This window comes from Syngnathus floridae, chromosome 22, assembly GCF_059516105.1.
Source record: "Syngnathus floridae isolate MCC-2025c chromosome 22, RoL_Sflo_1.0, whole genome shotgun sequence".
In the NCBI taxonomy this organism is placed as follows: domain Eukaryota; kingdom Metazoa; phylum Chordata; class Actinopteri; order Syngnathiformes; family Syngnathidae; genus Syngnathus; species Syngnathus floridae.
In genome coordinates, this window is record NC_142434.1 from 2191619 (window position 1) to 2263507 (window position 71889).

Sequence of the window (71889 nt, forward strand, 5' to 3'; positions counted from 1 at the left end):
TCCGTCGTGAGCTGGTTCTGTTCCATTTCCTTCCAAAAAAAGCAAAAAAAAAGTCCTTTTTCTATTCAAGGGATGTCCTCTACCCCCCCTCGTCCTCTTTTGTGGCCGATAAATCGTGTTCGCAAGTCCTCAGCCAAATTGAACTTGAATTTGAATGTGACCCTTTCAACCTCGTGTTCAAGTAAATGTCGAAAAATAAATTGTATGTCTGTGGAGTGGAGGCCTTTTTTTTTTTTTTTGTGTGAGCTTATAAGGACGGCTTCTGTGCACTACAGCTGCATTTAACATACAGAAGAAGGCCAGTGTGAGGACGGGGCGGCACAGTGCGATGATTGTTCCGTCACAGGGTGGAAGGTTACGTTTTACACAACGCAGCTTTTTATTTATTTTTATTTTTTTTTGCAAAGCTCGCCACTTTCGCAGCGGCGTGGCCGATCCTCTCGTCGCAAATCATGTCCGAGCGGCAGCGTGCTAATGTTTGAGGACGTGTGGCTAAAAAAAGAAGATGGAGCACAGACAATGTGGCTCCCAAGTTTCATGGTGTGGCGGATCCCACGACTTTTTAGGGCAGCATCAGCAAAACGGATGTAATTTCAACTCTTTCTGACATTAGAAAGGAAAAGGGAGGTCTGCGCCGCTGTGGGAGAGCTCACAGCCAAATCATCACAAATAAGCACAAAATCCAGCATTGTCCTCCAAAAATAGAACCCTCTTGATTATTAAATGATAGTTTTAAATGTGTGTGTGTTTTTGGCACAGAAAATCGCAGGGACGCCGATAAGTAGACCTTGTTGGAGTTGCCTGGCAACCCTCTAAGCCACAAAGAGGGGGAAGTTTGGCACTGATTAATATCTTACGTAAACACGGCTTGCATAATAGAAAGTGTATGAATACAGCCAGGTAATATATTCGCCAACCTGGCCATACTATATTCCGCTCACTCCTCCTTTTCGATCCGATGCACCCCGCTTTCGTCCGTGGTGATATTTTGGCTGCAATAGGTCAGCCCCCACTGAGCTCCACGGGGGGGGGCAGTCCACTGAAGCCACGGGAACCTCCTGTGAACCTGCAGCGAGGCACGCTGGGGGGGATTCCGGACTTTTGAATTTACCTGTTGCACGCCGAGCGTTTGAAATAAAGCATGCTAAAATCGTATATGATGCAAAAAAAAAAAGAATTAGCCAATCAGAATTCAGCACCAAAATATAACCCATCAAGTCAACCCCCAATCTTCAGAGGATTCCATCAGAATTCTTCCCCCCCCCCCGCCAGTCACATGATTCCTTGCCGCTAATGTATGCAGACAGATCAAAGATCCACGCGTACGTGAAGCTGCTAACCGTCTTCAAAAGCGCCCGACGGGGCACAGGGCGTTGCCAAGGCCAAATATCGCACCCTCCCATCTTTCACAGTATAGCCGTTCATCTGTGCTCAAATCTGGATACTGCCAGGAAAAAAAAAACACACATTCTGGTTGAGTTTCAAATCACTCGGCCTGACATTTGCCAGATTTTTTTTTTTTTTTTCCAGCACGGAAATCTGTTTGTTTGTCTTGTCTGGCCGTTGCGGCAAATCAATCCATCAGCAATCCATCCGTCAGTGACATAATCCCGCTCCTCCTTTTTCGTCTCTTTCTCCTTCCACCGATTCAGTCTTTGCATTTTTTTTTATTCATACGTAGATATCACGTGGAGTGAAACTTTCATATTATCGAATTACTATCCTTAGTATAACTATGTCTGCCACCTAGTGGTGAATGCTGATATTACAACATAAAACAACATTTCATTATTATTATTTTTTAAAAATATTTTTATTAACCCAACCGCATCCTTATCGAACCAGAGCGACGCGCGTCATCATCGACGTAATATAACGACCAAGCTAATCGCATAAGGAAGGAAATCACAGATTGGGATCACCAGCCGGATTTCATTAAGCCAACTTGGCTTATCTATCCGTCAAACCGAATGAAATATTACCCCGTGGGTTGTTTCAAATATTTCAGGCTGCTCATCTTGAGAAATAAATGACTCTCTGACAGTGTCATGATAATTATTTGTGTTTCAGGGAAAGGCCTGAAAAGATCCACTTACGTTAGCAGCGGCCTGGAGGCGAGGGTGCGAGCGGCACCAACACCCACCGGGCCGAGGTGCCGATGGAAAAGCCCGGGCAGATAAAGAGCAAGTGTGTCATTTGGGCCCTAAGCCACTCACTGTGGTTTTTGCACGTATGAGTAAGACGCGTGACTAAATCCGAGAAACAAAACTTTGCTTGTCTGCTCGCTGCTCACGACACTCATCTTAAAAAAAAAAGAGGAACCGCATGATTCAGTGTTTCCTCTTTGATTTAGACACACTTTACTCCATTTATACCAAAGATAAATCTGGCATTGGGGAATCGCTGATCCAAAAATATCGTATTTTCCCATGCACACTTGACTTTTGCCATCACTTTAAATCCAACGTTTTTACATCGATTGAGATTAATCGATTCATCCACAACAAGTAAATAAAGTACAATAAAAAAAGATAATCGATTCTAAGAATAGTGATAACCTTAGATATAAAATCCATTCATTTAGGCGATTGAAAAAAAATAATCGTGTAATATTGACTCCACCCAAAAAAAAAAATCGTTTCGCTCTACTGCTCTGGTGTAGAAATTGATGCGTTGAACGTGATCTTGCAAAGTCATTTATGAATGCCATCTGTCATACACTTGCGGGCACAATTGAGTTTTTTTTTCGGGGAGGGGGCGGGGGGGGTCCAGGTGGTGTAAAACTATAATTTTGCAGCCACAGAGTGCGACAGCACGGAGTGTGTGAGTCATAAAAACACACTCAATCTGGAGCAGCATGTCACCAAGCAAAAAAAAAAGAGCCTTTTGCTTTTTATGACTTTTTAAGTGGTAACATGACACAAGTGAAAGCGCTTGACCGGTCCAGTTGCAGTTTTTCATTACCCCATTTTGTGACATCAACGCTCAAGCGAACCGCAAATCGCCTCAGTTGTTCCTGTTTCTTAGAAGTCCAATAAAAATCCCCTCGGCGGTGCCGCCAGGTGACAAAAAATAAAAACCTGTCGACTAAAAACGACAAGCTTTCGAATCATCTTTTTAATGCACAAACACGTGAGGAGGAAATCTTTTTAGATGTTCGAATCGCTCAAAGGCTTAACGAGGAATGCACATAATCCGACGTGAGCTTTTGCTCTCACATGTCCGAGGCCATCGTAACTTACCCTAAGTGGGACACCGTTTTAGAGGAAAGTCCAGAACGTGTCCATTATGACGATTTTATTTTTTTCCTTCCATGTTTATATCTGGAGACCTGCTGCTTTTGTAAGTGAGGATGTTTCCTGCTGCGTCCAAGCTGTGGGATGTTTTTTTTTTACTCCACTCAACTATCCGACCCACACTTCCTCCTTTTTTTAAATCAATAGTTGTTATGTAAATAAAACAAAGCCGTGTAGGAAGCATCATAATATTTTGTTCATATTCAAACAGATGATCCCATTATGTGCTATGTTTCCTTTATGAACGAACAGAAGGAGTCCCTCAAGGTTCAATCTTGAGTACCCTTTCGTATTTTTATTGCTATAACAGCACGGCAGGGGAAAAGTCTTTTTAAATCGTACAATGTTTTCCCTCTTATTTCTCAGGAGTAGCAAGTCCCACTTCTGTTTTCACGTTTCTTTCCCCTTCGTTGCACTGCCATTATGTTGACAACACATTGATTCGCAGTCGCAAAACATCACTTGGCGCTTGCTGGAAAACGAGATCACCTCTCTGGTCCTCCACGGGATGAATCTGCGGGCTTTTTTTCTTTTACTACCCCCCCGTCCTCTTGAGCTTATGATTTATTCATATGCGGAGTAGAACATTCTCCAATCCAACAATTTACCCCCACAGCTCCAATCAGAATGACCGAAGCGAGGCAGCATGTACTGTACTACTAATCCCATTCAGTCTGGTTTCTTTTAATTAAAAATGCCCACTGGAAATCTTTTTTGTGCAAGACAGTCGGGTGACAACCAAGCCGTGATGCTCCCAGCATGCAAGAGCTTTTTTTTTTCTTCATTCATAATTCACCAATGACAAACTAGACGTATAAATGGACATGATAAGCGCTAATGGGACAGAGCGACATGTTTGAAAGCATCATTAATGTGCACAGCAGAAGGAATGAGCTTCAGAACATGGTTCAATTTTTTTTGTACTCAAACTGTGAGCCAAACAGATGATGAGAACCCGAGAGTGTATTTGAGTGAAATTGGGTGTATTAAGGAGTGAGGACACAGCCTGCTCATAAAAATTGTGTGACATTTGGTGCACATGCACTCACCCACATTGAGGCACGCACATGTGCAAACTCACTTCCTTATGCACACACACACACTGAGCCGCGTTTTCATTTGGGCTATGCAACCTTCTCCACTTTTTAGCTTCCTTCATAGACACTCATCCATTTTTCATGCATCGGTTGTCCCACTTCAAACTGTGTGCTTGCGGGCGCGTGTGTGTGTGTTCATGGTCTTGGTCAAGGTCATGTTATGCACCTCGAGCAAGAAATGAGATGTGTGGTGTACACAAGTACATTGTCAAAATATAAATTAAAACAAAATGAACACAACTTTTGTTGCCTTTTTTTGAGCACACAACTTTTTTTTTTTTAGTTTGATGCATAATATATTATCAATTTGTGCTTACATTTATTTTTCTTTCTTTCTTTCTTTCTTTCTTTCTTTCTTTCTTTCTTTCTTTCTTTCTTTCTTTCTTTCTTTCTTTCTTTCTTTCTTTCTTTCTTTCTTTCTTTCTTTCTTTCTTTCTTTCTTTCTTTCTTTCTTTCTTTCTTTCTAATTAAATGTGACATGATGGGAAGACCGCTTCCTAACCACATTGACGTCACCGGATGCTACTACAACACCCACAATGCAACGCGGTCCTTTCTGGCTGTGTTGGCCGTGCAGAAGCGTTCAATTACACCTCGGACATTTGTATATTCTACCGTTTAAACCCTTAACTTTTAGCTTGAACGGAAAGGAAACTATTTTGATGTTATTCCAGATAATAGTAGTAAAATGAAGTTTGAATTACAAGTCGTTTGCGTTGAATGCCTAGTATTGTATAATTACGGAAAACGTATCACGCTTTGAAAAACACCATAAAGTTCGAACGTCCGCGTTATTGACTCACCACTAGTTATTATACCCACAAATTTAACCTTAAATAGATAAATGAGTCCAAATGAAATCATACTCACCACGTCAGATTCAACTGTCAAATCACGTCCGCGTAGTAGCTAGATTTCCGATGATACGTGAACGCAGCACACTCCGTACCTCGACCAGCTGCGGCTGCCGTGGCAGCGGCGCATTCTCGCTTTGCAAATCCAAACAATGACTCCGACTACGGAGCGGAGGAAAGCACGCCAATAGAATGCATCAGATGGCACCGCTTTCGCCGCTATTTGCACGTCAAACTTGAAAGCACCCGCCGGAAATATGTGGATACCTACGGAGCAGGAAAAATACGGCGTCGGTAAGTTTATTGCATTTTTTTCTTGTTGAATGACAAAGTGCAATACGAGCGCTGCGTTGACTGACGCGGTGATGTTTTGCATTTGATTGTTTATTATGAGGGGGTGTTTTTGTTGTTTTTCTCCCCCAACAAACAATGGAAAGCATCCGATCTAATGATGAGAGGTTGACTGCCACATTGCAAAGCACAGTGTTGTCGCTGTGACCCCCCCCCCCCCCTCCTCCTCCTCCTCACACCCCCGCCCCCCACGGGTTGCTAAATGAACAGCATCTTAAATATTTGTCTCTTTTATTCATTGAATCACTTCTGCGCAGATTTACTTTCAAGGAAGAATCACAGATTCTCATTAAGATGCGAGCATCCTTGACTGCATTGTGATTCAAATACTCAAGTGAGACAAACAAGCCTACACAAACCAAATGTAGGAAGCTGGAGGAGGAAAGGGGGGGGGGGTAACACGGTCTTTTATTCCTGCTTGTGTGGTGTGAATTCCTATTTGCTACCCCCTCCACCCCCTCCTCCTGCTCCGCCTCTTCCTCACAATGACATGATCATTGAGATGTGAGCATGTTAAAGGTCTCATAATAACATTCCCTTGAGATATAAATCTGCAGTGTAGGAGTGATGCTTCTTAAAATTCCCCATAATCAATTTCATTTTCTTTTTTTGCCTCCTCCATCCTGTCCACTTTGAGGCTACCTTACCACCGTGACCTAAAATCAACTAGTACAGTCTTGGACTTCTCCTCCTAAGCGTCAACTTCCTATTCCTGGCGCTAAAAAAAAAAGAAATGGTCCACAAATCCTCCATCCAGTAGGATCCACATTTTAATTGCAGACTATCCAATTTCAAAGTCCACTTGGGCTGGATTAGAGGGAGGATATTCATATTTAAGGCTGGGTAGTCACCATTGTCCCCCTCAATCTGTCGTTAATTGGATTAAAAGTACTCCATCCCTTCTGCTTGAATAAGTGCAGTTTCATTTTTGAAACATTCTTTGCTAGCAGAACGTCGTTTGTGTTTTTGTCTGGGTCCCCTTTTTATGTTTGAGGAAGGAACCAGTGTTTTCCTGTTGTGAAACACCAAAAGCTGAAGATGTGTTGGCATCTCGAATGACTTCAGGGCATCGATGCGAGGAGGTGACGAGGTCGACAGAACCTTTCGAAATTGAGTTTCGAGATTGGCTCAAATATAAAAACACATATCTCCTCCATAAGTCACTCAAGGCGACGTCGTGTCATATTCTGCCCCCAGACAGACTCCGCCTCCTCTCCTCATTAAGACCTTTTGTTCAAACCAATCAAGCGTATCATTGCTCATCACAAGCGCATAATTAAACTATTTTAACGAGCTGGCGTGCGTCAAAAGTCTGCGTGCGTTACGAACGATGATTCATAAGCCACGTCGGAATCTCCGAACTGAACAAGAGCTCGTCGGATTATTGCTTGTTTGTCGCCGGAGGCCTAGCTGGGAAGGAGACCCCGGTCCCCCCCTCCTCCTCCCATGGGGGGATGTCACTGAGGGTGCTGGCGCGTGTCAGGGGCGGGTTTATTGTCAAGGGGGCACCCGCTCCGCCCCCTCCCCCCCTCCCTTGGACTCCACAGGGGGTTTAGCAGGTTGTTTCCGAACGGGTTGCCCATTCCACCACCCACAATCCCGTAATGCAGCAAAACCCCAAAGCGAGGTATGGATAGAATTTTGGGGGGGGGTGAGGTGAAATGTGTTGAGGTGAAGCCTAGCAGCTTTTAATTGCTTCCCCTGCCTGCCGCCTCGTCTCCATCTGCAAAGATGGCGCCCCTTCGCCAACGTCAACATGGGACATGTCGGCCCCCCCCACTCCCTGAACAGATGTTGAAGACAATGGATTAGGAAAAAAAACTAAATCCTATAATAAAAAAAATAATAAAATAAATAAATGAATACATCCTATAATTGTTTTGTTCAACTCCTTTTTTTTGTGTGCAGACACACCGGATAATAATTGAAAGGCATCGTTACGCAAAAACGAGAAAATGCCCTCGCCGGTTCGGTGTTCCATTAATCCACGCTCTGTTTATTTCGCCCTCCAATTGATGTGAACGCTTACTTTGCATCTGTCAACACAAAGATGTAAGGAAGAAGGAGATGAATGGAATGCGAGGAATGAGGTTCTCCTCCTTGCCACTTCTCGCTAGCTTATCCCATTGTTGGCGGTGACACAGACAAGCCCGCATGCAACATTAGGCCACAGCTATGCATAATGTTATGACAGGCCACCAGGGGGGAGGAGGGGGGGGGGGGGTGACACGGGCTGTCCTGCTGCTTTTCCACTCCAGTGGCATCCATATTTTAGTCCCTGGATTCATTTTTTGGGAGAATAATTATGAAATTTGGCAAGGAAATTTCCAAAATGTCCCGCTGAGGTGCTACTTCTCGATATCAATGTGTGAACTGGAGGTTAATGGGATGTGTTGTTGGAAGATGGGCCGAACGGGGGAATATGATTGGCGTGAAATTTTCATACCAAAAAAAAAACAATCGGGGTGCCTGCCGATGCCAATCACTGTGATTGGCAGGTGAGAGGCGCCGGGAGACACTTGTTTTTCCTCCTCATTCATTGTATAAAAAAAATGATTACGCACGTTGGCGTGGTGTCAGTTCTCCGTTCCCTGCGGCTGTAATCCCGGCCGGCCCGTATTGACCATAAAGGAAGTGTACATCGATTCGTGTGTGTGTGTGTGTGACCCAGTGTAATCGTAATGACCTCAAGGCTTCCATTTCCCTATACGGCTGGTTTTAGTCAAAGCTATTTTTTGCTCAGCTGCTCAAGTTACTTAAGTCGATGTGGGGAATTTATTATTAATATTTTCGTAAAAAAAGGAGAGATGCGATCATGTAATATTGAGAGCTGATACAAGTGTCCGAGCTAGCTGGGAGCAGTTAATTCAAACAAAACAAATCTCATCATAATTTATTATATTATATTATATTATATTATATTATATTATATTATATTATATTATATTATATTATATTATATTATATTATATTATATTATATTATATTATATTTTTCTATTATATTTTTATATTATGTTATATTATATTATATTATATTATATTATATTATATTATATATATTTAATTTAGATTTTTTTATTATAATTTTTTTAATTATAAGGTATGCAGAGATGTATGCAAAACTAACCCTAACTACAGTAGCGCTAAATACTCAACCTGCTTTCGTGACCGTGACCTAAATGGTGCCGATAATGCCAATAGGAAACGGCATGAGCTCAGCGTGGAAGTTCAGTTTCACTCGCAAGCCCTCTCGTGCCGTTCAGGTCAGCGGGTTTGTCAGGATTAATTCCAAAGTAAGCCAGAAGGCCCGAAAGGTCTTTGGATTGATAGCGCTTAAGAAAGCTGACGTTTGACCTTGGCTTGTCTTTTCAACCTTTAATTCCGCCGATGTTTTCCTTCAAAGAGAAAAATTCCCACAAAAGCAAAAAGGGTAGGATGAATTTTGAAATCCAAAACGTGCTTCCGTAGCCGAGCACGAAAAAGACATTAAGTCTTGTTTCCTCCTGCCCTATTTCCTGCCTGGGCCTTGCGTGTTCCAAGGTAGTACTAGCCTGACCCTTATCTCACACTCTGCCCCCCCCCCCCCACCTTCTCAAGCCTCATCCTTCTTTATCTCGCACTCCTTCAAATCCATACTCATCCGTCCCAGATATTCCAAAACGTGTTTGCTTGCGCATAATGTGTTTATTTGTAGCCCGCACAGCATCGCATGTGCAAGCCTCGGTGGATCTCACGTCTCGGAAATGATAAAGCACTCGGCGGCTTAGGAGAGCATCTCCAACCCCGCGAGAGGATCTTTGGTGTGCCACTGTCAAATCTTACAAAACATGTTATGCTTTCTTTGGAGGCGTGTTTTACGCTGCAATGAGATTTGAAACGGCTGTAAACTGCTTTTTTTTTTTTTCTTTTACGCTTCTTCTGTCCCCTTTTTTTTCGGCATACAAATGCTGTTAAATGAGATTAGCGATGGATGAAGCTTAGCTACTTTTTTTTCTTCAGCTTTTGTTTAAGTCGCAGTCCAAGGAGTTAAAATGACACACAAATAATATAATTTTATATTTGGATAAAGGATTGCAAACAACTAATCGTCTAAATGAATCATTATGTTGAGTGCTACTGCTTTAATTGAGCAGGTTGATTAAATCTGTCGTGACCCATTTTGCTCCACCCAGCCTGCCACATAGAGATAAAAAATAAATAAATTGTATTTTGTTTTGATTTGTGCATCTTCATGTCTTCTGCTTAATAGAATTTTTTACAAACCTAAATCCACTTTGATTTTATTTTTGTGCATCTTGACGTCTTCTGCTTAATAGAATTTTTTACCAGCCTCACAACTAGCAATTATTATTTCCTCATTTATTTACATTTTGTTTGATATTATGTCAGTCCTGAGGTAATCTCACTCCCTTTTTTTAAAAAAATCCACTTTGGCTCGGAGTGCCCCCCTCCCCCCTGCTCACCACAAGCTCAACCTCACCGAGCGTCCACCTGGCGTCTTCATTTTTCCGACTTCAATCACTCCCCGGCCTCAGGGGTGGGAGTCCGAGGACCTCTAAGCGTCAAGTGTTGCTTCTAAAAGTAGCTGAAACATATCCCCTTTTGTGTGGGTGAGAGGAAACCACCGTGGGAGCCTTTTGTTTGACCACCGCATGGCGTACGGAGACTATGGCAGAAAATATGACAATTGAAAAGGAACCTTGGTTTTTCCTACCCCCGATGAGGCCCCACGGCTATTCTTGCTAACAAGCAATTTGTGTAGAGGGCTGGCCCTAGATAATATACATACAAACGCTAGCATGGAAATAATCCAGCATGTGGCACTTAGCAAACGTCCACGTTTCACTGGGATTCATGGCCAGATTCTGTTTGACGACAGATGGCTTTGTTGATCAAGCGAGAGAGATCGGGTTGTGGGGGTTTCTCCCCCCCCCAATCCGAGGGGGGGCTGGAAATGTAAAAATAGCTCTTCACTTTGAGTAATCTTCACTATTAACTCATTCACTGCCAATCCAGTTTGATGTCTATAACCGTCAATGGTGGTTGGGGGTCAAACCTAAGGCTCGGGGGCCCACCACATCGACTTTGTGCCATTACTAAAATTACAAATAATCTTCAGTTTAAAAAATAATAGAGATATTGCTAGCAATTTTTATGATTTATTAAAATATTTGAGCAATATTTACTCGTCTCTGATCCCGCGACAAAAATTAATTTGACATGGATCAATAATGGAAATTTTTCGGCTACTTTTTTATCTGACACATTAATGGCGTGTCAGTGGTTTTGACCTCGATGCTGGCAAATCTCTGGATCAGCTTTCAGTCTTTCATCCTCAAAAAAAGCAAGTCAGTGATTTATGCTTCTTTGAAACTGGACTCCTTCCCTGGTGGACATTGTTCACACCTCAAGGGCTGGCTGCTTTCAAGCTATGCCGTGAAATGAGACCTATTTGTTTTTTCATCGCCCTTTGAAATGCTAAGAAAAACATTCATGGACCTTTTTGAGCCTTCTGCTCTGCCGTGCTGACCTAATGAGCGTGGAGGATCTATAAATAGTGACCCGCAAACGGATCATACCACGCCTCTTGTAGGATTACCGCTCGGCATGCTCAAGGAAAACACGGAAGGTTACATTTTTTTCCCCCGACGACCTCGTCGGAGATCAACTATGGGAATGAATGATTGATTTGAGTTTCCAGACATCATCAGTGATGATGGGCCCACCCGTAAGCTCCCCCGGGACCCTCATCTGGACTACAGCCATAATCCTCTTTACCCTAATGCACCAGTGACCTTAGCATCACCGTGGTCACCGAGGAACACAGATTCAGAGCCAGAACGTGGCTAACGATTAGCCGGGTAGACTTCCGACAAGTCTGTGGGAATTTTTGCTAGTGTGGGTCGGTATTGACTAGTTCCCGGTACAAATCAACCAAGAACAAGGCCAGGAGACAATAATAGGATGGGCTGTCAACGGACAAAGTATTCTTCTTCTCAGCCGGGCGGCCATGTTTGTGTTTCTCCACAGCTCATTAGCGTGTTTTATACTTTCTTCCCTCCAGCGAGTGCCAGGCGTAGAATGGGCCCATAAATGAGGTTACCTTTTCTGCTTTGTACAACGGTGGGAGGAGAAAAACAAAGAGGAAATTAATCACTCCAGCCTTGCCCGGCCCTCCTCTTCATCTACATCTCCCTCCTGTAGATTTTTTCAGGAATACTTTTATTTAATCACCACCATCCGCTGTCACTGACCTAAATGGCGAAACTGGGACGGTTTTGTTTTTCCCCCTCATCCTTGCGTTGATTTTTTTTTTCCACTATATATCCACGTCCGATTTAATCTACCGGATTTACCAGGGAATTGCGATTCAATTGAATCGAACAGGAAGAGAGTCATTATGAATCCTTCTTAGTTTGGACGATTCGATACATGTTCCACAATCCATAAGGATTCTCCAAAGACTCTTTCCAATACCTCATTGTCTCTGATAATCATCCACACCAGACATGCCAGAAGTTCCTCACCCCCCTCTGTGGAACAATCCTCCACCATCCACCGTCGGAATTCTGGGTACAGTAAAATAGCCTGGACGACAGCTGAAGCTTCTGGAATGCCAGACGACGTGAAGGCCAGTGGTTCCCCTCGATAGGTTGACTAATCAGTCCAACCCTTCAGGGCTTGAGTAGAACCTCCCTTGTGGACTGAAAATAAGTATGGAGACACTGGTGATTGGAAATCTATTGTTGTGCACTTCTATTGATCTCCACTTCTTGCAGATGTTGGTAGCATTGGCAAGACAACCAAACCGCAAGCCGCCAGGCTCCTTTTTATAGGAAAGAATGAGAAGCCGTGCCAGTATAGACACAGCAGCCGCACACTGGCTCCTTCATTTTCCATATGTTGTGGCTCATGAAGAGGCCAACGCATATCACATGAAAACGTTTTATTTTTATTCCGAGGCTCGGGCTGGCTGGCTGAGTGATCCCGCCTCGCCTCGCTCGCTCGTCCGCTGGCACTGTTTTGTCATCTGGCTATTGTTCTTGACGAGAAATAGCCCGAGTAAAGAACTCCGGCTATTGTTTTATTGTTACCCGTGTCCACTCGCGGAATTATTTGGCTAATAAACTATTTTGGGAGGTTTCTGCTGTCTTTGCTTAATTACTTGGATAACATAAAAATCTGACCTTGGCACTAGACAATGGGTGTCCAACCTAAGGCTCGGGGGGCCAGATACGGCCCGCCAAACCATTTTATGTGGCCCCCGAAGACAAATTGTCTTAATTTTAAAGAAATACAGATATGCTAGCAATTTTTATGACCATTCATCTTTTGAATCACCAAAGCTCCCCTGAAGAAGTTCTCAAGGGCGTGCTTTTTTTTCAAAAGTTGAGATTTGTGACTTCATGTTTGACATTGAGCGTCCTGCAAACTACCACTTTTCCAAACTGGCCGACGGGCCTGCTCGATAATGAGGTCCGCTCCATTGGCTTGTACTTGTGAAGCACCTGCCATCTGTGTGTCCTTGAGTGGAGGCCCTGTTTTTGTCTTCAGTCAATCTGGCCGCGCTCCGAGGCTAGCGCCGTCTGTCAAGGCGAGCCCGGGCTTATCAATCGGGACTTCCTTCTGCGTCTCGGCCTCCCACGCCCCGATCCACATCGAGACCCGCATCCACTTCAATGGAGACCTCCAACACTGCAGTCTTTCATTGACTGTTTCAAAAACACACAATTATCCAGTCTGCCTCTCACTGAGGGCTTTGTTTTTATCTCGCTGAATGAAGGCTACTGGGCCAGGATGTAAAGTGTGAGATAACGACTAGACAGAATTTGGGATTGGGATCCGCAGGGAGCTACGCTCAGCTGTTTGCGATGCTTCTTTCATCCGCCCCCTTTTTTGTCTTTGAGCTTGTTTGCGGCAAACTAGGCTAAATGAGACTCTCGGTGGTTGACGTGCCACATTTGACGAGACGTGCAATAAAAAATTTGGCACCGGTCCTCTCATTTGCATTCCCAGCGACTGTCTCGGTGGTTGCGCTCGACTGGAACTTGTGGGGAGGCTTTGCGGCGTTTCTCCAAAAAAGATGAGAGTTGCCAGTCCATCACGCTAACTTGATCATGCTAACCATGGAAAGCCATGGAAACTCGGCGAGACGGTAAAATATGCAGCCCTGTCAGATTTTGCGCGTGTCTCACAAAGCAAGGTCAGACGTGACGCCACTTTGGAGTGTTTATATTTGCATGCGGCATAATTTGTTTTAATTTGATTCAAGAGAGCCTGAAGTGCAGATGGAGGTCGATGCCACTTACTTGCTGAAGGAAGTGGAGAAGCTTTTTTTTCTGTGAGTCAGAATGCACCGCCTACTTTTAACAGTTGGGTGGCAGAGCCAAGCAGATGTTTAGTCGCCTGCGTCTTTTTTTTTTTGCTTTCCACTTTCGGGAAGGTGCGTAGGGGGGTCAGCCCGACCTGAGCCGGAAAACTGAAAATCTGCGGCGCCCCCGGAGAGGCGACAGATGCTGATGACGACCCAACGTTAATCCAGACTCAATTATTGGATCACACTTCCTTTTTGGATGCTTCTCTTCACAAATGTGTGAAAGTGATGATGATGTCACGCTCTGGGGGGGATTAGGAATCTTAGCAAATTCGAACGGATGCTTTTAGCGAGCAGATTAACGTCATTGAGTGTGATCCGGTTCACTGACCTATGTTCAGAGGAACCGGACCAACGGACCAGATAGAATATCCGATTTATTCTGTGTGCTGTACAATATCTTAGCATGTTGCTATTTCCAAAAAGTAAGGTTGCGCTTCTGCAGTTTGATTTGGTGGTTTGGTTAATCTTGGCCTCCCTAGCGACGAGCAATAGCTCGCGCCTGACCTTTGGTAACCTTGTCAGGCTAATTTGTTTGTGGGAGGCTGAGAAATGTGGTTTTCTGGGACGCCACCATTTGCGCTAGCTTGTTAAGCTAGCGCTACATTCCCGCTACTCTTTTCCCAAACGGTTTCTGTCTACATTTTTGATATCAAAACGACCTTAACTCATCCAATCGCACTAAAAATGGTCTTCCTTGTGTTTTTGGAGAGTTTTGTCATCCAACTTGCGTCGCTAACCGCAGTCCCGGACTTATAAGGCCATTACAGTCGCGGGATGTATTTAAAGCTTTTTTTTAACTTCACCACAGAGTGCGAGATAAATGCGTAAGGGCCCTTTGATTTGGGAAACAGTGTTCGCAGCGTTGGCCGAGACAAAGCATAACTCAGCGAGTTTTGGTTTGAGTCGGAATGTTTCCATGTCACATCGGCGGACTCAAAGTACCCATCTGGTGGTTTTACATGTCAGGACTGACCCAGTGAACATACGCAACAGAAAGCAAAGATGATTGTTCTTCCCATCTGATGTATTTCAGTTCTGTTTATTTCCACGTACGATATTGCGAAAGAAAGAAGGAAAGAAGTCCCGCTTCCTCTTTTTCGCTCGTTTTGAGTGCGTCACGGCAAGTTATTGGCGTGTTTCGTAATGCTCACACGTTCTGTATATTCCCAGTTGAATATTCATGAAGCGTGCATTTGGCAGCGATGCCGGCGAGGGGAGCGCCACCAGTTGCTGCGTTAGCAAATTAGCATATTAATGATATAAATGCTGTATAATGAACACGTGGGAGAGGATTACGCGCGTGAATCATTGTCAGAAGAAGGAGTCAAGCTAAGGAGGTCAAAATGTCCCTTAAGATGAGTGGAATGTCTGGATTTTTTTTTTTAATACCCCTGAATTTAATCTAATCTGCCTGTAAAATATGATCAGGTACTCCTGCCTCTTTTAATCAGTCGTTTTTGAACGGGCTTTTTTTTTTGCACGTCGGCTGCGTTTGTTCTTTTGAAGGAGCGACGAGCGAGCCCAATTTAATGTGCTTTGACAAGCCGGGGTTTGGACTGGAACACCTGTTAGAGCCATCTGACGAGAGGCCTCGTCGCTCGGCCTCACCACTTCCTCTCCAGAGCGGCGGGAAGCACGTGAACCCCACCAAAATGCAAGCACAGCTGAAATATTTCATCTCAGTTTTTTTTTTTTCAAGGGTACTTGTGAAGCTATCCTGATACATATCCTAAAAAAATAAAAAAAAGTCCTCCCTGCCAGTAGTTGGCGCTACACTTTCAGACTATCACTCTAATTTTGTTCTGGAAGTAATTTAGGTAGTTTGGCATTCATTTTTGAAACAAATATGTTTGAGTTTTAACAGCCCAAGCACAAGCTAGCACGCAACACGTCTAAATATAAAGCTGCACACTCGGTACCGACGCTTGAGGTGTTAGTGGAGGCTTTGACACCTACCTTGCATATTTAACGAGCGGAAAGATGTGACAGCAAACACTGAATTTGAAAGACATGCATTCAATTTGCATTATTGAATTGTTCAATTTTTTTTGAGCATTTCTGTTCAGGACCAATAGCATGGTAGCGGTTCCTTTTTGTTCAAGTTTATCTCCTCTGACAACCTTGACATGAAGCGCCAGTGTGACAGCATCATGGCTGGTGATGGAGATGAGCGTTGACATGTTCACCTTGCGCACACCCGTCTGACACACTACATCTCTGTCACTCCATGACCCCGCCCCCTCCCTACCTCCCTCCTGCTTGTGACCGGTCAGATTTGATTGAAAGACCAAAAAATATTCTGAGCCGCCGTTTTCTGACTCAATCCATGACTATCCAATCATAAAGAATGCACATATTGAATTTTTTTGTCGTCGCTGTCCGCAGTGCTGGCCAGCTTCCGAGGCACCGTCCAGCACGGCCTCCCGTTGGAAATTGGCGACACGGTGCAGATCCTGGAAAAATGTGAAGGTTGGTATCAAAACACCAAACATTAATCGGACACACTTCCTCATCAATAATGACTCAAAGTGAAGCTTTTTTCATAACAGCTCATTTTAAAGACGGCGTCAAATCACACTGGCTGCTGTTTTCTTTCAAGGGAGCTATCTGACTGCTTTTCCAGCCGTCCAGCCCACGCCGAGTCTGTTTTGCTCCCACGTACACAATTTTGCTGTCATTCCACTTGAGCTCCTCTTGTAATGATGGAAAATCTACTTCTTTTTTTTGGGGGATTATTAAGTGGTACATACATTCTGTAAAACCATCGAGCGCAGTGGAACTTTACAAACCAGATTTCCTGTTCAGGTTTCGGTCGTGTGGTTGTGAGGTTAACCTGAGCCAATTCTCCCCTTTTGACTTTCTCTTCCTGTTTGTACACGGAGTCAGTTAGAGGAATGTGGTCTTGCACACACACACACACATCCCTAGGAAGTTGACAATAGCCCAGCCAATGGAAGACTTTGCCCAGAAGGCAACAGCAGCGGCGAGATCATCAACAGCGAGGATGCTGAGTGACAGTTACAGAGGCGGGCTAATGGCTTTGCCTCACGTCGCCGCCGACACTTCAAAACGCCGCAAAAGTGTTGACGCCGACACGCAGCGGCGGTGTGATTTTATCTTTGAACAGCACTCGCTCCGTTTTTCCACAACGTTGATCCAGATCTTGAAATAGTCAGCTGTCGCTTCCAGATGCGTTGCCGTCTCGATAGGCGGTGAAAGGAGAATGACATCACTCACTTAACGAGCCTGCAAAATCTCGCTCCCTTTTATAAAATATACAGAATATTGATATTATATTTACCACACATGCTGTGCCATGTCGCGGGAAACGATGTGATGTCTCGATGGGATGAGGAAAATAACCCAACGGCGCTTGCTTTCTGCAGGCTGGTACCGAGGATTCATCTTGAAGAATCCAAATGTCAAGGTAGATAGCCTTTGGAGAGCTATTAATTTTATTTATTTATTTATTTATTTATTTATTTATTTATTTATTTATTTATTTATTTATTTATTATTACTTTAATTTAATTGTATTTAATTGTATTTAATTGTATTTGATTTAATTTAATTGTATTTTATTTTTTATTTTATTTATTTATTTATTTGTTTGTTTGTTTGTTTGTTTGTTTACTTATCTAATTTAATTGTATTTAATTGTATTTTATTTTATTTTATTGTATTTTATTTTGGAATCTGCAAAATCTGGCAAACATTTAGCTAGGCTAGCCCGAACGCTAACCTTAATTGTTTGCCGTGTGCCTCCAGGGAATCTTCCCAACCAGTTACATCCACCTGAAGAACGCCCACGTCAAGAATAAAGGCCAATTCGAGACCGTCATCCCCGTGGAGGACTCGGTCATCACCGAGATGACTTCGACGCTACGCGATTGGGGGGCCATGTGGAAACAGCTCTATGTGGTACTGATCCCGTTCCAGCTTTTTGGTTTCTTTGTTCATTTCAATCAGCAAAAGCCGTTTTCATTTGTCGTATTGATTCCGTTTGTGACCCGTGAAGTTATCTGGGCCGCTGATGAATCCTCCGACATTTGAGGCTGAAAAGCAGCAGGACGCCCAAGCTAATTTGCACAAATCCTTTCACATGAAAGTTTCATAATTTGCGCCAGATCGTTTGAGCGTTCTCGCTTCTTCCCTCAGAAGAACGAGGGGGATTTGTTCCACCGGCTGTGGCACGTGATGAATGAAATCTTGGACCTGAGGAGACAGGTTCTGGTGGGCCACCTCACCCACGACCGCATGAGGGACGTCAAGCAGCACATCACGGCCCGGTTGGACTGGGGCAACGAGTGAGTTCCGAGACACTTGCTCTGCCTTTTCCGTGTTTTTCTTGGCACGTTAACTCCTCGGTGTGCACTCTGTCTTCCACCTGTCTTTTTTTTTTTTTCACTCGCCCTCCCCTCAGTGTCACACCGGCGCGAAATAAATGATTAATCACTCTCTTTGGATCCTTCACTCTATATTTAGTGACATCCAGTCTGAGTCTTTCTGGGACATTTGAAAATAAAGGCTAAGAAACTCTTGTTTTTTTTTTTTTTTCTTTCAGACAACTGGGTTTGGACCTGGTCCCTAGACAGGAGTTCAGCATGGTGGACCCGGATGAAATCAGCGTGACGGAACTCTACAAACTGGTGAGTGCTTTTCCATTGCACTCCAAAAGGTTCTCTTGAACCTGCTCAAAAAAATTCAAATCAAAAATTGGAAAAATGATATTAGCAGGAATGACAGGGTGGACATTTATGGCTAATATTAAATCAGTTTTGTCAAAGCCGGAGCTTTATTGATTCGGAAACGTACCTGCTCCCTTGCTTCTCCTTCACATCTTCTGAGAGCGCTGTTACCATGACAACCACACTGTTGGGAAAATTGTAGCTCACACACACAAAGTGAGATGACTTTCCTCTCACGGGGGGGTAATTGAAGCACTTAATCCATCTGTTTCATTTTTGTTGTTGCAAACAAAAGCAAACGCGGCAGGATGGCGAGTTTTCTTCGCCCCACGTTGGGCGCCACATGTCAAATCTGCACTGATTTTAACATAAGCAACCCGAGTTTCCGTTCAAAGGGTTGAGAGGGTTCGGGTTAGGGTTAGGGTTCGGGTTCTTTTGATTTTTTCATTCATTCAACCTTTGTTTATACAGTAAAGGCAATTAAGGACAGATTCTCCATGTTGATTTTCGAGAATGAAAGCGTGTCCTCGACCGATTCATAATTCCATATTTAGTGTCATTTGTTAAACACAGCAAAATGTGATTGGCCGCTGTGGAGATTGTTCCTTCAATCGGATTAACTCTGTTTGATTTACTCTCATCCTGTATTTGAGGATTTTCAGCTTATAGATTTAGCTTTTTGTTACCCTCAACAAATCCATCCCTTTGTATACGTCAATATTTTTTATTCGACGCCTCTCTCCAAAATGGATTGCATTTTCCTCTCATTTCACTTTTTACGCCGCAGATGGAGCATCGGCATCGCAAGAAGGAAACGCCGACGCCCGCCAGTACGCATCACTTGTTCGTCCACGTTAAGAGTCTGATGAGTGCCAATTTGGGGGAGGAGCTTGAGGTCTTCTTCCACATATATGACGGGCGAGAGAACCGACCGCTCAGGTATTCACCAAAGTGGCTGAATGTCAATCGCCACAAATTAGCATCCAGCGCTAGTCCGCTAAAAACCTTTTTTGTATTTCTTCCTTTATTCTTTAAGGACTAATCCAAATTCTTGAAGGCCTCCCTTTTTTTTCTGTAATACACTGAAAAAATAATAATCAGTGAAGGACATCGGGTCAATCTAAGAGTGAAAAAAAAATGAGGTCATAGGTCATTCAGCTAAGGTTTGTGTTGATGTTCCAGGAGGAGGGGGGGGGGGGGGAAATCCAACCATGGCACCTTGCCAGCGTTGTCTCACACTGTCTGGCAGCACAAGTAAACAGACACACATTTCCAATGTCCGCCTGGCAGGGCGCCATTTCACTGCTTGACTCCGACGCAGACCAGATCGGGGTCCGACGGCGCCATTTTCTTTATGTTGGTGGCCGTTTGGTGTCTTTATAGGTTTCTACAATAGCCCCGCCCCCTTTCCATCGGGCGAGCGCACGGGTCCAAATGCAATTATCGATATCAGGAGAGAGCCGAGCGGGCCCAGAGGGAAGGGAACCCGGCCATTCATGTTGTGTTAATACGAGCGCTGATAGAACCAGATAAGGTCCCACTGGAGTTGGAGGAGGGGGGTCCTCTAAGCTCGGGTGATCATCTGTGATGGGGGGAGGACACGAGTAGCTGTTAATTGACGCGTTTTAACAATAGGCCGCTAATTAAGGTGCTGTCTGATGCACAGGAATCTGTCTGCGTACGCTCGGATAAATGGCGTGGAAAGTTCTCGGGAGCGGCTAATGACTAGCGAGCCAATTCCCAAGCCAGGATAAAAAATATTCCCTGACATAAACGCTTGAAGTTTTTTTTTTAATTAAATAAATCATCTGAAGGCTAATTAATTCAAACACGAGCGCCAAGCAAACCCAAAAGACCAGCTGGATTTTTTTTCCCTAAGGCTCGGTTCCAAAAAGTGAAACAAGGCTTATGATGAGCAACAAGTAGATTCGAAATGAAAGATGGACGCATCACAAAACAGTGGTGAGTTTTTGGTGCCCTTGCGAGATTCGCCTTGTCAGCAATTTGGCACATTATCAGGCTCTGTGGTGCATTACAAGGGTTTCTCTCCGCTTATCTCGCCAACTGTGAAAGTCACCTAACCGGATTGCCGGGGCCCAGCAGGATGCCTTTTTTTTTTTTTTTTTTTTATCCAAATGCAAACCGTCCTTTCTGCTTTTGTCCGTCATGCGTGTTCTGGTCATTTGTACCAATTTGAAATATCATCCCACAACGCCATTTTATCCAGCAAGCATTTTTTTTTTGCCGCTTAATATTTCAGTGACGCTAGCTAATCCCATTTTTGCTTTTTCTTTTCTTGGGACAGTGAAAGGTTCTTTGTCAGGCTGAATAGGAGTGGCTTGCCCAAGTCGCCGGAGAAGACGGAGAGACAGTGCACGCTGTTTGTGGTAAGGAGACGATGCCAAGCATTTTTTTTTTTTGTCAATCCCTAACCGAGTATGTCAAAGCCGTGTTTTGTATTCCCGTCAGGATCTGGGGAGCAGCGATCTTCGAAAAGATGTCTATATTGTCGTGCACGTCATAAGAATAGGTGGGCAAAAAAATAAAAATAAATTTTTTCAATTTTCTTAAAAATTAATCCAATTTAATTAAATTGTTCGCACAGGGAGAATGGGCGCCGGGGAGAAGAAGAACCAGTGTAGCGTTCAATACCGCCGTCCCTTCGGCTGCGCCGTCGTCAGCATCGCCGATCTGCTCACGGCCGATTCCAAGGACGACCACTTGCTCAAGGTTTACGCGTAAGTGCCCAGCCGACGCCCCCCCGTCACCACAACAAGATCAATCGGATAAGATTTCACAATATATATATATTTTTTATTTTAAACTGATTATTGCTCTTTGTGGCATCTCAGGTGTAACACAGAAAGCGAGTGGTACCAAATCCACGAGAACATCATCAAGAAGGCCAACTCCAGATATAATCTGTCCGGATCCAACACAGGTAAATACCGCAGTCCAAATTACTTTTTTTTTTAATGAAAAGATAATTTGTAATTTGAGTTGATGCAAAATTTGCGGGCCACATGAAATGATGTGCTGGGCCGTATCTGGCCCTCAAACCTTATGTTGGACACCCACGTTCTAATCTAATCCCATTTGCGATTTACTGATTTATATTTTCGCCATACTTGCTTGTTCGAAATTTATCTGAGTTAAATCATTCATAATAATAGGAAGCTTTACATCCACTTTTTAAGCTATAAATGATGTTGCAATTTCTTCAATTGGCCTCTTTGCCTGTGTCATCATAAATCTGGTGCCGTGAGATCAGTCCACTTCCGGCCAGTCTGACTCACAGTGTTGTTTGGTGCGCATTCAAGTTCTTCTTTCCGGAAGAGCAATTGAAAAGCCTCACATGGTCGTCTCGGCAGGAAGCCTGCCAGCGCTTGCAAAATGCACTCACACGCTTTGTAGAAATAGTAGACGGAAAAAAGCCGCATCAGCGGTTTCTCATGACAACAAGTTGGCCAGAAATATAAAAAAAAAAATTAATATAGTATGTCAGAAAGATTACGGATGGTCACATTCAATCCAGAGCAGTTTGATACCTGTGAAAGCTGCATTCACAAATTCCCAAAAGTGCTTCGTCAGCAATTCTTTCCCCCGACGAACAAATAATGACTGCAGGAGAACTCGGCAATGATAATTTATCATCCGCCTTCCCTCAAAGGCGATGCGGCAAAATTGTTATCTTGATGTATTTGGAGATTGGGTGTCGCCGAATGTGAAGCGGAGATTTTTTTTTTTTGGGTGGGCTGTTGCAAAAAAAAAAAATCTTCCAGTGCATTGAAAGCGGTTGTTTCATAAGAGTGTTTGTGCAAGCGATGAGTCAGGGCCAGGTAGTTGCTTCAGCTCTCACCTCCATGCCAGCGTAGGCAAGCTCAAATGTTTTGTTTTGGACTTTCCTTCCACCCGCTCGACGAGGAGGCGGGCCGGGTGGGCTGAGGCCAGCGCGGGGTTGAGGACGCTTTTGTCAGCCCGAATAATAATGAGATGCTTTTGTGTGGCGGAGAAAGAATAACTCGACACAGAGAAAACGTTTTATGTAAACGTGGAACAAGTTGGATGGCTCCGCCCCTTAGGCCTTGTGTACATCCTATAAAACCATTCGACATGTATGAGACATTTATTTCTCAATTTATCTCCTTCTTGAATTTTTTTTTTTCATCTTTTTGGTCCATCACATGACTTCTCATAGCGTTTTCATCTCTCCGACAACAAAACCTCAAGCGTGACCTTTTCTGCAAGTGCTATTATTCATGCTGACATTTCGAGTTGTCCTATAAGGGCAGCTTCGTATAGGGTGTGATTTTTAATCTAAAATAAAATAAAATAAAATAAAATAAAATAAAATAAAATAAAATTAAATTAAATTAAATTAAATTAAATTGCTAATGCGACACAGGTGTTTTATTTTATTTTTTGTGTTAGTGGTTATTAATATGGTCAACAAAAATCCGTGTGTGATACCTCCTCGTGTTTTCAGGGCTGGCCGTGGCTCTCCAGCTCCTCCATGGGGACATTGATCAGCTTAGACGGGAATACATGGTGCTCTTCACAAGGGGCGTGTCCATCACCAGGAAACTGGGCTTCTCTGATGTCATCATGCCAGGTGGGATCACAGTAAAGTCGCTTTTCAAGCACGACGGGATGTAAAGGGGGCAAGCGTTTGCGGATAAATGTTTTCCCGTCTGGACATCCGCTTCTCGCTCCGGGCCGCTGCTTCTTTCAATCCACTTTAAGCGACTTAACACATGACTTGAGGTTTGAACGGCAGCCAAAAAGCCGTCATTTTGGGAGCCCCATGCGGCGGAAGAGCAACAGTAAGCTCTTTTATCATATCCGAGCTCATTTATAGTCTCCCAAATAATATATTGAAACTTTTGTCGTATTTCACTCTGCTTTTGCAGTTTGAAGTTGTAATGTCACTCATCACCACTAGATGGCAGACGTCTTAGTTGGGCTACGTTAGTAGTTTTTCTTGCATGTTTGAAAATGAGGAAACGACAAACGTAGCCGTTCAAAATGACTGGAAAAATGATAAAAAATGATTATAACTAAAATTAGCCATCCCTAGCACAGTATTGCGTATGCTCTGTATACGTTGACCTGCCTTTTAATAGCTACAGCGGTTGCCGTGGCAACATCTTCTCACCCAGCTCGAGAGCAAATTACACATACTTGATTAAATATTCATAAATAATTCTCAAGTGCACACAGTGTCGATAGGTGCCTGTCAAATGATGCAGATGACCTTGCATCACATGACCACTACAAAAAGAAAGAGTGATATTTTAAAACAAGTTTTTTTTTCTTTTCCCGGGTAAAGCTTCCTCCCTTTGACATAAGCGAGGTGCACTGTCTGGTCACACAGATAAAGAGCAAGCACAGACTGCGGCTCCCCCAGCGCCTCACTAACACAGATTTATGTTGGCTCCCTTTGTCTCTGCCTGACTACAAACCCCTTCCACTCACTCCCTCGCTCTCTCCCTCTCCATTACTGACCAAGAAAGTCCGCCTCTGGGCAAAGGAAACCGTCCCGCTCCCTCGTCTGTGGCTGACTGCATCATTTGCTCTTTTTTTTGCAACCCCCCCACCACCCCCCTACCAACCACACCTTCTCCTCTTCCCTTTTTCACCCATTGTACCCAAGGTAATTGAGTCTATACTTACCTGCCCATATTTTTTTTTTTTATCCATTTGTGTCTGTGCGGTTTCACTATTGGATGCTCTTTGTTGCTATGGTTACCACTGTCAAGAGCGGCAAATCGGTAAATAGCAGCCAATAAATGTTGACCCGAGACGGCAATATACAATTAACTATATATTAAATTAATGTATAATATATATTTATATATATAATAATATATAACAAACATAAATAAATTTAATATAATATAATATATTTATCACTATTAATAAAAGTTATATTTTATACAGGGGTCAACTGTAACAGTTAATATGATTTACGGATTTTTTTTAATCGTCTTTCTGAACATGCAAGTCCAACTAATCTCTTTGCAGAGTCACCTTTCTTGCCTCGGAGGCAATTAGCTTTATTTCTTAACCTGTTAGCGTGACTACATTAGCCCCGTCAACAATGACAAAAAGCTGACCTTGGGAATATACTTAACTTTATCGGCCGTGTTATTCGATTAGTGTCCCTCGTGTGATAATAAAATACAAAAGGGCAAAATCACAGTGAGTTAAAGTCGTTTTTTTTTGTTTTTTTGTACTTTACTCGGTACTGACGTGTAAGTTCAAATGTACATAATAGCCGCTAAATGTCAGGTCACTGGCTTTGATTTAACGACAACACAAAATGTAGCGTTAAGTACTACTAATGTAAATGATGTCCACCCCCTGTCAGAATGCATTAACACACACAGACACACACACAGACAAAAATGTCTCGAAGCTGTTGGCAGGTCATCGGTAACACTGCTTTTTTTTTTTTTTTTTTTTAATAATCAATGTCTGGTTTTGCAGGAGAGATGAGAAATGACCTTTACGTCACGCTGGAGAAAGGAGAATTTGAAAAGGGTGGGAAGAGCGTTGCCAGGAATGTAGAAATCACCATCTACTTGCTGGACATTGATGGACACATCCTCAAGGTATAAAGATGAATATTTCCATGGTGCAAATTGACTTTCATCCAATTAGTCTGGAAGCTGGTTTGAAAATTTCCCGTGTAATTTTCAATGAGTCTCTTCTCAGCAGTAAACACCTCCAATTTGAGTCCTTAGTTAACTTAGCTTGTCCCTTAATGGCTTCTTATTTTTAGATGCTAGCTTATTATAGAGCTAAATTCTTCATTTAAATATGGCTGACCCAGATGAGAGCCGTACCTCCAGCGTGTTGCTCATCTCCGAGCACTTCTGCTTCTTTGCTTTCCGTATCGGACGGAAAATAGAAACGCATGGAAACCTCAGCTTTTTTTTTTTTTCCTTTCAGAGTCACGTAGCCGCCGGCTCGGGGGAACCGGGCGGCGATGAATATCACTCGTTGGTGCTGTACCACAACAATAGTCCACGCTGGGCGGAGCAGATCAAGCTGCCCATCCCCGTGGACATGTTTCGGGGATCTCACGTGCGCTTCGAGTTCCGACATTGCTCCAGTAAGAAGCCATGGATATGCATGCCCGGAAAAAAAATATATAAATGTATAAAATAAATAAAAAATAAATATAAAAAATAGAAAATACAGCTAAAAAAATATATATATTTGTATAAAAAAATAAATAAATAGAAAAAAATAGAAAATACAGTTTAAAAAAATAAATAATATATATATATTTGTATATTGAGCCTGTCCATGTTGGCTTTTCTCCGCAGCAAAAGAGAAGGGAGAGAAGAAGCTGTTCGGCTACTCCTTTGTACCGCTGATGCAGGAGGACGGAAGGACTCTGCCAGATGGCACCCATGAGCTCATTATCCATAAGGTACTGGCCTGTTTGCCCTCTGCAGCAAAAAAAAAAAAAAAAAAAACTGACTCAGTTGACAAAGCTTCTATATTGTCTTGGCTCTAATTTCATTTTAAGCTTCCCTATTTATGCACACAAGCTATTTATGTGTATCTTGCAGCTTTCCTCCCAAATGTATGATTATGTGATTCACGCCTTCTCAGTGCATCACTATTTAACGCCAAGGGCTGTCAAAAAAAAAAAAAAAAGTCATGTGACACTTCTCACTCACTGCTTTTTAAAAGTACCTCATCTGCATCCTGGCGTGGCCGTATTAAAGAGGCACGCTCGTCGCTTCGAACCTTTTTAGTGGTGACGCATCAAAAGCCAGGAGCAAATAAACCATCCTAAAATCGTCATTTAAAAAAAAAAAAAAACATCCCGCTTGGGCCGTAATTGCAGGCTGCAGGCAAAAGGGGTGTGTGTGTGTGTGTGTGCGCAAACCTCAGGCACAATGACGTGCACGCCGCATTGATTTATTTGTCAGCCCGCCGGACACGACAGTCACCCAACGTCTGATTATTTAATGTATTTTTACTTCTCTGCTCGCTATACGCCATTGTCAGATTCTTCCTTGGTCGGGGGGAAAGGGGGGGGGGGGCGGGGCTAATGTCAGATGAAAGTTGCCGAAGAGCTCAATGAAAACTTCCATGGCCTAGTTTCTCGTCAGCCCCAAAATAGATGCTGAAGCAGCAGTCCAAAATGTGCCAAGCTTTCGAAGCTCCAGCGGTCTAAGGCACCGCACGCTCCATCAATAAAACAGCCCCTCCCCCTCCCGTTTGTGATTGCGTAACATCAGGTACCGACAGGTGGAATTTAGACTTGATTTATTTACTTTTTTCTCATGTGTCCAGTGTGAGGAGAACACCAACTTGGCAGAATGCACTCGCTATCTGAAACTGCCTTTCTCCAAAAGCAACATCCCGTCCAATAACCAGACGCTGAAAGGAACCAAGGAGTCTTTCTGGATCACCAGCTTCCTCTGCTCCACCAAGCTCACACAAAACGGTGAAAAGTCCTTTTTGGCCATTTTTTTTTTTTTCCTTCTCTTTATATTGGAAGCTTGCCTGATGAATTGTGGTTAAGCTCAGTCTGGTAATCGTCACAAATAAAATGGCAGGGTGAAAGCTGGGAAAAACATTTTGCTTTGGTTTTTGGGTGACCCAAACTGAATCCTGAAATTATTTATTTAAAATATAAAAAAAAAATCACAGAGAACTGTGACTTTCTTTGATTGACTGTAAAAAAAAACGCTTTGTGTGCGACAACCCAAAAAAAAAAAAAATAGACGCCTCAGGTTCAATCCAATCTGAAGAGACAAGTGAAATAATGTTTTATTCATCTTTTGGGGGACGCCGGGAAATATGCGGCTTCACTTCAAAACGTTCGTTTAGATGTGCTTTTACCTTTGGTCGGCGTAATTGAAGACGGCGGCCATGTTGACGCGGCTTTTTTTAAACATCTCAGGAGATATGCTGGACCTGTTGAAGTGGCGAGCGCACCCCGAACGGATCAACGAGAGCCTCTCCAAGCTGAAGGAGATCGACGGCTCGGAGATTGTTAAAGTATGCTCAGAATCGTAGCTGGTTGACCTTTATGACCTTTAACGTGTATTTTTTTTTTTTTTTGTAGTTCCTACAAGACACTCTGGACACACTTTTTGGTATTCTGGATGAGAGCTCCCAGAGATACGGCCTCAAGGTGTTTGACTCTCTGGTAAGCGCTTTTCTTGAAGAATAAAAAGGCTGCACCTGCTGTGGGAAGATGGAGAGACGTAAACACATGAGAGCGCCGTAAAGCAATCTGGGCACCGTCACGCTGAGCTGCTCTGATAGATCTTTGTCTCGGAGCACATGTTTCCTGCTCAGAGCGATGGAAGAAAAAAAGAATCTGCCGGATCCGATTGTCACCTTTCCATGTAGTTTTTAAATCTATGACAAAATCAGTACATTTGGAAAATGACTACTATTGAGTATGATACCAGGTATCAAAAGTATCGGTGCTCGGTATCAGTGTGTTCTAAAAAAATACTAGTTTGAAAAATAAAAAATGATTGATCATGGCAAAATCGGTGCATTTGGAAAATGATACCAGGTATCGAAAGTATCGGCGCTCGGTATCGGTGCATTCTCAAATTGTGAATACTCATTTGAAACAAAAAAATAAATTGATCATCAAAAATATAATGCTGTCTCTGGCAGGTCCACATCATCAACCTTCTCCAAGACAGCAAATTTCAGCACTTCAAGCCAGTGATGGACACCTACATTGAGAGCCACTTTGCAGGAGCTCTGTCATACAGGTGCGTTGAAGAAAGAACTCCAAATGTTTGGGCGCCCCCTTGTGGCTACACAAGAGAGCAGAGTAACTATTGAGAATATTCTGCCTAAGGGACCTGATTAAAGTTCTCAAGTGGTACGTGGACCGCATTGTGGATGCCGAGCATCAGGAACATATTCAGCAGGTCCTCAAGGTACGAGACCATTTATTGATTATCACGATTATTGTAGAGGATGTAAAGTCTGGGTATTTCTTTTCCAGGCCAGCGAGTACATCTTCAAGTATATCATCCAGTCCCGCCGCCTCTTCTCCTTGGCAACGGGGGGCCAGAACGACGAGGAGTTCCGCGTGTGCATCCATGAGCTCTTCATGTCCATTCGCTTTTTCCTCTCGCAGGAAAATAAAGGCACCAGCCCGGTGGCACAAACACAGGCAAGCGCAAATCTGGAGTCGGCATCTCAGACACACACATTTCCTCATCGTGCAGTTTCGATTGAATCGTTTCACGCTCCCAGCGGGGCTGGAGTCAAACTGTTATGACTTCTTTTTTTTTTTTTTTTTTCCCCCTGCTGGGAGAAGAGGCAGAGGGGCCTTCACGGATTTTAAGAAAGAGCAAAACAAACAGGATGAGGATGCCAATGACATTCTTGCAACGGCTCTTTGAGTGGAGAAATATCCAACGATTGCGTTTGGAAATTAACTCGGCGCTGAAATGATTATCGCTATACTATTCTGGCATGTGTGAAAAAAAAGCTACATTGGACCTGAACTGAATTGCTGTGTGGCTAAAAAAAAAAAATCACATTTTTAATTCCATGTCATTCCATATCCAATTTGGACCAACCTTTTTTTTTTTTTTTACCAATTTCATGCCATATCCTACAATAGTATTTTTTTTTATTATTATTATATATTCTTATGATTTATCATTATAGTATATATTTTTAGTATTATGATTCAAAAGCATTATTCAGCGTCCATCCACATTTTTAACTGAGCAATAATCAAGTATCCCGCCTAGTTATTATTAAGAAGGCACTTTTTATTTCAATTTTACTAAATCTCAGTTGAAGAAAGAACGAATATGAAAATATAAAAAGAATATTGGTATGTGATCTTGAGTCTGCTTCACTTAAATCCCTATTATAGGCTCATTTGTAGCCTGAGTGCTTTTAGCTGCTAAGAGTCAAGCAAAGGATTTTCAGTCTTAGGGGAAAGTGGCTCTTTAATTTCCCCGCGCATGCATAATTCATAACGACACGCTTCTGCGCACAGGCGGTGTTCCTCCGAACTTTCCCGGCCGTTTACGGCGAGCTTTTGAAGATCTTCACGGTGCGCGAGGTGGCCGGTTTCGTGCGGGAGACGCTGGGCAGCCTTCCCGCCATCGTCCACGCCGACTGCCCCTTGGAGGCCGTCAAGCTGCAGTGCCTTGCCAAGACGGTGGAGAGCCAGCTGTACATTAACCCAGGTGAGGATATTCATCACTCTGCTGATCTTCAAAGCGACAATTTTTTTTTTTTATTCTAGAATCGAGATGCATCCTGTTGCCGGTGGTGCTCCGCATCCTGCAGGCTCACATGCAGGAGCAACGAGACCTGGTCATGTGCGCTCGGATCCTCACCAGCATGCTGTCGCTCATCAAGAAGGAGGAGAACGGCACCTCTGTGAGTATTCCAAGGGTGCAAAAAAAATATTTCCCAGCCTGCAGTCTCAGATTTGGTGCCTTCAGGTCCGAGCCGAGCTAGCCGCCGCGTGCTAATGAGGACCATCAATTTAGCAAGTGCTATTCTGGACTGCTCTTTTGGGTGTGTGTGTGGTACCAGATCTAAAGCGACGTGACAGCGGTGACAGTCAATGTGCCAGCCCAGAGCATCTTCTCATTATGGCTCGGTCCAAAGCCTGTCACCTGTCTATCTTGTCAGACACACACAAACAAACACACTATTGCCATCTTCTCAACATGTGTGTTTTCTTGGCAGGAACCGGCGGTCTCGGAAGAAGTGGACCTGATTGTGGAAAGTCTTCTGGGAGTTCTTCTCAGGACTATTCTGGAAATCAGCAACCGACCGCAACCTGCCGGACCTGCCATGAGACTTCAATTCCAGGATGTCACTGTATGTGTGTGTGTTCTCGTTTTGGCAAGTCGTTATAGATTTGGAATGAAGTTACTGCAGTGGCCAACATCATTAACACAAATGGCTGTAATTAAGATTTACAATGCAACACACACTCGGGAAATGTGTGTGTGTGTTGGGGGGGGTGAATAACGATGAGCTCATCATTGACATGTCCCGAAGGCTCCTTGAGGAAATGTGTCATGTCTCCACATAACTTGCGGCTAAATTAATTAATTAGTCATTGGCAGTGATTTGATCAATTATTTCCTTGCTGAAAAAACTAAACAAAGTGAATCTTTCTGGCCGCTAGGGGGAGTTTGTGGCATGTTTGTTGGCGCTGCTCCGACAGATGAGTGACAGACACTACCAGCAGCTTCTGCAGGCCTTCAGCAGCAAAGACGACTTGAGGGTACGAGTTCAATTTTTACGAAATAGAAAAGTAAGAGAATGACACTTTGTGGATTTAGAACAACCTTAAGAATGGTCTGCTAGCTTAATGCTAACATATAAACCATTGGAACACAAATGGTGCTGCAACACAAGTTGACTACAATAGTGTTTTTTTATTTTTGGTGCAGGACTTCCTCCTTCAGATCTTCACGGTCTTCAGGATTCTCATCCGACCCGAGATGTTCTCTAAAGATTGGACTGTCATGCGACTGGTTACCAACAAGTAAGCTCCAAAGATATTTTTTGTACTTTCTTTCTCCCAAGTTGCTTCTCTACAGCAATTTTTATTTTGGAAAATAAATCAAGGGCCACCCACCTCTGCTGCGGAGCTTTTTTTATTTTTATTTCTTTATTTTTGTGAGTGACTCTCTGTGGTGCTGCTTACAGCGTCATTATCACCACCGTCCTCTACCTCTCCGAAGCCCTGCGGAAAAACTTTCTCAATGACAAGTTTGACTACAAGGTAAGGTAAAAAAAAAAAAAAATCAAAAAGAAGCCTACAAGCCGCTAAGCTGCTTTTTTTATGGGCCTTAAATCAAACTGATGTTCAGTGTAGGCGTGTTTTTTTTTTCTTCTAGGTGTGGGATTCGTATTTCTACTTGTCAGTTTTGTTTATCAACCAGCCCTGCCTTCAACTGGAGTCGTTTTCTCCCTCAAAGAGGAAGAAGACTTTGGAAAAGTAAGTTGAGGATTACAAGCGGGCACGTCGACGTCACGTCACGCCGTGTTCTTGTATGTAGGTATGGCGACATGAGGGTGATGATGGGCTGTGAGATCTTCAGTATGTGGCAGAATTTAGGTGAGATGATTCCAGGAATGCGAAATATACGAAGTTGGATTAAATATATTTTTTTGCCGCACGTCTCCAGGGGAGCACAAGTTGAACTTCATCCCGGCGATGATCGGTCCGTTCCTGGAGGTGACGCTGGTGCCTCAGCCCGATTTGAGGAACGTCATGATCCCCATCTTTCATGACATGATGGATTGGGAGCAGAGACGTAGCGGCAATTTTAAACAGGTACGCTTCGAAGCTGTAAATTTCAGACTTGAAGTCATCTGCCCTTTTTAGTTTATTTTATTTATTTCTCACGTAGGTGGAGGCAAAGCTAATCGACAAACTGGACAGCCTGATGTCAGAAGGCAAAGGAGACGAGACGTACAGGGAGCTCTTCAACAGCATGTGAGTCGGACGAATTTATTTACGACAGATCAAAACGATTCAAAACAAAATCATAAGGTCCTCACGGCCAAAGATATTTTTTTATCGAGCTTTTCTCTTCATAACAAAGAGATGTGAGAAGATGGCTTTGGTATCTTAGCAACCAATAAGCCCTGCTAGAAACAAACACATTCTTTTTGTTAGCTTTGAATGACTTCAAGGTGTATTTATGGGTCCATAATAAAAAGGTGAGTGACTGGGGGGGGGGTCAGAGTTCATCTCCACTTTGCATATTCACACACTGTGTCCAGTCTTGGTCCACTCCGTCCTTGTCTTTCCAGGTTTGTGCTCCTGCATGCTTAATGTGCGTGTACATCTCATTTCTTTCAAAGTTTTGTCCTTCAGTCCTCCTTAGTGAGCCGTTGACACTTATTTTTTATTTTTTTTTAAAGCGCTACTAACCCCAAAACTAACCCGAGTGTGCATGCGTGCCGGTATTAATCGTATTAATTTATCCCGCCTATGCTTTCCCGCCTGGAGTAGAATTCCTCTGTTTGGTCCGTACCCGAGGTAAGACGCTCTTCTCGGTTTGTCGTTTGTGAGTCCAAAAATGCTCCTCAGTTGGGTCCAGTGTCTTTCTATCTCATGCGTTTATTTATTTTTTTTAACCTCATTCGTCTTTTGGCAGCTTGCTGAAGAAGATCGAGCGGGAAACGTGGCGGGAGAGCGGCATCTCCCTCATCGCCACCGTCACCCGATTAATGGAGAGGTTGCTGGATTACAGGTGAAAGGTCACCCTGGCTTCAAAATGTATTCATTTATTTAATTTCAATGCTGATTTTTGTCACAGGGACTGTATGAAACTCGGGGAAGTGGATGGCAAGAAAATAGGATGCACTGTCAGCTTATTGGTGAGTGCAATGCCGAAAAACGGGAATTTGGATTTGTGTGATTTAAAAAAACGACATCCGGTTTGTTACGGCTTTGCAGAACTTCTACAAAACAGAACTGAACAAGGAGGAAATGTATATCCGTTACATCCACAAGCTGTATGACCTGCACCTCAAGGCGCAGAACTACACAGGTAACCACCAGAAGGTTTATTTATTAAAGCACGGGTTAGGGTGTCAAACATAAGGCCCGGGGGCCAGATACGGCCCGCCACATCATTTTATGTGGCCCCATTGACAAATTGTACAAATTGTCTTCACTTTTAATCTTTATTACTAAATTATCATTAATTACCTTAAAAAATATGAATATATATCATTATATATTAAATAGAGCAATTTTTATTTATAATTTTATGATCATTTTTATTCACCTTTTTAAAATATTTGAATTTTTTTTTTTACTAGTTATTCATCAGTTAGTTGTGTAGCCCAGACTGTGTCCGATAATAACCCCGAGCCCCTAATCAATACAGAGGCGTCATACACCCTGTTGCTGTACGACGAGCTCCTGGAGTGGTCGGACAGGCCCCTGCGAGAGTTCCTCAACTACCCCATGCAGAGCGAGTGGCAGCGGAAGGAGTTTTTGCACCTCACCATTGTCCAGAACTTTGACAGAGGCAAGGTGAGCAGTGGAAAGCCGGTGTTGACCTTGAATTCTGTAAGAAACTTTTCGTCCAAATAAATCCTGTTTTGGTGTTATCAGTGTTGGGAGAACGGAATCATCTTGTGCCGAGAATTGGCCGACCAGTATGAGTCCTACTATGACTACAGGAACCTCAGCAAGATGAGGGTGAGAAACCCACAGCAATTATTTTTTCTTAATTGCCTTTTCATGCATTTCAATTTGCTGTGCTAGATGATGGAAGCGTCGCTGTATGACAAGATCATGGACCAGCAAAGGCTTGAGCCGGAATTCTTCAGGGTGGGATTCTACGGAAAGAAGTTCCCTTTTTTCTTACGGGTAAATAACTTGGTTTAAGTAGAGTATGACCAAAGTTATCTCCAGTGATGTCATCAATATATCTTTTTTTGATTTATTTTTCCTGCTGAGTTCTTAAAGAAGTAACACGCCCAAAAGGAGAGTTGTATTTTCCAATGCTAATGTCCTGTGCAGTAGCAGCGTACCACCAGCAGGTGGCAAACTAAGCCCACACTGGTTTTCGTCGCCTCCTCAGAATAAGGAGTTTGTGTGCCGTGGCCACGACTACGAGAGGCTGGAGGCCTTCCAGCAACGGATGCTCAACGAGTTCCCGCACGCCATCGCCATGCAGCATGTCAACCAGCCGGACCAGACCATCTACCAGGCCGACGCGCAGTGTATCCAAATGTTCTCTTTTGCAACCATTTCAAATGTTTATGGTCCAATTGCTTTTTTCCCTTAACACACGGGCGACCCTTCCAGACTTGCAGATCTACGCCGTAACGCCGATCCCCGAGAGCCAGGATGTTCTCCAGAGGGACGGCGTGCCCGACAACATCAAGAGCTTCTACAAGTTCAATCACATCTGGCGCTTTCGATACGATCGGCCCTTTCACAAGGGCACCAAAGACAAGGAGAATGAGTTCAAGGTAATTGAATACCATATATGTGTGCATCTATCTATCTATCTCTCTATCTCTCTATCTATCTATCTATCTATCTATCTATCTATCTATCTATCTATCTATCTATCTATCTATCTATCTATCTATCTATCTATCTATCTATCTATCTATCTATCTATCTGTCTGTCTGTCTGTCTGTCTGTCTGTCTGTCTGTCTGTCTGTCTGTCTGTCTGTCTGTCTGTCTGTCCGTCCGTCCGTCCGTCCGTCCGTCCGTCCGTCCGTCCGTCCGTCCGTCCGTCCGTCCGTCCGTCCGTCCGTCTCTGTGTCTCTGTCTCTGTGTCTCTGTCTCTGTGTCTTCTCTGTCTGTCTGTCTCTCTCTCTCTCTCTCTGTCTGTCTGTCTGTCTGTCTGTCTGTCTGTCTGTCTGTCTCTATCTCTCTCTATCTCTCTCTATCTCTATCTCTCTATCTCTCTATCTCTCTCTATCTCTCTCTATCTCTCTCTATCTCTCTCTATCTCTATCTCTCTATCTCTCTCTATCTCTCTCTATCTCTCTCTATCTCTCTATCTATCTATCTATCTATCTAAAAAAAATATGTATGTGTATATATATATATATATATATATATATATATATATAAAATAACAGTATATTTTTATATTTAATAATTAAAAAAATAAAACAATAAAAAACTATACATATTTATATATATATATATATATATATACTATATAGATAGATATAGATATATAGATATCGATATATATATATATATCTATATATCTATATATCTATGTCTCTCTCTCTATATATATATATATATATATATATATATATATATATATATATTTTTTTTTTTTTTTTTGGAATGCGGACACGCAGGTACTAATGAGTGTGTATATTGCACATATATTATTCATCCAGAGTCCTGTAGAACTAATTATAGTATGGAACGGTCATGCACATCTTAGCAACGATGAGCGTGCACACACTTGAAACTCCCGCACGGCCTTCTCTGTGCACGTTACCTTATTTAGCATTCATCAAAAGCTACTCGCGCTCACATTATGTCGTTCCAACACTTAATGAAGTCCGCTCAAGCTGAGATTGTTTTATCCAGGCTGGAGAAAAATACCCAAAAGGTCACGCTTATATTCGTAAGCCGTACGGTATTAACGTGTTCTTTTCATGTACGTTTCATGGGCTTAAATGAAGCACAACATCGATGAAGGTCACGCGGGTCGGCGAGTGGCTCCTTCATCATCGATCGGCGGCGCTCGCTACTGGAGTGTCCTTGAGCAAGACATGCTACAATCTTAAATAAATAAATAAAATGACTCATAAAAATATTCTTTAACTGTTACTGCGATACATGATTGATGATACAGTTTAATAAATACAGTTTGGATTTACAATTATTTTTCGCCCCTTTTACGATCTCCATTATTTTTGATGCTTTTACAGTCGCCGTGGCTTTTATAGCTTTTTGGCGTTTGCTGTCAGAGCGACCTTGCGGTATTGACGAGCACGCTAGCCGACGAGCTAAGTGCCGCCATGTCAATTGATGGTGGCAGATATAAGACGTGACATATGACCTTACTCCTTTAAGTGGACGCTTGGAGAAGTGTTTTTCCTAATGTGTGTGTGTGTGCTGTTGCAGAGCCTGTGGGTGGAGAGGACCACCCTGACACTGGTCCAGAGTCTTCCCGGTATCTCGCGGTGGTTCGAGGTGGATAAACGAGATCTGGTGAGCACCGACGAGTCCAATTTTAGCAGGTTGACATTTAAAGCACAAAGTATTGATCCGAGTTATTGCATTGGACAACAATAATGTCATATTGGCTAGCGTGTAATCATCCAACATTTAATTGTTTTTATGACAAACGACCATTTTTAAATCTTCGGGAAACATATTTCTGTGTTGATACATTTAAGAGCGTGGTGTGAAATTGTGGATTACAAAAGCAGTGATGACAGTGGTGATGCAATAGTATATAAAATATGATGCTAGCGAAAGCGCTATTAAAGAGGATTAAGGCATCGGTATAACAGGAGAAGGAAAAAAAAAAAGCTTTTTTTTTTTTAAGCATCATATTCAAGGATGACCCAATACTAATTATCTCCTGCACGTCATCCTCAAAGCCGCTGTGCTTTTTATACACACAATAAATCGAAAGATTACAAAAAAAGGTGATGAAAGGCATTTTATCGTCTTTAAGTGCATTGTGTTGCGTTTGTGGCCCGCAAATGACTCAGTACACGCAGGCAGTTGGCTTTTTAATTGAAACGACTGTAATCACTCTGAAAGCGCGCGGCGTCGCATTTAAAGTCAACACCCCGCCATTGCCCAATGCTTAAACGGCAAAATGTACCAAAAAGACGCATGTTAGCAATTAGCATCAGGCGCGCTGAGCTCAAATTGGAAATTAGCAACGCGATCACACATTAAAGAACCTCCTGGACTTCAATTTGCTGAGTCGAAGTAGTTGTTTGCCATCGAAAAGGCCACATTAAGGATATTGATAGCTTCCATCGACTACATCCGAGAGGCCCAAAAGTAACTTCGGTCTAACCGCTGGCATATAATAAGAGATTTGAGTCACGTGACTTAAGTCTGCACTGTTAAGAGTTACCTGGGGAAAACTAAAAAAAGACTTAGCTTGATATTTATTTTACTATAAAAAAAAAAATCGCAAAAGTCTACTTGAATTGATTTATCGAAGCATTTCAACAGGGGGGTGTAGACTTTTGCAATTTGACGATGATCTTAATTGTGATTGCAGGTGGAGGTGAGTCCGCTGGAGAACGCCATCGAGGTCATCGAGAACAAGAACTTGCAGCTGCGCACGCTGATCACGCAGTGCCAGAGTCGTCAGATGCAGAACGTCAACCCTCTCACCATGTGCCTCAACGGTGTCATCGACGCCGCCGTCAACGGGGGCCTGGCCCGCTACCAAGAGGTACGGATGGAATGACTGATGATGATGATGCGTGGGGGGGTTTAAGTGGGGGATAAATGGATGGATGAAGGTTTGATGGAGGGGCGGTCATGGAGGCTGGGACTATGAAACGAGTCCTTGAGCTGTTGGAGTACCTCAATTGGGACAAAAAATGATCAACCTGGTGACTGTTTATTTGGTGTGCGCCATCAGGAATACGAGACTAGCTAGCCGCTAGTCAAAATGTATTCTTTAATAAATATCAAGTGCAAAAAAGGGTGAGAATATTTAAATGTTTCATTAAATAATATTTTGGATTTTTTTATATTGTTAGAAAATTATAATATATATATATAATTATAAAATTATATTTTCAAAATATTTTCAACATATTTTTAGAAATATTTAAAGTGACTGCATGGATCCTTTAATTTTGTCTGAAGTCTAGGGATCAAAAGTTGGATAAATAAATCCACTGCCGTGGTTTCAACAAAACGGAAGAAAAAGCCCATCTCGAAAATGTTTTTCCGCCCTCGACGCTGTGAGTGGACTGGCGCAGCGTGTCGCATAGCAACCGATTTTCCACGGAGAGGCACTTGAGCGGGGCGGGTGTTTGCGTCGAGCCGGAGCGGCCTCCACGTAGATGTTTACACTGAGCGAAGTAGTTTTTCCTCATAAGCGGCGTTTTCACGAGGGCTTCTTTTGCTCCAGGAAATTGAATCAAGCCCACGGCAAGCACCGCCCCAGCCTCGGTTAATTTCCCCAGCGCGATTCCGATTGACAGCTGTGGAGGTTCGTTCGGCGACAAACGAAGGCGAAATTGCGGTTATTAATATTCAGATTTATTGCTTTAATTCGAGCCCAAGTCCCTTTTGGGAGGTTGCGGAGGGGATGCTGTCTGATTTATTTCAGCTCCTCCCTGTTCTAATTGGACTTCTTCAAATGATTGACTGAGCCACTCGCTCGCTAGTCACTCAATCCTCGGAATTTCCATGAAAGCTCAAGGTCTATTGATTATTTTTGCTGCCTCTTTTCAGTTATTATTTTTGATGTTGAACTCGGCTGCATCGTTAACGATTGATACGTATGACCCAATTAAGTCAAATCAAGCTTGTTTTGATTTTATCTATTTTTAACTAGCATTTGTTTAATTAATAAAAATTGAGAACAACAAAAAGAGATGTTTTATTTTATTTCTTATTAACAGGCACTTGTTTAATTAATAGATAAATGAATAAAAATCCATTGTAGGACAACAAAATGAAGACTGCACCATTGTTCTCCGTTTGTTTCTTTGTCAGTTTGCTCTTAAAACTTTATTTTTGTCTGTCGGCCCGGGGGATTCAGATAACAAGGTAAAGGAGGGGGGGAAAATAAAACGTCCTGCTGTTTCCTGTTTGTGCCTAACAGATGTTTTGTCTTCACACAGGCCTTTTTTGTGAAGGACTATGTGATGAATCACCCCGAGGACGGGGAGAAGATCGGACGCCTGAGAGAACTCATGTTTGAACAGGTTGGTAACAGTAGATTAAAGCTACAGTCAGTTTTTTTTTTTTTTTTTTTTTTATATAGCATCCCCCTGTTCCCACCTACACAAACAAAACAGCTTGAATAAAAAGTAAGCATTGCTTTTGGTCATGTGAGGCGAAATTTGTTGAAGTGTCGGCCAATCACATGATGCTAATGCTAGGTTTCCAGAATTCCACACAAGTAGGCAATATTTTATTATTTTATTTAGTTTTTAATCTATTTTATTCATACTAATAATAATGGAAAAAAACTAGCACCATGGAGAGTCAGTCTGGATTATTTTATTATTTTATTTTTTAAATTTATTTAATTTCTAATAATAATGAAAAACAAAACTAGCACCACGGAGAGCGACGCTGGATAGAATCCAAACAAAACAAGCTGACGTTGGAGAGTCACGCAAGATTATTTTATTTATTTCATTTATAATAATAATAATGAAAAACAAAACTAGCACCATGGAGAGCGACGCTGGGTAACATCCAAACAAAACCAGCTAACTCGCGAACCTTGACATCCGCCGCTTTTGGATGTTTAATTGCTCCGATAAAAAGGTGGAAAAACAGGACACATCTGTTGGCGTGAGGAGGCTTATGTTGAATATGAATATGAAACATAGACGGCTGGCAAAGGCGGCAGACATGTTTGAAGAATGGCCACAGGGGAGGACGGCTAGGTCACGGGGACAAGAAACAAACAAGGCAGGAAGGAGGAGAAAAGAAGCTCGCTATGCTTGACTGCACATCGCCATGACCTCTTTGGAAGAAACTTTCGAGGGGGGGGGAAGAGTTGAACAAAGTCCTCAGAGGGAATGATGAAACAGCTGCGTGCTTAAGTCCCTTGAAGATTTTAACACCCCAATATACAAGGCCTGTGTTTATTTTGCAGGCGCATATTTTGGAATACGGCCTGGCTGTGCACGAGAAGGTCGTACCTCAGGACATGAGGCCTCTGCACAAGAAGCTAGTGGACCAGTTCCATCTGATGAAATCCAGTCTGGGCATACAGGTTGGTAGCGCCCCTATGCCAGAGGCCTCTGCTGGGAAATTCAAAGTGTTTCAGCTTGATTTTTTTTTTGGGGTTGTGCCCCAAATGCAGGAGTTCCCGCCTTATGTGCGAGCAAGCCCGGTGCACTTCACCAATGGAAGCCCACGCACATGTAGGAATTCGGTGCCCAGCATTATTAGCCCTGATGGCAGCAGAGGGGTCGCCAGACGAAGGTGACCAAACCCATATATACATTATTTTTATTATTTATATTATATAAATTATTATATAAATGTATTATATTTATATTATTATATATTTTTTTACATTTTTAGAAAACTTTTTAAGGTAAAATTAGCAGTCACTAGATTGTTAAAATAAAAATTTAATTTACTAAAAAAAAAAACTGAAGTATTTTAAATACAATTTAATTCTAAATTAAAATATTTAGTTTGGAAAAAAATAAAAATGTAATTTACAAAAAAAAAAATGAAGTATTTTAAATACAATTTAATTCTAAATTAAAATATTTAGTTTGGAAAAAAGATTGAATGACCGAGAAAAAGTGGTGCAGACGTGGCTTTAATAACAAATCACTACGTAACTTCTTCTTTCCTCATTTATTGAAAACTTTCCCGCACTTTCTCGTCACCTCAAACGTGTGTTGACGTGTTGGGTGACCCTGCCACGCTGTCTCCCCGCGACATTTGATCCCAGGGGGCAGCGGCACAGAGGAAGATACTTGACACGGAAATTTATATTTATAAGCCATTTCAAGCCAACCTCCATTTTCCTTCCATTTATATTTTTGTCTTTCTTCTCTTCCTCTTTCTCTGTGCGGCTCTTGTTGCACCCTGGTGAGTTTCCAAAATAGCTCAACATCTGATTTTATTGATTGTTCCTTCTCGGATTTGACACTTTTTTTGCACCCCTACCAGTCTCCTCAGCTACCCGGCGGTGAACCGCTACTCCTCGTCCTCGCTCTCCTCGCAGGCGTCCAACGAGGTCAGCAACATCACGGGGCAGTCGGAGAGCTCGGATGAAGTCTTCAACATGCAGGTACTTGAACGCACCGGGCGAAGGTGGACTCACTGAGTTTGAAACGCAATGCATCAAAAAAAGCTTCAAATTCATGTCTGAGGGAATAAGAGAGCTCAAAATGGTCTTTATTTATTTTGACCTTTTTTTTATACTGCCTGGAATTTCTTTTTGACAATGATTTTTGTTTTAAATCAATTATTTATTTTTCTAACTTTTTTATACTGCCTGGATTTTTTTTTTTTGACAGCCGTTACGATGGATGCACATATACTGTTGCAATTGTAGGCTCATGTTGCACCATGGCCAATTTTTTTTTTTTTTCATTTTGTCATGATTTTGTTAGTTGGGACCAAACGTAGTTGCCGCTGAGCCCCGCAGTCGTGTCCTTTGAAAGCAAAGCTCTTGTCAGGCACCAGGCGAGGAGGAGCTCAAGCGCCACTCCGCACCCGTTAAAGCCTCTTGAGCCATTTTGACTTTGTACTTTTTTTTTTTTTTTTATTGGAGAACGCTGGGCGAGATGGCCTGGCTTTGACGTCAGACGTACTCTCTCTCGCACGACTCATCAATGGCGGGGATAGAAGAACAGTTTGATGGCTCACGGTGATAACCTCCTACTTTGTTTCTCATCCCAGCCCAGTCCGTCTACCTCGAGCCTGAGCTCCAACCACTCCGCCTCGCCCAATGTCACCAGCTCAGCGCCCTCCAGTGCCAGAGGTGAGAACTGATCACCCTTTAAATAGGCCGACTGACAGGGGTGTCAAACCTGAGGCACGTGGGCCGGATTCGGCCCACCAAATAATTTTATGTGGCCCGCTTCTTGTGTCATTACTTCCAATTTGTCTATTTAAAATATTTCAAAACTAGTTCTAGATCACCTGGGTTGTTTCTTGTCTTTCAAGTCACGTATAGGAAACGTTGTCATCCCGCTTTGGAGGCGAGATAGACAGCCCAGACGGCACGATGCACATTAACTACGACAAGGGAGGTTGGAGAATGAAAAGTTCCGAAGTGAGCGATGGAAGGAATACCAAATGAAAAATAAGCGGGGAGCGCAAGGGGGACAACCTCTTGGACCGACCTCATTACAGTCTCAGCCGAATATCTAAGATCTTCTCTCGCCTTATCACGCTATATTTCAGCCTGATCCAAATCATAAAAAGAGTGAATATACGCCGACATTTATGGACGCGTGGACTCTCCACGTTGGCGAGCAGCTGGCGGCGGGCGGCGCCCTTATAAACGTAGCCCCGTGGCTTGCAGTAAAGCCCGTTGTGACTTATCGCTTGTATGTTCTTATCTGGCTGAGAGCCAAGCGGCAAATGTCGTCCACTCCGAAGGAGGACTATTTATCATGTTGCGGTTCGGGGGGGGGGTTGGACTCCGATCTTGGCGTGTAACAGTCTTCTGACTCATGGTCGCCCACTGCAGGTTCGCCGCAGATGGGCGAGAAACACAAGCATTCCAGAGAGAACAACGCCTGCCTGTCGCCGAGAGAGAGACCCGTCAGCGCCATCTTTCCAAACCCTATGGACCCTGCGCAGGTTAAAATATATTCTTTTGAAAGATTTAGCAGCAATCTAGCGTAGGCTGAGGTTTTATTGAGGTTATTGAAAAAGAACATTCTTGCTTTTCACAGCCAAGGCCAAGCGCGTACGCACTTCAGCCTTGGCGGCGGCTTTTTATTTATAAAGGAAAATAAACAACATATATGTTTGCTATCTCAAGGCTCTTCAACTCCCGCTCATACTTCAGCTGCACACATGTTGTGTAAGAAATATAGGCCGTCATGTTAGCTGATAATGGATTCTTGATGATTTTTTTTTTTTCTAGTACATTTTTGTGGCGCCATCTTGAATATTTTTTTGTGTGTGTCCGCAGAGGGCCGCCCCTCATCAAATAGGGGACACCACGTTACCTCGCAGTGACCCCAACCTCTCGGCTCCAGACAAAGGTAATACTTGACTCTAAACGCAAGCTAGCCATGTTTCTCGGAATGACCCTCAAGTGTTGACTTGAGTTTTCCGACTGTATCGAACACGTCACCGCTTTTGTGTGTTGTGTTTGAAGCCGGATATCTAATTAGAGCGGGGATTTGCGTGACTCATACATTTGCAGGCTTTGTTGACTGATGTGTGCGGAATTCATAAATATGAATTCACATTTATCAGCAAAGCCCCGGGTTATGTTTTTTTTTTTTACCCCTCTAGCAGAAATATATACAAAAAAAAGATGCGTTCTGCATTTTCCTTTCATGAACGCTGTCACGGAAAAAAAACAACAAATAATTAGCGACAACGATATGTGGAGATGATGTTTCCTTGCCGCGGTAGCGCGTGCAAATGAGGAAGTGCCGCCACAATATGGTAACTTGACACCTTTAGCGACGCTACGCCGCAATTAACACCGAAGAAGTGAAGTGTGACAATTTGCAGAAAAACTCGCCATCACATCTTCGGCGTGGAGATGACACGTTCTAATTGCGGATACAGCGAGTTAGCTCGTGTTGTTCACAGAAACGTCGAGAAATGAGCTTATGAAATATTCTACTTTAGATTCAGTATAATAATAATACAAACAATAATAATAAATAAATATCTGCATAAATTAAATTAATAATATTATTCGTTTTCCCCAATGTTCCCTTGGCATGCTCATATTTCCATTGATTCGCTCGACTTAACCCGCATGCTTGTTATGGTCGTGCATGCCTCCATCATTTTTGTTATTTTTGTTTGTTGTGGTCGTCATGGTGATGTTGATGTCTCCGTGTGCCGTCAAAAGTGCGACCCACGCCCAGTAGTTGGAGCCTGGACAGCGTCAAAGAGGGCGTGGTGTCCTTCTCTGACCCTGTTGGCAAGCTGCTAGTCCCTCCCATCCCTCCCAGGCCACCGTACACAGGTATTCCATTCCGACTACCACCTCCCATGTATATTTATTTGACCGGTCCCATTTGAGAATTGTTATTTACGTCTTTAGCCTGGATTTGTACTACATCGATGCTGGAGCTCCCCCCCTCCCTTTTTTTTTGTGCAAAAGGCGACAGCAGCTGTTTCATGTCTAAAAAGCATTTAAGGCCGCCCCAAGGACCCGTACGACACGGGCAAGCATTTGATTCATTCACGCTTGAAGCCCCCTCGTCTCTGAGCTGCATGTGTGGATGTTTGCATGAGTCACGCTGCGTCACGGCGCTGGTGGGCGCAAAAAAAAAAAAAACATTTGAATGTAGCCTTCGTTTCACCACCTCTGCTTTTCTACCACGCAGCCTCTTCGGCGAAGAACATGAGGTCGCAGTCTCCCATTCTCATGTCCAGGTCGCCGCAAAAGGTTGGTTCAATAGGATTGTAAATAACACAGAGGCGGATTTCGAAGACAGTAGCACCCGCTGTCTAAATTACATGAAGACGGATGGTAACAGAATGTGCTCGTAAATCGGCGACTACCTGCGGTTCGATTCGCTATAAAGCTAATTGGATGAAGTCAGGACTGACAACAGGAAGAAGTAATGGTGTTTGCGTCCCACTCCACTAGGCCACCATGCCGCCCTTCACCCCGTCGCCGACCGAGTGCCACTCCACAAGCCTGGTGTCCAACTCGCCCGTCCTCTCGGGCAGCTACAGCAGCGGCATCTCCTCGCTCAGCCGCTGCAGCGTATCCGAGGCGTCGGGGACTGAGTTGCCCGCCGGCGAGCAGCCCACCCCGCCCATGGCCACCACGCCAGGCCCGGACGAACCCGTGCGGAGAGAAAACAAGACGCCGCCGCCTTACAGCGTCTACGAGAGGAACAACCCGCGAAGCAGACCCGTGCCGCTGCCCCATAGCTTATCCATCCCCCCGCAGACGGACCCTCCCGCCCTTCCCCCTAAACCTCACCAGTTACGCACGGGCAGCATGAAGCTAGACGGAACCTCGGACCCTCGCGTCCCCAGGCCGAGGCCTCTCCCCCGGAAGGTGTCCCAGCTATAGGAAGACGGGAATGTGGCGGGAAGAAACACACTGGCATTATTTGCACTTTTCTACTGGGCACTCTTTTTTTTTTTTTTCCCAGCTTCCCATTCCTATAAAAGACAGGCAGTTTTTAAAAAGTGAACAGTTTTTATATAGCTTACACTTTAAAGGACAATTTTGATAGGCGTTATCATTTCGCATACACTGTATGAGAATTGTTTGGCCTTAAGTATTGGAAATCTTGCACGTTTTTTTTTTTTTTTTGTAACAATTGTACATTTGTACACTGTATGGCTAACATGGTGCTTGAAAAAAGAGCATGCACTTTGATTAAAGTGTAGTTAAAAAAAATCTAGTCATATCCACATGAGCAACGGTACGATAAATTGACTTTTTAACTTTCCTGTTTGAAGACCAGCAAATATTTTCGTCTCCTTCACAACCCGCTGCCCTTTGTAGACTTTTTCCTCCCCCAATCAGCTTTGCACTTTTTACAATGAAGACTGAAATAGGACCAAACGCGTTGGCAAATATTGGCATTTTGCATGCTTTAGAGGCTGGACTTGTCCTTGACCACATTGCATGACCTTAAACGGGTGGGGTACAAGTATTGTGCCAAAGTATAATGCACAACGGAACACTTTTTTTCCTCCGCCCCTTCAAATAGTGCCAAGAAGCCAAGGAAATGCTCAACTCAGCAGAGACTCTGAAAGGTGATTAGTGAAGCCCCGCCCCCAAGTCCTCGAATCCACTCATCAAATGTCATTTTAAGCACAATTCTCTGATGCTGTCACGATAAATACTGTTTTGTATCCTCTGAGTAATTGGAGCCGAAATCAAATGTACAAAGTCGATTATTGTTGACCGCACTAAGAAAATGAAAAAGTATTATGAAGCATCAAATATTCCTAAATTATGAATCCAGTGATGCTTTTTTGAGAGTGGGTTCGGGAGGGGAGGGGATTAGCTTTAGTATTGTTTGTACGTCTCAATTTTGTAGTTGTTTTATGAGTTGTTGTGAATTTTTTTTTTTGTTTTTTTTTTACATGAAATATTCCTAATCAGTTCTGGAGAAACTGTAAATTATGTGATGAGATTAATGTAAGTAAGCCAAATATTAAAAAAAAAATGTGTATTGCAATTTATGTAAATACTGTGTTTTTAACAAAATGTAGTTATAACAATTTACAGCTTTGAATGTAATGTTGAAGCAGCAAATGATTATTATTATAAATGTGGAAACTTTTATGGGTTTTGTGAGTGTAGAAAAATAAAAGGTCATGCTTTAATGACGCCTAACACATTTACAAGTTCAATAAACTGCCCACTGGAAATGTTGCTTGTTGTGTTATTAGGTTCATTTAAATTAAATATTGGTTGGGCAAGCAAGTAAAAATAGTTTTTAGTCTAATAAGAGCCATCAGCCAAAAAAATGTATAAATGAATTTCTATCAAATATGCATAATCCATTCTTTGTTTTCATTCTGCAGATGATTTAAAAAACAAACAAACAAAAGGTTATCGTATTCAAATCTCCAGGAATTTAAGTTTTTTAAGTGTATCACATCGCTGGACAAAAAACCACAAGGGGGCGCTAATTCCCCAGTAAACTCCCCCACAGAAAATAAATAAATAGATAAAAAATATAAAAAAAAAAAATTTAAAAAAAAAATATATATATATATATATATATATATATATATATATGTACTCTCTAAATACTATGCTGTAAATATTGTGCACTTTTTGCAGGGTAGTCATTACATTTAGCGTGATGTTTCTGCAGCACCATTCTAAAAGCACTAAATATCCTCCATTTAGAGCCAGTAATGATACGAAATTATCAGCGGTGTGAGGAAAACAGCGCTGGGTATTTAGTCAGCGCTGCCTCGGGTACATTTTGGATAACACACAACCACAGAGAACCCCAAAGGTGTTTGTCTCTTTTTTTTCCAAATCTCTCCAGGGACAATGGAAAATGTCTTATCTGACTTTTCCACTCACAGACTTGCTCTATATTCTCCTTGCATATTATTGGGGCCCCCCTCCCGCCCCCACCTGCCAGCTTCAAACACCACGGCTTGTTTCTAACGGTGTTATGATTTTTTGACTGGCGCCAGTCCTCTGTTGCTTCATCCCCAAATGTAAAAGAAGACAAGCTTGTTCCGTGCATTTTGAAAGCAGATCAAGACAAAGAGGCAGCGGGGAAATGATGTTGTGTGAATGGGGAGGCTTAGATGACATATATTTGTGAGCAGGAAAGATCCAGGAGCAATTCTTCCTGCAGAAAACCATGTGTTGAATGCCCCTTGATTTCTTAACTGAACATAAAGGAAGATTGAAGTCGTTGGATTGTGTAAGCAGAAGTATTAGAAGTACTATCCTGAAGAAAATGGCAGATGATCCTCATTGTCTGACTGAAAGAAAAAAAACGGACAAGGTGAACTCAATTGGCTCAATGGAAATTCAACCACCTGAAGTGATGAGGTTCCCTAAGATGGCCGACGACGCCAAAGCTGCTCCAAGTAAAAACTATTGAACACAAAAGAAGACAAAAATGCCACCTAATGTGATTAGAAGATCAAGAGAAGATGCAATGACATCAAAACTTGGAAAGGTAAGAAACAATCTTGAATCCAGTATTCATATTTCCATTTGTCATCATCTAATCATTACTTTGCTACCTATAGATAACTTGGTGCATTTTTCATATCTAAAAAAAACTAGGTCATGTTATTTGTGCATGTGTTGGAATAATGGGGCTTCTGTATAGTGTGTAAAAAAATAAATAAATTCAGACTTGCTTGTGGTCCATGAGCAGTTGGGAAGGGCGTCGGTGGCATAGCGCGTCAGGGCTGAGGCCCAATCCATCCGTCTTCATCAGTGAGCTGGGGCCCGCTAAGCACCAGCTGCTAGCTGTCTTTTACCAAGATTCCCACTGAGTGCGACATATTTACAGTAAAACCAGATTGGAGGGTCTCTCAGTTTCATTTTTCGGTCAAATTTGTTTTATTTATGGTCATTTCTGTCATTTTTCAGGTTATTATTATTTTCTTTCATTCTAAAAGCTTAATGATAACACAAAAGTACCCTGATGAGAACTGGAGCTCTCCAAGGTAGTCGAACTGTTACTTTCCGGGTTTTGGTGACTACGTTGACAAGTTGTTCCCTAGCACGTTAATTGCCCTCCTCGAAAGTGTCACGTTCTATCGAATTAAAACCATGAGGTCCCAATGACGACGCCAGCCCGGTGGAGACCCCGAAGCCAAGAGTCCTTCTCATTCCAGTGAAATCAATTCTGGTCTAAATGGCAATGTGATTAGTGTTCGCTAATGTGCTTCTGTTTCTCCTTTCCCCCCACCTACAAGCTTCTAATTTGCTCTCTTGCTATTGGAAATGCTCGTTAAGTATAACATTGTGGAAAAGTCTTTTTAAAAAGCAAGTTTTGGTGTTTGGAATTCAAAGTAGTTGCTCTAGCATCCACCAAAAAATGGAAGGAGTGAGACCTACAACCAGCATACCTGACATTAGCCATCCTCTCCTTGGTGGTATAGAAATAATTACCGTAATTTCCGGACTATAAGCCACGACTTTTTCCCAAAATTTTTAACCCTGCGGTTTATAGTCAGGTGCGGCTTATATAAAATTGTTTTTGTGATTTTTGTGATGACTTGGTCACTTTTATACACCCGTAAAAAGGCTGTGGACCACTGTTGTGCGGTATCTTGAAGAAAAAAACAACAACAAAAATACTATTTTGAAACACTACTATGGCTGCTACTTATTCCGGCTGTGTTGCTTGTGACTATTATGAGCTTTAGTAGGAATGCACACGAGGTGACCTGCGTCAAAGAGCTCTAAACCCTTTCTCTTACTCTGCCTTACTCTGGCTTAAATGACGGCGCGGCGTATTTATGGATTTTTACGGCTTTCTGTTGACTGTCTTTCTTTGTAAAAAACTCATGCGGACGTGCGGCTTATAGTCAGGTGCGGCTTATGTAAGAAAAAAACTAAAATATCCTTGAATTTTAGCTGGTGCGGCTTATAGTCCGGTGCGGCTTATAGTCCGGAAATTACGGTAAATGTCGGGCTGGTCTGAGTCGCCGGCCGCACAACAATAGCGCAGTACGTGTGTGTGATGGTAGAATTGAGGCCGATGGCACAGTGACATTAGCTGGCAGGCTACAAAAAAGGAAAACATCTTGGCCCTTCGTGAGAAGACACAAAACCACGGGTGGCGAGATGAAGGGACACAGGTGTTTGTGTGTGGCGTCATGTCACACTTTTACTGACATGCAAAGGATAAACCCTTAAATTGCTAATTAGGTTTAGAATATTTAAATTGACACGGTTTGCGATGAAGAAAATGGTTGTCATTGCTACGGCAACAGTGGATTAGCATCTCAGTCATGCTCAATATTAGTCCTCCAGTCTGGAGAGCTCATGTGTTTGCATTCACATTAGTGAGCCGACGTAATCCAAATATGATGCTAATCGTGTATGCTAGCAGATCATACAGTGTAGAGCAGGGGTGTCAAAGTTATAGATTATAGAGGCCACATAAAATGATTTGGTGGGCCGTATCTGGCCCCCGGACCTTGGGTTTGACACCTAAGGTATAAATAGTGTCATTCATATGTGCTTTAATTGCAGACATTTAATTTTGTGTGTTTTTTAACTGGAATTACATAAATCGACGGTTGGCTCAAGCATTTTTTTTTTGGTCTTTCTTTGACTGGACTCATTCCAGCCAAATGCCCATTTTGGCTCTTTACCTAGTGTATGTTGAAATGTTGACGAAACACGTCTTTCCTTTCTGTTACTAGCTTTTTCATCATTTTCTTATAATCTTTTTTTTTTTTTTCCCCCGCCAAAAGAAAGAACCAGAATGTGAAGCGAGCTTTCAACCAAAGTGTGTCAGACGTACGCTGAACAAACACTGACATGACGAACGAGACGGAATGAGTCGTTTGTGTGTGCCCTGCAGAGGTCAATACTCGGAGAAGCTAACCTTTAAAATGTTAATTGTATTTTGTGTAATCCCAATGCAAAATCTAAAGATAGCTGTTATTTATTTTGCAAATTTAAAACGATATAAGGACGATACATTGGAACGGTACGCTTGCAAAGGTGATGTAACTCTTGAATCTTGATTCTTGAATCTTGAAAGAGCCATCAAGCTACACCATAGCTGCAAAAAAGGGAAAAAAAAAATCCAGTTTTTAAATTACAGCTATATCATCAGATGCCCGAAAGGTGCAGCCTAATTAAACGAAATTGTTTCTTTTTCGTCTGGCTTTTGTTTTCCAGTGGAGCAGCGGCTGACCTCGCGCGTTCCAATTAGAGACACAGACGAGTCAAATAAAAGTGAAAACTTTCGCTTTTGTTCAGGTTGGGGGAGAAACGCACCGGTACCACAAAGAGATCAGCAAGTGCAAAGATCACTTGTGTGTGTTTGTGTGTGTTCTCCTGACGGGTGGCCAATTAATGCCAGTGGCTGCAGGCTGAGATGCTGCAGTTTGTTGTGAAGCTATAATTAGTCTGCGTGCCGATTGGTCGACCTCTCGGAGGTGATTTAATTATTGTCAAAATAGCGTTCATACAGTAAAACAGGAAAGCAAAAATCTATAATAAAAATAATTAAAAAAAAAATATATATATATATAAATATTTGAATCCATCGCACAAAGGCCTTTGTGATTTATTTTGCAGACATACATTCGGCATTTGTAGTCCTACGACGCGTATTCATCACGGGAGATATCGGGTTGTACAAGCGTGACATATTGCGAGCCGCCTCCCACCCGCCACCCATCGAGGTACCTCGGAAACTGCCAACGGTAGGCGGCTGTTAAAAAAAACCCCTGCTGCCGATCCTTGCGTTGTCAACACTTCCTTTCTGAGAATGCTCTAAAAGGTCTGGGAAGTCACAGGTTTACACCAGCAGCTGTGGTGTACTTGCAAACATCACACGCGGCGAGATCACGTGTGCCTATTAGCACTTAAAATGCAAAATCCTCTTAATTTTTTTGTAACGCTTAGCTAGAAACATCTTGGGGGTTTAAATCTAGTTCGTTATCCCGAGAAAGCAGAACATAGATAAAAACACTTTGCTTAACATTAACTCAATACTATTTATTATTCTCATTTCAAAATACTAGTTAGTAAATACCGTATTTTCCGGACTATAAGGCGCACCATCATGTCAGATTTTTAATCTAGATCAAATCATTCTCCATTTTATCTTTTTTATTTCAACTTCAGATGGAACAAATTACTTTATAATCACAAAATAATAGTCTTTTTGATTCGTGATTTATAGTCTTCAGCGGGCCACTTATGATTGATTTCACAATGCTTTGGGCCAGTTTAAATTTAGGAATTTGGTCCATATATAAGGCTTTTGAGAAAATTTTAGGTTTCTAGGCGCGCCTTATAGTCCGGAAAATACGGTACTATTTGTATAGCCTACACTAGGCCCATTTACAATTTCTAGCTAGCTATTTAGCTATCCATCTCTTTGCAGATTTCACAAGTGCTACCTTAGATGAATTGTATCCGTTCAATTGGAGTGACTACGATGTTCGGAAACAGCCACCAAGATTGTTCTTTTTCGATTAACGGAGAACTGGGTGTGTGTTTTCCGCCATTGTGTGCATCTTTGGATCCGGTGCCAGGAAGGATTTGTTTGAAATGTCTGTTTGGGTGGAGCCCTGAAGGTATTCGCTCGCAGCAAAGATGCGCTGTGAAGTTCAGTCATCACAGAGTGGATGGATGTGAAGAGACAGCTGGAGTGTTACAAACACACATATACACAAATATGTGTACACACCCAAAGGGTCAGAGGTAAACTAAACAAACTACCAAAAAGGAGCTTGAGGAAAATATGTATGACATATCTACTTTTACATGCAATCAATATGTTGCTATTTTACCCATACCAAAGTTGGAGAATATTCCACTTTCCCCGAGGCGAGATAAAAAAAAAAATCGGACTCATTTAAATATTGGAGCAAAGCCGTTGGATAACTATCTGTCTTATCCAAACAAGATTACGCCAGTTGTTTTCCTTTCTTCTCCGTTCAAATCTTTTTCCAAGGATACGTTCCAAGAAGTGCTTATAGCATAACAGAGACTTTTTTTCTTCCTGTTCCAGAAAGAAAATCTAAATCAAACGCACTACCATTTGCCGTATTTACAAATGAGTTTAACTGAGGATACAACTTCACAACATAACGTTCAATGAAACCTGAAAATGTTGAGGAATGTTATGTACAGGATTCAAACATAAATGTAAATTTTTTTTACGCTATTGTAAGATGAAGACATTCTGAATGCAACATTTTATTATATATTTTTTAAAATATTTTCATTTAATATAAAATAATACATATATTAATAATATTTATCATTACACACACAAATAAATATTTCTTTATTTAATATAAAATAATATAAATAATAATATTTATTTACACACATATATTATTAACAATAACATATTAAAATATATTCATTTTATATTAATATTATATAATATTTTTAAAGGTAAGGTAAATAAGAGAAGTGACTTGTTTTTTTTTCTTCCTGGATGAACTCTGTATATTGTATACTGTGTATGCGGTCATTTTCCAGCCCAGAGGGGGCACTGTGTTACTATATGGGGGGATGGCGCGCTGCAGGTCAGTGAGCAAACTGCAAACATTTATCCCGGCCCCCCCCCAACCTTACATCACCACCTCTCCTCTTGACAAAGTGCACACGGCTCCTTCGAGGCATACTAATGCTCCTGATGTGTATTAGCTTCGGAAATCTGCCATTCAGCACGGCCACAGCCAGGTGCTGGGAAGGTGAGTGCAAGCCAAAACACACATATTTTGGAGTTTTGAGAAGTACAAGTAATAATAAATAGTCAAATCAAATCAATAATCATAAATAAATGCTGTGTCATCCATGTGATTGGTCGTGACCTGCCTCATCTGGCTCATTTTGTCCCTCTTAAGAAACAATGACAGATAAAAATGGAGGCCAGGGGAAAATTCCAGGCTACTACAGCTTTTGAAACAGCATGTGAGCTTGCTTCAACCAATCTTGCTTTTGCAGGCGTGCACCGGCCCACTACGGGGAGCCGCGGCGGCGCTGTGTTGTGCTTTGCCACGAAAAATGAGAGAAAATGGCCGCAAATGAAGTTGGCGGGCTGCGGAGTATTGTTCTCCGCTGTTTGTGGTAATGAACAGGCCTTGGGAACAGACTGGGGGAAATTGGTCCCTGGTAGGCCTGTTTCTCATCTGTCAGGTGAACTGGCCATACACACATACGGGTGTGTAAACATATGCAATCTGACAGGAAGTCATTTCAATGAAGCCACACGTTGGTTTAACCTTCCTCACCCAGTTTGTCATTATCTCTCTTTGTCTGAGTCAGCTTGATGTCTTTTGGCTGCAATGTTTATCGCAAATGAAATATTTAGTAGCTGAAGACCCGAGTGTGTACATTCCACATCATCCATGAACAAGCAATCACAGATGTGTACACATCTTGTTTCACGCAGACAACTTGAGGCTATTTTTAGCTTAACTGTGTGAATCCGTGAATTGTTTATTTTATTATTTTTTTAAATTATTTTTATTTTTTTAATTATTTTCATTTTATTATTTTATTTATTTAATTTGGTTAAATATTTTGATTTCATTCATTCCTCATCATTCTATGTTTTTTCAGTATTCCATATTTTTAGTCCTATTCCCTTTTTTTTTTTAACAAACTAACTTTACCAAGTAGACACAAAATCAAAGTAACACATCGCTAACACAAATACAAAGCTACAGATGGTGCAAGTGAAGCGAGACGAGTTAACGCGAAGCATTCTTGCAATCTTTAACACTTACTTTTAGTGACAGCCATTGTTTCTCCTCCATATTTGCTTTAGCATATTCTCTCGCACTATTTATTTTCAGCATAGGCGTGAACCATTTGTGTGAAAATGAAAATATAAACTGTAAACACCTGAATTTTATGATTGGACCTGCAAAAAGTTGGAAAAGTTGTTCGGCCACATAACGAGAAATCAAACATTAACAGCCTAGCACACCGCCCGGGGTAACGTTTGCCTAGTCGGATGTATTTTCAAAAACGTTGGAGTCTTTTTGCTTCGTAGGATCCCCTGCGAATCGTGCTTACGTTTCCTGTGGTGCGCTGTCTGCCACCTCAAGTTGTTTTGGCCTCGTGTTTGTTTGCGTTTTTTTTTTTTTTTGCATGTGCTTCTCTGCGTGCCACCTGAAAGTAACCGCTTCCTGTTTGCTTTAGCGCACTTGAAAGATGTCGAATTTACTGTGATGGAGAGAGAGAAAAAAAAATAGATACCTTGTGTTTCTAAAAATACTCAGAAGTGTATTTTTTTTTGAATGCAGCACAAAAATTCAACTCTTAAAACAGGCTGAGAGGTAAATGAGTGATGTTCTCTGCTTCCAAAGTCATCTATAAGCAAAGTAATATGTGGAAAGGGCCTCAAGCAAAATTCTTAATCCCCGACTCTTGCAGGAAAGCGGCTTAAGTGCAGAATACAAGAGATGACGGGAAGATTCAGCACTATTGCGAGATGTTAACTTGGAGAATCAACAAGGTATTTTTGATTGTGGGAATGCAGAGAGACAAGCAGATAGACAGTTCTGGGTCAGGATGTCAATTTTTGTTGACAGTAAATTTTGAGCAGCGCTTGCTAAATATGCTGTGTGAAAATTGAATTTTGACTTTTTTTTTAGACTTTTATTTTTGGACCTTTTTAGACATTTGAGACTTTTTTAAATGCTTCTTTTTTTAGACTATTTTTGACTTTTAAAAATACTCTTTTTAGACTATTTTTGTCTTTTTTTTTTAGCCTTTTTATTATTCATTATTTTGGACATTTTTAAAGCCTTTTTTTAGACTATTAAGGATTTTTTCAGACTTTTTTTTAGACTGTTTGCAGACTTTTATTTATATTATTTTAGACTTTTTTAAATGCTTTTTATTTAGACTATTTTGGACTTTTTAAAATACTCTTTTTAGACTATTTTTGTCTTTTTTTTAGCCTTTTTATTATTCATTATTTTGGACATTTTTAAAGACTTTTTTTAGACTATTTAGGATTTTCTTCAGACTGTTTGTAGACTTATTTAGATTATTTTAGACTTTTTTTTAGACTGTTTTTAGATTTTTATATGCGCCACCTGTTTGCTATTTTTGAATTGAGCACTTGCTACATAAAAAAAGGTAATAAAAGTCATGCTGGAACATATCTCATGCAGCATAACTGACCACTGCATGATGATTTCTTTTTTTTTTTTTTTTATCCTCTAGTGACTTTGGACTTTTATTTTTGGGCTGACTCCACAAAAGGAGCTAACCACCAGAGACTGTACTGTCCGCTCTAATCCACCAAGTTCTAAATCTGCCCATATCCAAGAACAATGCACCCAGGAGCATTGAGGAGAACCCGAGAGACGGGTTAGGAAATAGAGAGTAACTTGGCGCTGTGGAGAAAGTGGGATAAATCCTTTGTGAATATACAATATTGTTTTGTGGTGTTTTACTACTTTCTTTTCCATGTATATGAGAACTGTAAATGGATTGAAATTGATGGGAGCCAGCTATTAAGTTTATAGGAACTTCCAACAAATGATGGAACGTATTGGTTAAGGTCACCTTGACAATGTCATTAGACATAGAAAAGGACAGGAATGCCTTTTAAAACTAGCAAGCTGCCAGGATCAAGGATGAAGTGTTCTGCCCCCCCCCCCCCCCCCCCCCCCCTTGGCTTCATCAAACAAGAAGGAAAGATAAAAATAGGTCCAAGTACTTCTGACAAGGAAAAATGTCCCAGGTTCAAATGAACCTCTGCCGACGGAGCCTCGCTGGAAGCGCTGTTGCTTGAGATAAGCTCTTATATCGTATGCATACATTGGTCATGGTTATTTGCCATTTACAGCGCTGGCCATGTCTTTTAGATTAAGGTGGATTTGAAGTTTGTGCGTTTGACTGTGTGTGTATGTTTCAATTGGATGTATATTTATTTGTGTGTCTCTGTGTGTGTCTGTGTGTGAGTGTCTGTGTGTGTCTTTATCTGTGTGTGTCTGTGTGTGTCTGTCTGTCTTTGTCTGTCTGTCTGTGTGTGTTTGTGTGTCTGTCTGTGTCTGTGTGTCTTTATCTGTGTGTGTATGTGTTTGTGTGTCTGTGTCTTTGTCTGTCTGTCTGTCTGTGTGTGTTTGTGTGTCTGTGTGTCTTTATCTGTGTGTGTATGTGTTTGTGTGTCTGTGTCTTTGTCTGTCTGTGTGTGTTTGTGTGTGTCTGTGTCTTTGTCTGTCTGTCTGTCTGTGTGTGTGTTTGTGTGTCTGTCTGTGTGTGAGTGTGTGTGTGTGTGTGTCTGTGTGTGTCTTTATCTTTGTGTGTGTGTGTCTGTCTTTGTCTGTCTGTCTGTGTGTGTTTGTGTGTCTGTGTTTGTGTGTGTCTATGTTTTTGTCTGTGTGTATCTAAGGGTGCGTTTGTGTATCTGTGTGTGTCTGTGTGTATCTAAGGGTGCATTTGTGTATCTGTGTGTATCTACGTGTGTGTGTCTGTGTGTATCTAAGGATGCCTTTGTGTATCTGTGTGTGTATCTGTGTGTGTCTGTGTGTATCTAAGGGTGCATTTGTGTATCTGTGTGTATCTACGTGTGTGTCTGTGTGTATCTAAGGGTGCATTTGTGTATCTGTGTGTATCTACGTGTGTGTCTGTGTGTATCTAAGGGTGCATTTGTGTGTCTGCGTGTATCTAAAGGTGCGTTTGTGTATCTGTGTGTGTATCTGTGTGTGTCTGTGTGTATCTAAGGGTGCCTTAGTGTATCTGTGTGTGTATCTGTGTGTGTCTGTGTGTACCTATGGGTGCATTTGTGTATCTGTGTGTGACTGAGTGGTCGGGTTCATTTAAAATTTTCCAGCTGGATCAATTCTATGCATCTCTGTGTAATGGCAAGTGGACCCAATAATTTTATCCATAAATAAAAAGCCAGTTTAGTTTGCATTGAGTGTAAATAAACGGCGCTGGAGTGTAGCCCCGCATATCATCAGGTTATTTAGTAATGAACTCGACCAAGTGTGCTCCGGTCTCGGAGTGCCTCATTACTCCCAGTAGATCACAACTTTATTATGGGCCATCATGTCAGGGGGGGGGGGGAGTATGATACATGGTTCTAAAATAGTCAAGCGGAAAGCTGCATTAATTTGCTCCATTTTGTGTCCAATATAAGCTTCGGTGAAAGGAGCGAGAAGGCGTCCGCTCGCCTGCCTGCTTGTAAAAAAGAAATGCCGTGGTGCTTGGATGAATTATTCAATTTTAATACTCCATTTTTTTTTTTTTTTTTTCGAAATACAACAAACCTTCTATTCGGCGACAGGTGTTGAGAGCGATGCCGCTTGAAAGCAAGAACGGGGTAATGTACTCGCCCGGGCCATTTTCGAGATACGCAATAGCTCTGAATAATGAAAATGGCTCCACTCAACGGATCCATTCAGTCCTTAAACAAGGCAAGCAGAGGAAAAGCCGAATCGCTGATTTGAATTTGCTCGTGAATAAGACGAACTCAACTTTGTGCGAGACATTTATGCCTTGATCAAATTAGAATAGGCGTCAATGTGATGTTTTTTTTTTTTTTTGTGTGTTTTCTAAAGACTCTGGAAGTTCATTGTGGGTAATCTTTGCTTAAGCATGGCCCTTTTTTTTTGGCCCTTAAAAAGCATCAGCCCATTTTCCCCATAATGGCTCCATCGTGCTGCCAGCTCCCGTGGGAACACCAGCGGTCGCCTCGCTCCACTTTAGTAAACTCGCCACCACCTCCCATTTTGTGGAAAGTATGGAGCGGTAGATGAGAAGAAAAGATGTGTGTGTGTGTTACACATTGTGCTATGATGAGCTGATGAGGGCCAGTTATTATGAAGAGTTTTTTTTTCTCCCTGGTGGGAAAAGAACGTGTCGGTAGCAGACACTGATATTCATTAAAGTAATGAAATAGGACCTGTAGGGTAGCCCACCATCCGTGAAAGAAAAAAAGAATTAATATATATATGTATATACTATATATATCCTCCTGAGACCCAGAAAAAAAATTGAATTGAATTTTTTTTACATACCGTAGTTTCCGGACTATAAGGCGGACCTTCAATGAATGGCCTATTTTAAAACTTTGTCTTTATATAAGGCGCACTGGACTATAAAGTGCACCATCATGTCAGATTTTTAATCCAAATCAAATTATTCTCCGTTTTATCTTTTTTATTTCAACTTCAGATGCAACAAATGACTCTATAATCACAAAATAATGATCCATAGTCTTTTTAATTGATGAGTCATAGTCTTAAATTTAGGAATTTGGTCCATATATAAGGCGCACTGTCGGCTTTTGAGCAAATTTTAGGTTTTTAGGTGTGCCTTATAGTGCGGAAAATACGGTAATTCCTAAAATGAAAAAAAAACATTAAATGTATTCATATAAATGTCTTTTGACAGGCCAGTTCTACATTATTACGTTTGACAAGGTAAAATGTTAAGTGGAAATTTTGACTTTACTGCTCATGCCCTTCGGCTGGCTCTTTATTAAAAAATGGGTCAAGCACCTTGAGGCCTTTAGCGTCAACCTTTTAAACTCTCCTCATCCCATTCCTCCTCGTCGGGTACTTAAACACAAGATCTCAGGTCGGCCTAGCACTCTCCTTCCATCATCTCAGCTTCGGAGCCCTCACCTTCGGCCCGTCTCGTTCCCCAGCCTGGACCTGCAGTCTGCTATCCGAGGTTGATCTTTGCAGTGATTAATGGGAGAGGGAGGTGGAAAAACCCAGAACCCCCCCCCCTCCCACCATCGCAAATCTCTCGTCCCATTGAGGCTGAGGTCTGATGGGAGAGCGTCGGTATTTTCATCCCCGCGAAATATTTATATAAAATATAAAATAATTAGTTTATTTTAATCTTATTAATGATTTTTCTATTTTTATTTAAATTCTTTAATTTGAATTTATTTTTTACTTGGGAAATATTGCATAGCCTACCTTTGCCTAATTTGATTTTTTTTTTTTTAAACATCGCTTGGGGAAAAATGTATTTACTTTCATTACGCCTCACATTGAAAAGATTCTACAGAGAGTCTTTAAGTCATAATATCTCCCGAAGGGTTTTGTAAATGACAGATCTCGGTGGCCATTTTTTTTTTCCATGCGGTTGCCAGGGAAACGGGTTAAATCAAACGCGCCGATCTGCCCGCCGCTTGTCGACTGTAACGTGGTGAATATTAGAGGCTCTCCTAATGGTTTTGCAAACCTCTCGAAAAGGCGTGTGCTGCACACTTTGTGCAAACAGCCATGCAATTGAACATGAACATAGATAAGTGTTAGGATTAGGAGGATAAGGATCACACTGATAGATAAAGACTTCCTAAAAGGAACACACACAACTGCCTGAAATATTTACTCCTCTGGTTTCTAATGTGACTTTTTTAAAATCATTTGTGCGCACTGTGAGACTCATCAGCTCTTTTTGTGTCAGTCCATGATTTTGTTTTAAAGGAGCCTGTGGGCTATGCTAGGCTTTAATTGGTGAGCTAGTACTTTGCTGTTGCTGGGACCATTGATTTTTATTTGCATTGTTATTTGTTGATGGATACAAAGCCAGTGGCGTTCTATTGATCACGCTTGCCGAAGCAGGGTTGAGAACAAACTGGGCAGTGGGAAGTGTGTGTGTGGCTAATGTAAGAATTAGAAAAAAAAAATCAATATTACAGTACTCCAAGAAAATGGGGTATGTGATTTTTATGAGTCCATGTATTATTTTTATTTCTTTTATTATTATTTATTTATTATTTATGTCGTATTTTTGTTCTTTGTGACATTTAAAATGCAGGATTTTTTAAATTTATGATTTATTTATCATTTATTTATTTTGTATTTTTTTTTCTGTCTCTACGGAATTAAGCCTTTTGTTGCTGTTTTCAGATAATGGTTCCTAAACTCTACGTGATAAACTAACTCAATAGTAACGCCCATAAAATCATAAATATTTTAGACATATTCCAGCCTGTGACTGAAATAATTCCTCATTCTCTCATTTTTTATTTACACCTCGGCTAGTTTGTAGCCTCGGAAGAATTGTTTGCCCTTAATCTACTTTATGCAAATTTTCCAGTCTTGAAGGTCAGACGTGATATCCCTCAATTTAGCCGCCGAAGGTCACGCCACGCTAATGCTGCCGTGTTTACTTCTACTTTGCGTCGCCTCAATTTGGATCAATCCACGAGCGGAGATTAGCGTTGTTTAACAAGGTTATGTTGGTTGACTTTGGCACATCTTGCTAGCTTCCCTTTTGACAATAGAGTGATCCCACTCAATCCCCGATGGCTTCCCACCAATGACAATAATGCTAAATGGGTTAGTACTGGTGATTATTGGCATTGTTGCTAGTCTACGGTGTCTGGGTGCTTGAAATCAATAGTCAGCACAATGCAGAAAATCTTGGCCACCGATGAGTCAGGATGGTTTGGATGGGATAGAAGAAGGATCACAGTGGGGAGGGGCTTGGAAAAAAAAAGACAGATGGATGGAGGTGTGACGGGGGGAAGTGTTTCGACAGGGGATGAATTGTGTTTCAGGAGCGTGATGCTTAAAATATGCTTCCATCTTCCTGCCAGGGCAAAGGGAAAAAAATATGAATGGTTGGGGGTGAGGACGACTATAAATAGTAACATTTCAGAATTGTGAGGGGGGAGGGGGGGGGGGGGGACGAGGACAATGGTTTACACCAAACGAACCATCTGGGTGGGATAAGAAAATGTTGTGGTTTGATCACACGACTGATCACAAGAGTTTATTGAGCCAAAAAATGATTCATGTGAAGAACATTTTTTGACTGAAATCATTTTAAATAATACAAATTGCTAGAAACAATACAGGGAACACAATTTGTAATTTTAGTATTAACACAAAATTTGTCTTCGCGGGCCACTTAAAAGGATTTATCCGGCCCCCGGGTGTCAGGTTTGACACCACTAATTCAATATTCCTCCTCATGTTGGTGTCTCTGAGGACACAAGAAGGTCTGAAGTCACTGCCATGTGTTTACCAAGACGCACTTACCTGCTTAATTAGCAAGCCCCAAGCCAAGTCCACAAGTTTACAGAAAGTCGAGACCGCCGGGAGTTGCAAAGGCGCGGCGAGATCAGACGTGACAACAAACAGGCAGCCTTGACCTCCTTTGAAATTCACAACCTCCCTGGTTGTTCTTAATATGTTCCCCATGCCTATCTATTCATATTAAACACCTTCCAGATAGCGAAAGATGGATTGAAGTCGTCCCACTCGTCGTGCCGCCACGGCAAAGGGAATTATTCATACTTGAGTCTAGCACATGTAGCGCAAGACTGTTTCAATTTGTCACTGACTTGCTCGTGTGTCACGAGATCTTCGTATGAAAGCAATCTGACATATTTGTGAAGGGAGCAGATGATGTCATGTTAGCAACCTAGCCGTTTCTCCCAAATTTATTTATTTTATTTTATTTGTATTATTATTTATTATTTTTATTTACCTTATGTGAAGTTGTAGAAGAACTGAGAAAAGGATTAGAAAGTCTGCCTGGCTAAGCTGCGAGAAAAGTCACACTCAGAGCCAGCGAAATGTGCAATTTAGCATGAAGACAATTTCATCCTTTCAGTTCCATTTTGGAGCCGGCAGCCATTGCTGAAAGCATCGCATTCTGTTTTGTCATGTGTTCTCAGGAACAAATTGTCACCGGCAACTCATCTGTCGGATTGATTGTCGGAGTTTTTTTTTTTTTTTTATGATCACATCTTGTATCCATTGCACGTGTTGTTTCTCTCTCTTCGAGGGTTTGTCTGAGTTCAAATCCCTCGGCTGTGACTCTTTATTTGGGGCAGAAAACTCGGATTCTACTTCCTCTTGGCTTCTAGTTCCACTTCATGGACATCTTTCGCCCTGCAAAACTCTTCACAAGTCTTTCCAGCGAGGCTGTTAAAAAAAAAAAAAAAAAAGTGGTTACTTGGGAACAGTTCTATCCAAAAAGAGTATATAGATCAAAACAAGTCAAACACACCATGTTTATTGCTCTAGATTTGCTTTAACCACAGTGACAACCCCGAAGCAAAAAAAATCCTTGCAATGATAAAAAAAAAAAGGGTCATTGCAAGAGTTGTCCACAAGGAGCATAAAAGCACATCATTTGATGATCTGAGAAGAAGCTTGACACTCAGTCATTGTTTGCTGCTCTGGCCACAGGGCCTTCACACGCTGCTGAGCTCGCTGAATGGACAATTGAACATGGTGCTCGCTTGTCCTCACACATCACACTCAAACGTACACGAGGCCACTGAGATCACTCGGGCGAAGGGCACAAGACCGTGTGCGAATGCTGAGACATGACCGTTTTGGAATTATCGTATTTTCCCGACTCGGCTTTTTGTCCGCTGCGAATTATCTATGGATTTCTCATGATGTCATTGTAGGATTATTCTCTTATATATTTTATTAGTATATATTTGGGTGCGGGTTATAGTCAAGAAATGACGGTATATGGAAAAAAACATGGATTTTTTCCGAAATGCTCATCCTGAATATTGATCACCTGCGGCTTATATACGGGTGCGGCTTATAGTCAAGAAATGACGGTATATGGAAAAAAACATGGAATTTTTCCTAAATGTTCATCCTGAATATTGATCACCTGCTGTGATACAATCTGTAGGTTGCAAGTGACATTTGCAGCAAAATGGCGTCCCAGGACAGGACAGGATGCCCAGATAGTATCAGCCTTGCATCTATTCCCGACCACAGAGTATCTGTGCTGTCAAAAGGATAACAACTCTAGGAAGGTCACGCTTTATAATGTTACCTGTCAGCCAGCCAATACGCCATTGCCCTGGAAGAAATTTAATTAACTTGAAACGACAGCGGAGAGAGAGAGAAAGAGGGGCGACATTAAAGCGATTGAACAATAACCAGCTTTTAATCCTGTCCTGGCAAAAGAAAAGACGGGCAAAAGAGAAATAATCTCTATCGAGCCGCCGTGACTTTGACGGAGGTGGAATTCTTTTTAACGTGATATGTGGTGTAATTAGCAATGTGTGTGTGTTTACAAGATAAATAAACCACCCTCGCTTGCCTTGATGTTTAAAGGAGTCGTGGTTAAAGAGGCTGGTTGAGTCAACGATTTTTCATCGCTGTCAAAGAAAATAAAAAAAATTGTCACTTAAAATAAAAATACATCTTTACCATATCGCCTTTAGTTCTTCAACAGTAATGTCTTTTTTTTTTATATCCAAGTCTCTGTATTCGTCTAAACACAACAATCAGGGTTTTATCTTCCTCTCCCGGTCGGCCTTCCTCTTCTAAAATATTCCCTCTGAAGCACTTATTCTAATTAGCGATCATTCAGGCCTTGGACTAATTAGTCCAAATGTTTTTGTTTCGTCTAATCTAAAACAATAACGCCAATGCGAGAATGCTCATGTGAGAGTTCAACGAGCGATGCTCGAGCTCATTTAGTTTGACATGCACGGTTTGTTTTGATCTGCCTATTGCGTTTGCAAAGAGGCTTTTGTTCAAACGCCACTCCGCAAAACAAAGAAAAAGCTTCAGTATTTCTTCGGAAAGCAGTTTTGACGATAAGAAAAAATGCAAAATACTACCCCGGCATGATAAGACGTTCATAATGTACTTATAGTAACGCTTTGGTCGCGTAAGTTATTTCATCATGCATTAAAGTATAAAAAAACGTATAAAATATTAAAAACTATCAATAAAAAGTGTAATATAAAAATATAGAGGTCATACATTATGATAAAATATTTTGCAATTGGCCGCATTTGCATAAAAGTATGTAAAAAGTATTAAAAAAATATCAAATATAATTCATAAAATATCAAATTTCATCATGCATTAAAGTATAAAAAAAATAAAAAAAGACAAAATATTAAAAAGTATCAATAAAAAGTATAAGATTTAGTGGTCATACATTATGATATAATATTTTGCAATTGGCCGCAACTCCATTTGCATAAAAGTATATAAAAAGTATAAAAACATACAATCCATAAAATATAAAAAATATAAATCAAAAATATAATATAAAAAGTAGTAAATCTAGTGTTACGATATTACATTTTATCAACTGTAGTGCAAAAAAGTCAATGTAATTCTGAGTGAGTTAACATACCTGCCAATATAAGATATTCCTTTCAATAGTTATTGATTGTAATGTGCACAGCTATTAAAATATTTTTTATTGTGTTTCACACGGCATTGTGGTACATGCCAACAATGCACCGCAGTCCTCCCCACACACACACACCCACACACACCCACATTATTGTCTGGCAGCGGCTGCCTATGTGCAAATGAATTTCATATTACAGTAGGTCACTGAATTCATTTCAGGAAAGGCAATTGGTATAATCTCTCAAGGGACTTGTTGTGAGTAGTGGGCCACATTTACTGTGTTAGCCTTCCACCCCGGTGTTGATTAAGAAATACATCTCGCCGCTATCAAACCATCAACTCCACACCATTCGTCCACATCGTACAGCCAGGAGTCAATTTTGTGAGCGAGAACCGCCTCTGAGAACGGACCGAGCATTTATTTTGGATTTTTTTTTAAGGTGAACTGGAACAATGAGAAAGCTTGGTGATATGAGCTTCGGTGAATTAGATATTGAAAGTCAATAGTGCAATAGAAGTTTTTACGCTGGGGTTTACCAAACTTTGCAAAAAAAAAAAACAATTCTGCCAGTGGTGCATTAGCTATTTTAAGAATAAAACATTCAAGAAGAGAAATATGCATCACCAACCTAAACATTGGGTACTAAATGGACCTGCTCTCGCAACGACCTTGCAAGACCACCCCCCCCCCTCCCCCAAAGTGGTCTCTCCCACACCTTGTCGCCATTGTTGCTGATCTTATCGTTCAGCCTATCACAGGACTAATGACCCCGACAATCGTTGCTGACCTGTCAGGGGAAGTGCATCTGCCAAAGAGAAGGGAGGAGAGTCCATTAAAAGATTAATGCAAGGAAGTGGGCAATGTCCTCGCGGACCTGTGGAGCTCTAAAGCAGTAACCGGGCGGATTTGATTTATCGTCAGCCCCTCCCTCCTCCCGTGCTTTAAAAGGCAAAGAAGGATGAGTCGAATCTCGCAGCAACGCGGAAACAAACAAAACGCAATACGAGCACAAATGATACAAAAATCAATGGTGTTAAAATGTTCAGTTTTGGAACAAAGTCTGTGGAAAAAAACCTATTTCAGATGTTTGTCTCATAAATATTCATGCTCTTTGATTGGGTCCGGTTAAGCAGATAATTATCTTTTAATCAATGAAGGTCCTTTCTGATTATCCGATGTGAATTCTAGTCACACTTTTGGTGCGGCCAGCGGATTTTCCGCCACACTTTCAGGAACAATGATTGTGTGAGGGGAGATTTGTTGGATGGCTTATAATGGCCCTTCCTACCATTTACTGTGCGTGCACCATTAGCCCGTGATGACTTTGCACTTGATGACTGAGATTAACAAGGTAGTTAGGTGTTGGGGGGTCGGGGGGGGAATACAAAGTACACCTGGGCACAAACAATTAGAGTGTTACTAAATCAGCAAGATCATGCAATTAAAGTCATCAATCTGCTTGAATATATGGCCGGGGTGTCAAACTGTCAGCGCCTTAAATATAGTATAGCAACAAATGCTAACTAGTTTTGAAATCACAGGTGAGTAAATCTGTTCAAATATTTTAAAAAGGATGAATGGTATTAAAGAAGAAAAATTAGGACAATTTGTAATTTTAGAATTGACACAAGTCGATACACAATGAGGTGGTGGACCGTATCCGGCCCCCGAGCCTCGAGTTTGACACCAATGATCTTTGGAAAATATGTTCTAGTTTGCCATAAAATCAGTTAAGTTCTGTAATCTAAAACCAATATTTTCAATTGACTTTTATTTGGCCAGCTTAAAGATACATTCTTGCGGTTGGATAGAAATGGGCAAAATGAAGAAAAGACAAATGGCCGGGTCAAGGATTGTGGCATAACGGAGTGTGATCCAAAGCACTAAAAGCCTTAACAGGATTGTTCAGTAAGATACCTCCAGCTCACTTGGCTCATCTTAATGATTGCTTGGCAAGATATTTTAGATGCAGTAATTAAATTGCTTGGTACAGTTCTGTAATCGATATGAGCCCGGTGACATCAAGTACATATGAGGACGTAAATCTGGACCTGCTTCCTTGTGGGGATGGAAGGCAATTGGAGTTATGTAAATAATCACATTTCAAGGTGAAGGCTTATCTTGGGGTTAAGGTAAAGTCGATAGAAGTCTCCAGGATTTCAGTAATGTCCTCAAAATTTCTGTTTGTGTGATGCCGGCGGGACGGCGAATAGAGTGGCGGTAAAAAATCCCAAGCTAAATTTTTATGATGACAGATGAGATGCTTTATTGGAATCTTTCGCCTGGAGATGCCATTACAGGACACGGCTACTTTAAATGTGGGCTACCTATCGACTTAACCTCGCATCGGGCGTCGGCGGCGCCTCATTATACCCGGAATAAATCGGGCATTTTGGCTCGCGGCACTCCAGCGCACGGCGGCTGCTGTAATGGACGGCGTGGAATCCATTTGTTCTCCCCTCTTCTGTCCTGATCCCACTTCTCAACCTCCATTAACTTTCAACATTTTTCATTTCTTTCTCTGAGCCCCTGCTAGCCTTTGGTGCTCTTGCCATCTTTGTTTCTGTCCTTTTTTTTTTGCCTCTGTGGGGTTCCACTTGATCTTCTGTCCTTCAGCCCAAAACAAGTGGCAGATAAAATGCAAACCTCACTTCTTTGATTTGCTAAAGCTTCTCCAAATTGGATTTGAGCTCAAATATATTTTTAGCCAGGAGGAATAATTCAATGCCTGTTGCTGTCATGTGACCAGCTCAGTAATTGGTCCTTGAGGCTTTTACCTGGCGCCATCGACCCATCAAATCTTTTCTTTGGACCTTGTTGGCCATTTAGAGCTCATTAGTTTCCAAAATAATTTAACTGTCAAGAAACTGAGAGAGACATTTTTTTTTTGTCTGATTCCAGGCCGGGCTCAGTGGATCGAAGATGTTTTGAGCTTCAAAGATAACAGACGCTATAATGAATTCCATGTTTTTTGTTAAAAAAAAAAAACTGGGTTTCCGATTCCGACTTCATTGTTTTTAATCTCCTCTAATTAATTTGAAGAGCAAAAATTATGAAATTGTCGAGGAGAGCGTTGTCTGTGGAGTTTTATGGGAATCCAGCGCTTGTGTTTGAACAGCACTGTTCAATAGTTAAGCACTTTTATGAGTCACTCTCCCATTCAGAGCATATGGATGATCTTTTTCAAAGGCTTGTGAAAAATCTCTTTAGCAAATTTCTGTTTGGCCAGCTCGCTTTCATTTTTGAAGCGATAGAACATTTAATGTTCAACTCTAGCCGCAGTGCTGTGATGCACAGCGGGGGGGAAACTACATATTGTATGTTCGCAATTTTTTTTTCTCCTTGTCTTCAAACCTTATTGTGTTATCATTGAGGAGTTGTTGTCTTCATGTAGAGGATTTTTTTTATTTAATTTGAATTTCCTGATAAATGCGGAAGTGGAATTCTGCAAGTAGTAATTCCAATAGAGGCTTATATTGAAAAGAGCCTGATGACATGGAAGACTAAATAAATAATACATCAAAGATTTATTTTTCACTTTCCAAACAGTGAATAAATTAATCATTAGAAAGAGAGGGAGAATTTAGGGGATACTGAAATGTTGTGCTTGCGAGATTCTCGGTTTACAATCTTGGGAAATCAAGTCAAAAATAATGACGGCTGGACATTTGAAATATTTTACTCAATTTTAAAAGCACTGGTAATAATAATAATAATAGAAAATAATAATAATTGAAAATAATAATAATTGAAAATAATGAGAGAAAAAAAAATTAAAATAATAATAATTGAAAATAATGAGAGAAAAAAAAACAGACAAAGCAATAGACTTAGCAATTGCTAAAAAAAATAGCGTGTCAATGTTGAACTATGGACTATGCTGTTGTTGCTACAACATAAGCATCCCCAAAGAGTAAATTGAGTTCCTAATAGAACCACAAAGGGATGACATCCCACCACTATAATCATACATGGGCGATGAAGCATCCAATCATCCATAACATTTTATAACTCAGTGTTTACTGCATTCAAAGCAGATGAAATTCAAGGTCCCATCCATGTGGGACTTGCAAGATGACTCATACAAACGTGGGGACTGACGTTATTATATTTACACCCTCGAAACCTTCAATATTTTCTTTTTTTTATTACCTTTTTTTGTGTGTGTCTAGAAATCTATTGTCAGCCAAAGGAAGAATGTTTACACTGACAATCTGCCAATATGAGAATAAACATTCAGGTGTGAATAGCAAGTACCGAAGCCCCTTATGGCATGTACGCAGCGGAACGGTTGCCAAGGCGACGTTATCACCTATTATCCTTCACTGGATGCAACAAATCTAGTCTCGGTGTTGTTTTTATAGAAATGGAGGTGACAGAGTGGTGGCGCGGAGAATACTTTATTGATCAGCACAAGACCCGATTTGTCCCCTGTTTGTTCTCCGGTGGCAGTTGCACACACCTTTCAAGTGTGTGTGTGTGTGTGTGCTACTTTCTTGTTCGATTGTGGTTTATGGCAGCTGTCATTGGTATGCGGAGGTGTGCGTACCACAACAAGAAGCTGAGCCCAAAGAGTCCCCCTAGGAAGGATGAGTTGCTGAGCTGGGTGTCAAAGGTTGCTTTCTGGGTGTAGAACAGCTCGCGAAGAAATTCAGGATGGAATGGAAATAAGAAAGTGTGTTTGTGCAAGTCATCTTGTTCTTGTTGTCGGGATGAGTTTAGCATCTAAATAATGACTACTGTTTGTATATTCACAAAGTAAAAGCAATTCAAGAAAGTATTTTGTTCTGCGTCCCTTTTTGCTGTAATTCCACAGTTGGCCACTAGATGGCCCACATTTAGTTTGGCACTAAACTTGATTAAAGTGTGTTTGTGCAAGTCATCTCGTTCTTGTTGTCGGGATGAGTTTAGCATCTAAATAATGACTACTGTTTGTATATTCACAAAGTAAAAGTAATTCAAGAATTCAAGAAAGTATTTTGGTCCCGCTTCCCTTTTTGCTGTAATTCCACAGTTGGCCACTAGATGGCTTACATTTAGTTTGACACTAAACTTGATTAAAGACAAATAAAAACAGAAAGTACAGTATTTTTGGGCTCACTCCAGTTTTTAGTCTTCAACTGGGCATTTGATTCCCCCTTGTAGAAGAATTGTTTATAGAAATAGAAAAATTTAAACTAATTAAATAAATACGTAAATAAATACATAAATAAATAAATAAATACATAAAAATAAAGTTCCTGCTTCCATGGAAAAAAAAACCCAGGTCCGGGTTTTGAAGAAGGCAGAATACAATTTCCAAAAATATATTGGTATGACTCGTAGCACTGTACGGCGCAGATATCTCCATCCCGCCTACACACCTTGGTGGCAGGCCGAGGGTTTACCTTTGCAGATTGTGCCACACTATATGATGCAGTTCGCTGGAAACGGAGCTTTAGTTGCATCAATTTGCGTTAAGCTGACAAATGCTCACAGCCACGCAGGCGGTTAAGCCACCGTGGGCCGACATTGTTAGAGGCTGCTGAGTTATTTGTGCAATCCGTTTGTGACTCCGTGTCTTGGGCTCACTAAACCCTCGCGTTGGTCAAACAAACACAAAACGCTTGTGCACTACCTGCTGATGATTTGCAATACAGGTATCCGACACACGAGGTAATGCTGGGCGTATTAGGTAGCCATTGCTACTACATTGACGAGTTGATAAAAAGCTGCAAAAACACACGTGTGATATTTAGACTGGCAGGCTGCAGCAAAATGTCAACGGGAGGAAATATTATGTTTTCAAAATTGCTCATTTTTCTAGTTGGCAAATTTGGAATAATCGGTCCAACTCAATAATAATCTTCACACTACTTAAGTGTATTGCTGGTTGAAAGGGCAAAATAGTTTTTTTTTTCATGCCCCAAAAAGCCATTTATGTTTGGACAGTATTATTATTATTATTTTTAATTTATTTTGGGGTCACTCACATTGGGCAGCATTAGTGCAAAGGTTAGCATGGAGATCCCAAAAGCAGGGGTGGAGCAACTATTAGCCACGCCCCCAGTGGAACAAATCTCAGCCCAAACCATTTAGAATTGTTAAGAATTAATGGATTTTTTTTTGTCACTGTGCTTCCTAGATATTTTTGAATTTCTCATGATTAGTATTTTTATTTTAGATTTGTTGTCCCATTTCATGGTGGCTTCAGTCCTGCCTTTCTTTCCCAACCAATCAGCTTGTGGCTTCACCAGGTGTGCCATCTTGTCCTGGTAATTTGTTAGTTGTGTTTGTTGCTGTAACTAGTCATGTAAAGATTTCCCTGGACTATCATGGTAAGTGTTTGTAAATCATTTTGACTTTTTGTAGTTTGATTTTCAGCTCGGCATTGATACCTGGAACTCACCTGAACGGAATACAAAATAGATAAATGTATGATTTAAAATTCATGCGTCAGCACAGTCATGGGAAATACAGACTTTTTTTTTTTTTTGGCAAACTTTTGAAACTGGGTTGGTACAAAGGTTTATATATTCTCTCATTTTTGGCTTTATGTCGATAAACTCTTGGTCCAATCTGATAGAAAGTGTCCAAAATGTCTTTTTTTTTTTAAATGGAAGCAAGATGGTTTTAAATGCACGCAAGCGCAGCCCTCCAAATAAAAGCCCCGCACTACTTGTCTTCCATGTCGGCTTCCGAGATGGCCTTCCTCTGTTAGAGGAGATATATGAGATGGAAGATACAAAGCCAAGGCTCTTAATAAAAATCATCCATTTTTGTCAGAGGCAGCCAGGGGAACATTTGCAGCAGCGTCAATAGACAGCTACTCCCCTTGCCTTCTCTCCCCCCGCCACTTCTTCATCTCCATCTCATCTCTCCATCTTTCTGCCTTTCTTTCAGAGGATCCATCAGTAGGAGGAGAGCTTCCCTTAATTTATCACCAGCCTGATGTCATTGCCATACATTCTTTTCACGATCAAGCGGCCCTGAAAGTCACAAAGTAAGGGCCCCGTTTTTCCTTTCTCGGGCCTTTTTTTTTTTTACCCTTCTTTCTTAAATGAAGAAAAATATTTTCAAATGTTCTGGTTTTACTGTGCTGTGACTCATTGGTTGTGTATGTTGAGGAGTCAGTCCTGTGAGTAGCAAGGGAGGGGAGGGGGGGGGGGTAAATGTGATGAGGGGAAAAAAAGCGTAAACACATCAGTCATAGTGGTGTTGCGGAGGTTGCTGATACACTCCTGTAGGTGGGATTGTCATGCCCGGGGAGAATGGTGGGACTCCTCTCCAGGAGAGCATGAAACAGGATTACCAGCACATCAGCAAACATGCACACCATCTGGCTTTATTTTGGGACAACTAAAGACTCGGCTTTGTTTGTTTTTTGCCATGAACTTTATCTCCACTGCCACAGCAGCGTATGTCAAAATATTACATGTAGTAGAAATCTGTGATAAAGCAAAAGCTAGCTTTATATATATATATATATTATATATATATATATTTTTTTTAAAATATACAAATGTATAATTTAAATAATTTATAAATATTTATAAATATATAAATATATATATTTATATAAAGAAATAATATATTCATATAAATATAT

The 71889-nt window shown here is 41.6% G+C and overlaps 1 protein-coding gene and 2 long non-coding RNA genes across 12 annotated transcripts in view; all 3 read left to right on the plus strand.

The window, feature by feature from the left end:
- The first annotated feature begins 5338 nt into the window (after positions 1-5338).
- dock4b (dedicator of cytokinesis 4b) lies at positions 5339-46412 on the plus strand. 4 transcript variants are annotated; one of them, XM_088366857.1, is made up of 52 exons: positions 5340-5541; positions 16363-16446; positions 17364-17404; positions 17746-17898; positions 18136-18284; positions 18542-18626; positions 19453-19604; positions 20971-21052; positions 21135-21195; positions 21271-21403; positions 21518-21606; positions 23152-23277; positions 25155-25279; positions 25620-25782; positions 26000-26106; positions 26982-27135; positions 27595-27692; positions 27760-27843; positions 28329-28429; positions 28519-28600; positions 28669-28839; positions 29683-29875; positions 29935-30071; positions 30387-30521; positions 30835-30933; positions 31103-31197; positions 31362-31437; positions 31553-31653; positions 31715-31773; positions 31844-31992; positions 32069-32154; positions 32677-32703; positions 32822-32917; positions 32984-33044; positions 33124-33217; positions 33560-33708; positions 33790-33876; positions 33943-34047; positions 34262-34403; positions 34489-34655; positions 36293-36379; positions 37416-37592; positions 39001-39084; positions 39990-40109; positions 40200-40321; positions 41027-41147; positions 41762-41843; positions 42558-42670; positions 43008-43080; positions 43911-44027; positions 44392-44453; positions 44658-46412. In XM_088366857.1, exons 1-52 carry the CDS (start codon positions 5505-5507, stop codon positions 45090-45092), a joined length of 5928 nt encoding a protein of 1975 aa, XP_088222983.1. In that variant the 5' UTR covers positions 5340-5504; the 3' UTR covers positions 45093-46412. The 4 variants fall into 4 exon arrangements, with proteins under 4 accessions (XP_088222986.1, XP_088222983.1, XP_088222984.1 ...); XM_088366858.1 differs by having other exon boundaries at positions 41036-41147; XM_088366860.1 differs by lacking the exon at positions 43911-44027 and having other exon boundaries at positions 5339-5541.
- A 953-nt stretch (positions 46413-47365) lies between these two features.
- LOC148379135 (uncharacterized) lies at positions 47366-55644 on the plus strand. The gene is made up of 3 exons (XR_015855342.1): positions 47366-47691; positions 54615-54696; positions 55413-55644. It is a non-coding gene; the product is annotated as an uncharacterized LOC148379135 (long non-coding RNA).
- A 14738-nt stretch (positions 55645-70382) lies between these two features.
- Positions 70383-71889, plus strand: part of LOC148379136 (uncharacterized) — an 86185-nt gene continuing 84678 nt past the window's right edge. For 5 of the 7 annotated variants that reach the window (XR_015855339.1, XR_015855336.1, XR_015855338.1 and 2 more), the window contains exons 1-2: positions 70384-70618; positions 71184-71283. This is a non-coding gene — a long non-coding RNA (uncharacterized LOC148379136). Of the gene's footprint in view, positions 70619-71183; positions 71284-71889 lie in introns of all 7 variants that reach the window. The other 2 variants (XR_015855341.1, XR_015855335.1) reach the window with 2 other exon arrangements.

Coding starts and splice junctions, on each gene's coding strand:
- dock4b (XM_088366857.1), top strand. CDS start 5,505: ATGTGGATACCTACGGAGCAGGAAAAATACGGCGTCG. Junction 33,709..33,789: donor AGAACTTTGACAGAGGCAAG/GTGAGCAGTGGA, acceptor TGGTGTTATCAG/TGTTGGGAGAACGGAATCAT. Junction 33,877..33,942: donor GGAACCTCAGCAAGATGAGG/GTGAGAAACCCA, acceptor TTGCTGTGCTAG/ATGATGGAAGCGTCGCTGTA.